The sequence below is a fragment of the Salmo salar genome, chromosome ssa13 (assembly GCF_905237065.1).
Source record: "Salmo salar chromosome ssa13, Ssal_v3.1, whole genome shotgun sequence".
In the NCBI taxonomy this organism is placed as follows: domain Eukaryota; kingdom Metazoa; phylum Chordata; class Actinopteri; order Salmoniformes; family Salmonidae; genus Salmo; species Salmo salar.
Genome location: NC_059454.1, coordinates 50,396,761 through 50,468,849, shown reverse-complemented (window position 1 = coordinate 50,468,849; position 72,089 = coordinate 50,396,761). Strand labels below are relative to the sequence as shown.

The window sequence follows — 72,089 nt, the reverse complement described above, 5'->3', positions numbered from 1 at the left end:
TACAAGGTCTTTAAAAAATGTTTTTGCCTCCTCTTATTTGTGGTAATCAGCATATTTTTTGGAAAGTATTAATAAACGGATTGCTAGGCAGCTGAACAGAGAGCAATAGTAATGTTGTCTTTTTTAGGCACTACCAGAGGCTCACTCCGTCATGGCATGTTGGCCCCAAAAAATGTTTTGTTGTTGGGTAAACACAGGCTTAGGAGATATTATACGTTTTGTTCTATGAGATAATCTTCATCAGCTAACATAATTTTTTGTGAACTTTTAAGCATTTATGTAATCAAAACAAGCTCATAAAGGCTTCATTAAAGTCATGTTAATTGACTGATACTGTATTATCTCATAGAACAAAATGTCTAAGCTATCTTAAGCCTGTATTAACCTCAGACCTTATTTTCGGCATATATCCCAAAACCCCTGTCTTTCCCCATGGATTTCCAACTAACTGGAGGTAGAAAATGAAAACTAATTTCAGTTTTTTAGGACTACAAGCTGGCGAGCTCTATATGTAAAAGCAAAGACTCGATCCAGCCTTCCCCTTTGTGTTGCTCAGAAAGTAGTCAGGTACAGTGGTAAGCAGGGTGAATGTGAGATTCGTGAGTCTGACAATGTGAGATTATATAAAGCATAACAGTTACTCAGCAAAGGACACTCAAACTGATACTCAAATGGATATTTGTCCATTGGAATAATGTGAATAAATTGAAGTACTACTTTCATATTTCCCTGCCAAGTAAGGTAGTTTAGTTTATCTGAATTCACATTATAAAACATTTTAAAAGTGAAATAAACTTCAGGCAACGTTAACAGCAGGCATGCCATTAGAACAATTTTCACAGAAATGCATTATATATTTTGAAAATACTACTCGCAGCGAGAGACGGTTAAAAACGTAAAAAAGCTATTAACAGTGTCAAACATCACTGCAATAATACATAAATTAATTCATAAATATACAAATGATATATTAATATCATATAAATTAACATTTTATACTTTTTAAATAAGGCATGTATATTTCTTTAAGTTATGCTCAATATATTTCATTGATCGCAATTAACGTAGAATGATGAGAAAACTTAATGGAACACAAACATATCTTATAAATGTGCAGAGGTACTTGATTTGGGTTTAGAACCTTGATCCCTCAGGCAGGAAAATAGTCTGTAGTCCTCTCTTCACACTCAGTATGTCCTGTCTTGTTAAAGGGAGAGACACAAAACACTGCGCTCAAATACACTCACAACACCTCAGGGGGTGCAGTCTCAGTCGGCGCTTGTAAAGTCAGCACTTTTGAGTATGGCCTACAAAAGAGGGACCTCTTTAATGCTGCGTGAGTGGAAGGGGAATTTACACTCACCATCTTCTTGAAGAGTCTGTCCTGAACTGACTTCATACCTTTCCTCATCAAGCACATCTGAAAACAGCAGGTGACTAAATGTTTTCTAAGGGTTTGAACTCTTCAGTGCCAGACAGAGTAGACAGAAGAGAAAATGGGGATAAGCACAATGCCATATAGATCTGTCATTCTCATTGAAAGCAAGCGGTAGAAGCGGTAGATCTGTTCTATGTGCGCTATGTCTATGCTTCCCAGTCTTAAGTTTTGTTTTTAAGTCTTACTTTCAGTTTGGTAAATCAGCTTGAAACAGCTGAAAATACAATATTTTTGGTTATGGGAAAGATATTTCACAGCGATTTAGATCGTACAATGATTCTCTACACTACACTTGCTTGTTTTGTCACATAAACTGAAATTAGGCAAACTATTAGAATTTTAGCAACCAGGAAATGGCGGAGGGATTTCTGCATAGTGCATTTTTAAATCAAATCAAACTGTATTTAAAGTGCATTTAAAGTTTGATTTGATTTAGTCCTATTCTTTAACTTAGATTGTTGGTTGAAATGTAGATGTGATTTAATTAAAGCCAGACTCAGTGGCACAGATAGAGCTGTCCAAGCAGAAGATGCATCTCTTTCAAAAGTAGATTTTTAGTTGCGTTGTCAACCAAACACAATTCAATATTACTTTTGTAAGACCAAGAATAGCCAAATGTTAAGGCAATCTTACAAACTACTAAACCTTAAAATGAGTAACATATGGCTACATTTTGAGGTTACTGTAACAAATGTCTTCTTATGTAATCATAGAAAGTGTGCATGAGGAGGGTCGTAGGTCTGTGGAAATCTTCACAATTGCTATAATAATCTGCACATGCATGTAGCCTACTTTAATGTAATCTCAATTAACTGCAATCCAGGTCATTTGCTTGTGCTATTAGATCAAGCAGAGTGATAACACATTAAGTTGTTGTATAAATAAACAAAATATCTGACATTGTTTTTCCATTTGAAGTTTAGTGTACTAAACCAAAAATCTGACATTGATTTTCCATTGGAATTTGGTTGAGCTTTTAGACGGTTAAATATAACACATTTGGAACTCAACAAATTCCTGGCTGTCTTTTTGAGTTAGTTAAAATAGGTTGGAATCTCATTGATCAGCGTATCTACCAAATATTACCCAATTCACAACGTTGAAATTATGCGGTGTGCCCAGTGGGTTGGCTGTTCCTGTTCCTCTGTACTTGTTCCAAATGGAATTGTTTGATTTATGACCAACATAAGAGGGCTAAAGTTCAGATGAAGTAAGGGGCTAAAGTTTGGATAAAATCCACACCTGAGAGGTGAAGATCCTCTCCTTGTACTCCAGGCTGTGACACACGTTGGTCTGGAAGTTGCTTGAGGCTCCGCAGTCTGATGAGGGCAAAGGAAGAGAAGAAAAGAAGAAGAGCCCAAGAGAGAGCAAGCGAGCCAAAGATCAATGTGTGTGAAAGAGAGAAACGAGAAAATGAAATATTCAAATACAAAACCAATACCACCATCACGTTTGCATCTTTTTGTGGTGTTGTGAATAAAAAAATAAAAAACACACATTTTGAATCAATAAAAAAAACTCTGGCAGTGACTTTCTTCTGCCTATTTTTTGTTGTTGTTGATATTTATTGAACTGTCCACAAAATAAACGTTTAGATGTAAGGGTCAAACGTGAGAGAGAAGGCCCTAATACGACAATGGGAAATGAGACCAAATGTTATTTCTCATCACAGGAGAGATCAGGTCTTTTTCTTATTCGTTATGTTTTAAATGGGGGCTAAACTCAGTTTTCCTCCCTATTAAGAAAAAAAGGGTGATTTACGTCTTGGGGGTGTGGTTTAACACATTTTGTTATGTTTGCTATATCCTACCCTGGCAGTTATTGTTGTTTGTTCCTCTTCACTCACTGTAGTTGAGTTACCCCAAACAGCCTGAGTCACTGTATTATCTATGACTTTGACTAAAGGAATGACACTTGTGTTTGTGATGCTAACGTTAGCTCACGAATGTGTGAATGTTTGAGTAGGAGAGAAATTTCAGCCACACCCGTTGCTGACAGGTGTATAGAATTGAGCACACAGCCACACAATCTCCATAGACAAACATTGGCAGTAAAATTGCCTTACTGAAGAGCTCAGTGACTTTCAACATGGCACCGTCATAGGATGCCACCTTTCCAACAAGTCAGTTCTTCACATTTCTGCCCTGCTAGAGCTGCCCCAGTCAACTGTAAGTGCTGTTATTATGAAGTGAAAACGTCTAGGTGCAACAATGACTCAGCCTCCGAAGTGGTAGGCCACACAAGCTCACAGAACGGGACCACGGAGTAGTGAAGTGCATAGTGTGTAAAAATTGTCTGTCCTCGGTTGCAACTACCGAGTTCCAAACTGTCTCTGGAAACAACATCAGCACAAGAACTGTTCGTCGGGAGCTTCATGAAATGGGTTTCCATGGCCGAGCAGACGCACACAAGCCTAAGATCACCATGCGCAATGCCAAGCGTGGAGCAGTGGAAAACGCATTCTCTGGAGTGATGAATCATGCTTCACCATCTGGCAGTCCAACAAACAAATCTGGGTTTGGCAGATACCAGGAGAACACTACCTAACCCAATGCATAGTGCCAACTGTAAAGTTTGGTAGAGGAGGAATAACGGTCTGGGGCTGTTTTTCATGGTTCAAGCTAGGACCCTTAGTTCCAGTGAAGGGAAATCTTAATGCTACTGCATACAATTACATTCTAGACGATTCTGCGCTTCCAACTTTGTGGCAACAGTTTGGGGAAGGGCCTTTCCTGTTTCAGCATGCAATGGCCCATGCACAAAGGGAGGTCCATACAGAAATGGTTTGTCGAGATTGGTGTGGAAGAACTTGACTGGCCTGCACAGAGCCCTGACCTCAACCCCATCAAACACATTTGGGCCTAATCGCCCAACATCAGTGCCCGACCTCACTAATGCTCTTGTGGCTGAATGGAAGCAAATCGCCTCAGCAATGTTCCAGAATCAAGTGGAAAGCCTTCCCAGAAGACTGGAGGCTGTTATAGCAGCAAAGGGGGTCCAACTCCATATTACTGCTCGTGATTTTGGAATGAGATGTTTGACGACCAGGTGTCCACATACACTACATGATCAAAAGTATGTTTCGTTCGTTGTTTCATGTCAATCAAACAAGTTCCGAGGGACTGTGTTATAATGACTCAATTGGGTAATTCTGCTGTCTGTAAAGAAATGGGCGGGCTGTAGGTTGATTCTGCAGCTACGATTGGAAAGCATGGGGCATGCTCCGATCATTTGGGTGCTGCCAGACAGCTGTTCCGTGTTATGATTGAAATCCAGACCCAACCCTGAAATATTCATTTCCTAAATCTATCAAATCTCTGTTTTGGAAAATATTGTCTTTAATGACCAAAGTTAGTCAATTTCAGGACTAGAATTTATGTTTATGACTACTAACAATGCCACATTTACCATTGTGCTATCGTGAGAATGATTGTTGAGAAATCTCCACTTAATAGATTCACTGTTGCTATCGAAATCATTCCAAAGGGTAGGTTCAACAGAGCAAATTAAATGTAACCATATCAATCATATATCATCAATTACACTATTTAGGCATAAAGCATTTGGGAAGTCATCAACAGCTATTGTTGAAAATCAGCCCAGGATTCATTTAAGCAATACTACATGAGAAGCCATGTGTTATGACATTTTTATCATGGCTGGTAGACCACCAAAGCCATGATAAAAATGTCATAACATTTTCAATTTTTTTATTTCACCTTTATTTAACCAGGTAGGCGAGTTGAGAACAAGTTCTCATTTACAACTGCGACCTGAAATATGAACTTGAGTGTATTATTATACAATGGGTTAACAGCATTAAAAAGCAAGATTATTTCCCAAACCATACATTTTTTTACAAAACGTGATGCTACATTCACAAACACCGGTTGTCAAGTGCAATTTTATGCGCTCACTGGTCGTTAGTTCTATTAGTGTTGACTGCCATGTAAAGCAAAACTACCTAATCGCTGATTGATAGTTCTAGAACTTTGCAGGTCGCTATGGCAAACAAGACTTCCCCCCTTGCTAGCTAGCCAACTAGACAGCTAACACAACCACTTCAGACTGAAGTTGGAAAGAGCAAACTAACTGTGTTTCGTTTTACCTGTTCTTCTATTGACATTTCTTTGTATATATACATACAAATTATGTTGATTCACGATTTCGACTGGGTGAGAAAAGCTGCTTGTCTGTCCTGTCCTGACTCCCAACACCTTCATAATTTCCGACACAGTGGAGATCGAATTTCAATATTGCAACAAGGTTGCAAATGTCAGAGATAATGTCCAAATGCTTTTTACAGTGGAGATCAAGTTTATAAATTGCATAGTTGGGCAGATGAGATAGTGGATCTGTAAAAGTAATAGTAGTAGTGCGTTGCTAGGTAATGATGTAAACAATGGCACTTTTTATGAATGTACTGGCCATGAGTATGTTGTCTACTATATCATGGGCAGGATAGACTAACAATGGGAATTCCAAACCACCCGTGATAATGCCCTCGAAGCCAGTGTTTGTTGGATATATTGGCAAGAGAAGAAGTCGAGGTCCAGTAAATCGTGCCAATATATCCTACAATCACCTGCTTCGAGGGCATTATCACTTTTATACAACGGGTTACCAACATATTCAAATAATGATCGACATATTTTAATTAAAAACGTTATTTTGATAAATATATTTGTACTATTTCATCCTTCCACAAGATATAGTCCCGACACAAATCTAGGGTTGCTAGAGACGCGACCCAGTCGTTGGTTCTTTTTGTTCTGTATCTATGGACGTGACCCAGTCGTTTGTTCTAAATGTTCCATTGCCATACTGACTGGTAACGTTCTTATCCCTTGCTTGCTAGCTAGCCAACTATGGCTAATTTACAGTCACGTCAAAAAGTACAGCCAGAATAACAGCAAAGTAGCTGCATTTGTTTAAGCTGTTTTCTAGTGACATTTTGGATACATCTATAACAATGAGCTAATGAGACACAATTTCCCCTGGCATAGAAAATGTGCTCTCTCGTTAGGACACTGTTGTTCTGAGGAGCTAGCAAACAACACAGCTAACACAATCACTTCAAAGTGAAGCTGGAAAGACTGCCAACTAGCTGCATTTCATTTGACCTGTTTTCTATTGACATTTCTTTGTATATGTCCATAAAAATGATGCCAGTTTACTCATGATTCCGACTGGCTGAGAAAAGCTGCCTGTCTGTCTTGTCCCAACACGTTCATTACTATGGGACAGTTGGAGATCAAATTTCAATATTGAAACAATGTTCCAAATTTCGGAGAGACAGACAGCAAGGTTTATACAATTCTCCGCTATTGAAAACCAAATGCTAGTCTAAAAGAAATGGGAGATAATGTCTAGATGCTTTTTATAGTGGAGATGAACTTCATAAATTGCCTGCTAGGCTGATGAGTGGGTGGATTGCACAGTGAGATGGAACAGAGTAAATAGGCATGTCAACGTCATAGCTTTCACCGGTGGTAACTTGTTTTAACCAATCAGCATCCAGGATTTGACCCACCCGTTGTATAACTGAAAACAGACAATACATATAGGCCTAGGGTTTCAACACTTGGTTGATTCGAAATATATCAATATAATAGCTTCACTTTTACAGTTGAATGAGAAGTCATTGAAAATGTGCTCTTTTTGGTGGATTACTCAATTCCAATTTGACTGACCTCAATTTGAATAGACCTCAACCCTGATAAATGTAATGAGCACACTTTCTAAGAACAATTTGAGATACTGTCGTTTTGTTCTGAACAGTCATGTGAATAGGCATGCTATGACCACATCCTGAAGAAACAAGTTATTATCAGTTCTTTGGAGACAGATCCAGCATCAATGACAACAGATATACTTGTATTTTGGTCACAGTTAATTTCCCCTAAGTTATAAATTGGGCAATGTGTTATATGGTCCTTTTGAAATGGAACAGGTGATGACTAGAGGCTAGCTTGCAATCTTTGCAGTATGACCTTTCGAGCAGGTGGAACAACATTTTCCCACTTTTCCCACACATTTCACACTCCCCGAATATGGCACACAAACACGCACGGGTACACATTCTCTCTCACCTTCTGGTCTCTTTCTCCTGGTATGAGCGGAAAACCACAGACTACTTACTCCAGTATGTCTAAGGAGAGGCGAATTGATAACAGTGATTAAATCAACATACAGTCAACTAAAGCCCAGGAGGACTTCCCATAAACAAACCAAAACTGAAAATGTTTTGTTATTTGGAATACTGCATTGTCAGGGATGTATCTTACTATTAAATAGAGTTTATGTTTGAGTTCAACTATGTTGAATCTGAAGGGCTAGGTTGGTATACCCTTTAAAAGTAATGCAGATACATATTATATGGGCCCTGTCATTGTTTACAGCACATACACGCGACCAGTTGAGAGCATCTGCTAATACAGGTGTTCTCAAAGTGGGTTCCACAGGGTCTGCAGAGGTACTGTAGTGGGTCCGCGGCCAGATCTCAATATATATGCAGTACAATACATGACCAAAAGTATGTAGGACACCTGATGGTTGAATATCTCATTCCAAAATCATGGGCATTAATATGGAGTTGGTCCCCTCTTTCCTGCTATAACAGCCTCCACCTTTCTGGGAAGGCTTTGCACTAGATGTTGGAACATTGCTGCGGGGACTTGAAACAGGAAAGGGCCTGAAACAGGAAAGGGCCTTCCCCAAACTGTTGCCACAAAGTTGGAAGCACAGAATAGTCTAGAATGTCATCGTATGCTGTAGCGTTAAGATTTCCCTTCTGGAACTAAGGTTCCCTTCTGGAACTAGCCCAATATCATTTGTGGAAAATTTGGTGGAATCGCCCTTTAATTCATGGCCACTTGCGCAACTGGGACAGAGAGCTTTAATTAGGTCAGCTGGAAAAGTCTGACAGCTCTCACTGCTTTCTCTCCCCCAACTACATCTAATGTGTGCTTTCGCGAATCAACGTAAGCACACAGAATCAGTTCTCTTTCTTCTGAACTATCTGATGTGCTCAGAAGAGTGGGCAATCAGTTATTGTTTAAAGTAAATACCACAGAGTGCGGCTTGGAGTGCACGCTTCAAACCTATTGTGTTATATCAATGGACAATGATCACGGCCCTACAGATCATCACCGGACAATTATTCCATTTAGATGTGGTTAAAATGAAGACAAACATGAAACTATGAAACGTAATTATTATTTGCTAAATTGATAATCCTGAAAAAAACAGATTGAGATTATAGATTGAATAATTGATAACTGATCGATGTATTTGCATTATCATAATTATGATAAACGGTTAGGATCCTAAACGACTCAATCATGTTTCATATTAAACAGAATTGTTGAATTACTTCATTATGCCTTCCCAGAAAGGTGGAGGCTGTCATAGCAGGAAAGAGGGGACCAAGTTCCCTGTGGCTCAGTTGGTAGAGCATGGTGTGTGCAACACCAGGGTTGTCGGTTCAATTCCCACGGGGGGCCAGTACAAAAAAAATGCATGAAATGAAATGTCTGAAATGTATGCATTCGCTACTGTAAGTCGCTCTGGATAAAAGCGTCTGCTAAATGACTAAAATGTTAATAATGAGAATGACTGTTGTTATGATTTTACTTTTGTGATTATGAATTTGATTTGATACATGTTATTCTTGTTTACGTGCTGTAGACTTGCTTACGTGCTGCTGTGCGGTTTGTTGCTAACCTTACTTTGTTACCTGCCAACTTTACAGTTTTTACTTTTCAATTAACGTTTATATTTTTTGTTTTTCCCTAACTCAACTTTTTTCATTAATCTTTTTCACCCTGATGCCTTCTAATTGCAGTCGCTGTACTCATAATATACAGGAGAACGATCGCCTTATGGCGAGGATAGCTGTGCTGCAAGGCCAGCTTCAGACGCAGTCGTTAGGCAAGGGTAATTTAAGTGTAGGAAAGGATGAAACAGCGTCTGTGCCACCAGTAAGTACAGATAGTAGTATAAATCCCCTCGCACAGTCCCTGCAGCCGGACAATTTTCTCATGGCTTCTGGAAGGAAATGCTGTCGGAATGCTTAACCAGTGTCGCTCATTCAGCTGACAGAAACTTTCAACCAGTTCTCCCCATTAAGCAATGGGTCGGAGTCAGAGGCCGAGCCTTCTCTGGTCTCTACTCCTCCAGTTACGGGATCTGAGATGCCGAAGCCTCCCACCATAAACTCTGACAAATTGAAAATCCTAGTCATTGGCGACTCCATTACCTGGAGTATTACACTTAAAACGAATCATCCAGCGATCATACACTGTTTACCAGGGGGCAGGGCTACTGACATTAAGGCTAATCTGAAGATGGTGCTGGCTAAAGCTAAAACTGGCAAGTGTAGAGAGTATAGGAATATTGTTATCCACATCAGAGGTCACCAAGCGCAACATAGCTTCAGCGTGTAAATCAGCTAGAAAGTTGAGTCGGCATCGAGTAATTGTCTCTGGCCCCCTCCCAGTTAGGGGGAGTGATGAGCTCTAGAGCAGAGTCTCAAATGCCAACCGCATTATCTACCAAGAGAATTCTCTTAGATCATAATCACAGTCGTGTATATCCCCCCAAGCAGACACATCGACGGCCCTGAAAGAACTTCATTGGACTCTATGTAAACTGGAAACCACATATCCTGAGGCTGCATTTATTGTCGCCGGGGATTTTAACAAGGCTAATCTGAAAAGAAGGCTCCCCAAATTCTATCAGCATATCGATTGTTCTACCAGGGCTGGCAAAACCCTAGACCACTGTTATTCTAACTTCCGCGACGCATATAAGGCCCGCCCCCGCCCTCCCTTCGGAAAAGCTGACCACGACTCCATTTTGTTGCTCCCAGCCTATAGACAGAAACTAAAACAGGCAGCTCCCGCCCTCAGGTCTGTTCAACGCTGGTCCGACCAATCGAATTCCACGCTTCAAGATTGCTTCGATCACGTGGACTGGGATATGTTCGCATTGCGGGCGAACAACAACATTGACGAATACGCTGATTCGGTGAGCGAGTTTATTAACAAGTGCATCGGCGATGTTGTACCCACAGCGTCTATTAAAACATTCCCAAACCAGAAACCGTGGATTGATGGCAGCATTCGTGCAAAACTGAACGCGCGAACCACTGCTTTTAATCAGGGCAAGGTGACCGGAAACATGACCAAATACAAACAGTGTAACTATTCCCTCCGCAAGGCAATCAAACAAGCTAACCGTCAGTACAGAGACAAAGTGGAGTCACAATTCAACGGCTGAGACATGAGAGGTATGTGGCAGGGTCTACAGTCAATCACTGACCACAAAAGGAAAACCAGCCCTGTCGCGGATCACGATGCCTTGCTCCCAGACAGACTAAACAACTTTTTTGCTCGCTTTGAGGACAATACAGTGCCACTGACACGTCCCGCTACCAAAACCTGTGGGCTCTCCTTCACTGTAGCCAACGTGAGTAAAACATTTAAACGTGTTACCTCTCGCAAGGCTGCAAGCCCAGACGGCATTCCCGGCCGCATCCTCAGAGCATGCGCAGACCAGCTGGCTGGTGTGTTTACTGACATATTCAATCAATCCTTATCCCAGTCTGCTGTCCCCACATGCTTCAAGAGGGCCACCATTGTTCCTGTTCCCAAGAAAGCTAAGGTAACTAAGCTAAATGACTACCGCCCTGTAGCACTCACTTCCGTCATCATGAAGTGCTTTGAGAGACTAGTCAAGGACCATATCACCTCCACCGTACCTGACACCCTAGACCCACTCCAATTTGCTTACCGACCCAATAGGTCCACAGACGACGTAATAGTCATCACAGTGCACACTGCCCTAACCCATCTGGACAAGAGGAATACCTATGTAAGAATGCTGTTCATCGATTACAGCTCAGCATTTAACACCATAGTACCCTCCAAACTCGTCATTAAGCTCGAGACCCTGGATCTCGACCCCGCCCTGTGCAACTGGGTCCTGGACTTCCTGACGGGCCGCCCCAGGTGGTGAGGGTAGGTAACAACATCTCCACCCCGCTGATCCTCAACACTGGGTCCCCACAAGGGTGCGTTCTCAGCCCTCTCCTGTACTCCCTGTTCACATACGACTGCGTGGCCATGCACGCCTCCAACTCAATCATCAAGTTTGCAGATGACACTACAGTGGTAGGCTTGATTACCAACAACGACGAGACGGCCTACAGGGAGGAGGTGAGGTCCCTTGGAGTGTGGTGTCAGGAAAATAACCTCACACTCAATGTCTACAAAACAAAGGAGATGATCGTGGACAGGTAACAAAGTAAGGTTGGAATAAATATTGTGGATCTTAATGTTTTTCCTCATAATCCTGGACTATCAGACCACCCTTTTATTACGTTTGCAATCGCAACAAATTATCTGCTCAGACCCCAACCAAGGATCATCAAAAGCCGTGCTATAAATTCTCGGACAACTCAACGATTCCTAGATGCCCTTCCAGACTCCCTCCACCTACCCAAGAATGTCAGAGTACAAAAATAAGTTGGAAAGTGTCTGTCGGAAAGCTAACTAAAAAGCAGCATTCCCCAAGAGAGGATGGCTTTCACTTCAGCAGTGATAAATTCATGAACTTCTTTGAGGAAAAGATCATGAACATTAGAATGCAAATTACGGACTCCTCTTTAAATCTGCGTATTCCTCCAAAGCTCAGTTGTCCTGAGTCTGCACAACTCTGGCAGAACCTTGGATCAAGGGAGACACTCGAGTTGTTTAATACTATATCCCTTGACACATTGATGAAAATAATCATGGCCTCTAAACCTTCAAGCTGCATACTGGACCCTATTTCAACTAAACTACTGAAAGAGCTGCTTCCTGTGCTTGGCCCTCCTATGTTGAACATAATAAACGGCTCTCTATCCACCAGATGTGTACCAAACTCACTAAAAGTGGCAGTAATAAAGCCTCTTGAAAAAGCCAAACCTTGACCCAGAAAATATAAAAAACTATCGGCCTATATCGAATCTCCCATTCTTCTCAAATAAAAATGTAAAAGCTGTTGCGCAGCAACTCACCGCCTTCTTGAAGACAAACAATGTATACAAAATGCTTCAGTCTGGTTTTAGACCCCCCATCATAGCACTGAGACTGCACTTGTTAAGGTGGTAGCAATAAAAAAAGGTGGTAATAGCGTCAGACCGAGGCTCTGCATCTGTCCTCGTGCTCCTAGACCTTAGTGCTGCTTTTGATACCACCTTTTAATAGCGTCAGACCGAGGCTCTGCATCTGTCCTCGTGCTCCTAGACCTTAGTGCTGCTTTTGATACCATCGATCACCACATTCTTTTGGAGAGAATGGAAACCCAAATTGGTCTACACGGACAAGTTCTGGCCTGGTTTAGATCTTATCTGTCGGAAGGATAGCAGTTTGTCTCTGTGGATGGTTTGTCCTCTGACAAATCAACTGTAAATGTAGGTGTTCCTCAGGCTCTGTTTTAGGACCACTATTGTTTTCACTATATATTTTACCTCTTGGTGATGTCATTCGGAAACATAATGTTAACTTTCACTGCTATGCGGACAACACACAGCTGTACATTTCGATGAAACATGGTGAAGCCCATAAATTGCCCTCCCTGGAAGCCTGTGTTTCAGACATAAGGAAGTGGATGGTGGCAAATGTTCAACTTTTAAACTCGGACAAAACAGAGATGCTTGTTCTAGGTCCCAAGAAACAAAGGCATCTTCTGTTGAATCTGACAATTAATCTTGATGGTTGTACAGTCGTCTCAAATAAAACTGTGAAGGACATCGGCGTTACTCTGGACCCTGATCTCTCTTTTGAAGAACATATCAAGACTGTTTCAAGGGCAGCTTTTTTCCATCTACGTAACATTGCAAATATCAGAAACTTTCTGTCCAAAAATGATGCAGAAAAATGAATCCATGCATTTGTCACTTCTAGGTTAGACTACTGCAATGCTCTACTTTCCGGCTACTCGGATAAAACACTAAATAAACTTCAGTTAGTGTTAAACACGGCTGCTAGAATCTTGACTAGAACCAAAACATTTGATCATATTACTCCAGTGCTAGCCTCGCTACACTAGCTTCCTGTTAAGGCAAGGGCTGATTTCAAGGTTTTACTTCTAACCTACAAAGCATTACATGGGCTTGCTCCTAACTATCTTTCCGATTTGTTCCTGCCGTACATACCTACACGTACACTACGGTCACAAGACGCAGGCCTCCTAATTGTCCCTAGAATGTCTAAGCAAACAGCTGGAGGCAGGGCTTTCTCCTATAGAGCTCCATTTTTATGGAATGGTCTGCCTATCCATGTGAGAGACGCAGACTCGGTCTCAACCATTAAGTTTTTATTGAAGACTCTTCTCTTCAGTAGGTCCTATGATTGAGTGTTGTCTGGCCCAGGAGTGTGAAAGTGAACGGAAAGGCACTGGAGAATCGAACCGCCCTTGCTGTCCACTGGGATTCTCTGCCTCAAACCCTATTACAGGGGATAGGTCACTGGCATCCTGGTACTCTTCCATGCCATCCCTAGGAGGGGTGCATCACTTGAGTGGGTTGAGTATTTCTCCTGTCTATCCGGTGTCCTGTGTGAATTTAAGTATGCTCTCTCTAATTCTCTCTCTTTCTTTCTCTCTTTCTGTCTTTCTTTCTTTCTCTCGGAGGACCTGAGCCCTAGGACCATGCCTCAGGACTACCTGGCCTGATGACTCCTTGCTGTCCCCAGTCCACCTGGTCGTGCTGATGCTCCAGTTTCAACTGTTCTGCCTGCGGCTATGGAATGCTGACCTGTTCACTGGACACGCTACCTGTTCTAGACCTGCTGTTTTCAACTCTCTAGAGACAGCGGGAGTGGTAGAGATACTCTGAATGATCGGCTATGAAAAGACAACTGACACTCCTGAGGTGCTGACCTGTTGCACCCTCGACATCCACTGTGATTATTATTATTTGACCCTGCTGGTCATCTATGAACATTTGAACATCTTGGCCATGTTCTGTTATAATCTCCACCCGGCACAGCCAGAAGAGGACTGGCCACCCCTCATAGCCTGGTTCCTCTCTAGGTTTCTTCCTAGGCTCTGGCCTTCCTAGGGAGTTTTTCCTAGCCACCGGGCTTCTACACCTGCTTTGCTTGCTGTTTGGGGTTTTAGGCTGGGTTTCTGTACAGCACTTTGTGACATCAGGTGATGTAAGAAGGGCTTTATAAATACATTTGATTGATTGATTGATTCTGTTTCCTTTGTTATGCAGCACACAAAAAAACTATCCAGTAAATATACCACTTTGTGGTTAAAGGAATTTCAGTCTCAGTCTCCTCCATTCCTCTCAGTCACCGGAGCCGTGACCATCTGTTCGCCTTCACTATTGTCAGTCATCCTACCTGTCCGGCTACACACACTGATTACAATAAGCTTTCACCATTATTCCTCCTCCACCAAACTTTACATTTCTGACTATGCATTGGGGCAGGTAGCGTTCTCCTGGCATCCGCCAATCCCAGATTTTTCCTTCGGACAGCCAGATGGTGAAGCATCACTGCTCCAGAGTCCAATGGCGGCGAGCTTTACAACACTCAATGCTTGGCATTGCGCTTCGTGATCTTAGGCTTGTATTCGGCTGCTTGGCCATGGAAATCCATTCATAAAGATCCCGACGAACAGTTATTGTGCTGAAATTGCTTCCAGTGGCAGTTTGGAACTTGGTAGTGAGTGTTGCAACCGAGAACAGATGATTTTTACGCGCTACAGCACTCGGCAGTCCTGTTCTGTGAGCATCGCGGCTGAGCCATTGTTGCTCCTAGACGTTTTCACTTCGCAATAACAGCACTTACAGTTGAACAGGGCAGCTCTAGCAGGGCAGAAATTTGACGAACTGACTTGTTGGAAAGGTGACATCCTATGACGATGCCACATTGAATGTCACTGAGCTCTTCAGTAAGGCCATTTTACTGCCAATGTTTGTCTATAGAGATTGCATGGCCGTTTCCTTGATTTTATACACCTGTCAGTAACGGGTGTGGCTGAAATAGCCGAATCTACTCATTTGAAGGGGTGTCCACCACAGGAGGTTGATGGCACCTTAATTGGGGAGAATGGGCTTGTGGTAATGACTGGAGCGGCATTAGTGGAATGGTATCAAATACATCAAACACAGATTGCCAGGTGTTTGATACCATTCCATTTGCTCCGTTCCAGACATTATGAGCCATTCAGCAGCCGCCTGTGGTGTCCACATACATACATACATACATACATACATACATACATACATACATACATACATACATACATACATACATACATACATACATACATACATACATACATACATACAGTAGCAGTCAAAAGTTTGGACACCTACCCATTCAAGGGTTCTTCTTTATTTATTTTTTTACAAATTTCTACATTGTAGAATAATAGTGAAGACATCAAAACTATGAAATAGCACATATGGAATCATGTAGTAACCAAAAAAAGTGTTATATTTTATATTTAAGATTCTTCAAAGTAGCCACGCATTGCCTTGACAGCTTTGCACACTCTTGGCATTCTCTCAACCAGCTTCATGAGGTAGTCACCTGGAATGCATTTCAATTAACAGGTGTGCCTTGTTAAAAGTTAATTGGAGCAGGGGCTCTGCTCTGCGACTGACCATGTGTTGCTCCCAGCCTGTTGTGTGTGTGTGTGTGTGTGTGTGTGTGTGTGTGTGTGTGTGTGTGTGGTGGGGCCTTGCTGCTCAAGGACATATGGGCAGTCGGTGGCACCTTTGATATTGATGTCAGTAACCTTGCAGTTGCCAGCTCGCTAAGTAGTTTATATTTGTGTACTACTAATTGACCTGTTGTTGTGAACTTGCACATTGACAGAGGAGACGTACTGCTGGACAGTCTTCAGGGACTGCTTGGAGTGCAGCTCCATCTGCCTGGATCAATTCTGAAAAAGTACCCCATTGTCATACTCAAGTAAAAGTGAAAGTCACCCAGTAAAATACCAGAGTAAAAGTCAAAGTATTTGGTTTTAAATATACTTAAGTAAATATAATTGCTAGAATGTACTTTATCAAAAGTTTAAAACATTTCAATTTTTTTTATATTAAACAAACCAGATGGCACAATTTTCTTTATTGACGGATAGCCAGGGGCACATAATTTACTGTTGTGTTCAGTAATATAGTATCGTAGCTCATTTCAGTATTGAATACTGTTGCTTTAAGAATGTATCAGGCATGTTGTGCGTGAACGGAGGTGTGAGGATTGGATGAGTGCATTTTGTACGAGTTGTTAACACGTTGATCTGAAGTAAAAACATTTAGTTTAATTGCACAAGTAAAGTAAGGTACAGATATCCCCCAAAAATATTTTTACTTAACTACTTTATGCCACTGCACTTAAGGTTTCTCAAAGAAACCAAAATCCTCATCACAAAGGCATAATGATTAAAGGGGAAGTTCAGGATTTTACAACTTGTTCGTTTATGGCCGAGGTAAAACTGCAATCCATGGTTTGGTTTTCAACCATCTTAAGCTACCATTAGCTAACAATCAACGAAAGTGAATGGGACATGTGTGCATGTTTAATTTAAATGGCCAAATCATTGTAAAGTAACATCAAACCAAATATGAAGTTGATGTGGCATGCCAGCTTTACTGTACGAGTCAATAAAACAGTGGGTAATTTGTTTTTGAAGGATTTGGCGGGTAAAAGCGTCTCTTGGGTCCAACCATAGAAATACAATTCCTAGAACAGTATTCCCCATTCAAGTCCTCAATGGGTCTGTGTGAAAAGTAGACTGGCAGCTACATTGAGTGTACTCATAGGAGTAATGGAGGAAATAAAAGCAACATTCTATTTTCTATGGGTCCAACCTGGAATTTCCTCTGGAGCTCAGAGCTGAACTGGCGACACATGGGGCGCATGTTGTGAGGGAGGCGAGGCAGCTCCCCCTCGGCCTCCACGTCCATACTGGCCTCCCAGCTGGACGATGTCACCATGTGGGACGACACCACCCCGCTAAGGTCCCCCTCTGGAGACACGTCCATGACTAGGGATAACACAAATGCAGACACATAGTCATGAACACCCACACAGGAGCATACAGTCATGAACGCACACAGTCACAAGGACATACATGGGCAGCAACATCATGGCTTAAACCGTCTTAAGACAGAGAGCTCTTCATCGACTAAAGTGTTTAAAGCACTCCATCTCCCACATGTACTGGATGTGCAAGTGCATCCTTCAAGCTTCAACCTGCTCAATGAATTAAGATAAATATGGCAGTTGGTTTGACTAAATCATAACTATTATTACTGGTTCTAAAGAACCATGGGGGTGAGTGAATCTCTGTCGTAAAGGTTTTGTGGATTGCTGTACCCATAAAGATGCATGACATTTAAGTGTTCTATTCAATTCCATAGCTGTACCTGTGTCATGAGCGTTCTTGCTGCTTTGGATGTGGCGATATGTTTTCGTGGTCGCCCGGTAGGGCCCGTCCTTTGTTCCTCATCCCTTCTTCCCTTCGTCAGAGCTACTCTGTTCCTCCCATGCCTGGGTCTGAGTGTGGAGGTTAGGCTTGACCACTGAGATGGAGGAAAAAAATTGAACTTTTTATTAAATAGGTATTTTATGAAGTGGGAGCTGGTTTGCCAATTATGTGAACACATGCAAAAGTGTACGGATGTGTATCGAATATTGTTGAAAATAAATAAAAACGTTGAAATGCCATTCTTACTGGGTTTAAACAGTTTCCTGGGCATCATCTTGACCGCCTGGCCCCCTCTCCGTGTTCCTCGCTCTCCCTCCCCCTCCACGTTAGTGGGTGAGGGGTGGCAGTTGTGGCACTTGAGCCCAGTGCAGGGAACCAGACCAGATGATGCTCGATTAAAGATCAGCTGAAATAACTTATCCCCATTGCCAATCTTTCTTTGTGGACACAGGTGTTAATAACAGCATTTTCTTTCAGGGGGTTACAGCTGTGGTCTTTTGCCTGACGGGTGAAAGCTACATTGGTCCAGCTTGTGCCCTCACTCAGAGGATGGGGTTTTCTAGGGGGTAACAGTCATTTGTTAACCCAGAAGTTTGCGGTCGAAATATTGCGTTAGTCCTTTTGAGCAGAGCCCAATGGTCATAAATAGTGCACTAAATAGGGAAAAGGGTGCCATTCCAGATGCAGCCCTATAGTTATTTCGTGGTTATGAAGGGCTCGGCAGACACTAAATTGGTGCCTACTACCCTTAAGCCCGGAAACGCTATTGAAATAACTTTTCAGTCTCAGTCTCTGTGCCCAAGAAAACTGGCCCTTAGTATTGCGGTGGTCAGGGCTGCTGGGTTGACCACCTCCACTCGGGTTGATGACGTCACTGACCCAGATGAGGACTGGCTCAGCGTCACCCCGGAAGACCAGCGACTCCTTGTCGAAGGAGGCGGGCAGGCCCGGGAGCCAAAATGAAAGGTAATTGTTCTGTCTCCTGTAGAAGACTGCGACTGGAAGAAAGGGCGGCGCCGACTTCTGCAAGGCCGTGGAGGTCAGGAGGGGCGAGGAGGCGTGACTGGGAAAGAATGGGCTGGATAGGGTTCAGCTGGGGCTGCAGAGGGAGGGGGAGATGGAGGGGCAAGAGAGAGAGCAAGAGTGAATATGGGAGGCCATTGAGGATATCTGGGCCGGTATGAATCAAATGTTGGATAAAAACGTTTAAAAAGATATACAGTCGCTAAAAGCTGCCAACAAAAGTTAGTTATCAAGATGCTCACTAGCAGTAGTTAACATTAACATCAACATGAAATGTAACAATGTTGCATACGCTGAAGTTAACATAGCTTAGTCAAATACATCTTTGTCAGCAACAGATAATCACTGCAGTAGCCACTCTACAGTTCTCAAAACATTTCAATACTATTGTGCAACATGTAGGTGTAGGCTACATTCTACTAGTACCAATACTAGCTGCACACACAACAGGATGAGGGGAATCTCATGCAAGAGCTTGCGCTATGGTCACACTACCTCAATTCAACTACTAAGGAGTTAAACATACACCTAGAAATTCAATCTCAAAATTGTCAGAAGAGATTTGGCGCAGCATTAGTCCGGTATCTTACCTCTAAGGCACTGGGTCTCTGGGCGCAGAGGCTAAGAGTCTTGCCAGTGGGAGTGAGGAAGGGGAGAGAGGGAGCCTTAGCATTGCTGTCACTCCTCCTCCCAGGGGCTCTGTAGAAGGAAGAGGGCTGGAAGCGGGTTTGGGGTGCAGCTCCAAGGCAAAGGAGGCGGACAGGGAGCCCAGCGTGGTGAGGGGCGACCGGGGTAAGAACACCAGCGACCTCTCGGATGCGGTTATGTGTGGGTTAAAATACAACTCCGACAGCTGGCCAAGGTCATCGAGGTCAATAGTACAGAGATACTTTTCCTAATATTCACTTACAGTAAAGAGGTTTTATATCTACTTGAGCCCTCAAAATCACATCTGGACCTCGAAGCTTCTTTTGTATTATTATTATTTATAATTCTCAGGATGGTTAAAGGTTTTTAGTGTGAACTTAAATAACTAAAACCAGATATAAAGTATGTAGAAAAGGTAGACCTATATGTCTTTTATAAGAGAACTAACAATCACCAAAATGACAGTCAGGGAGAACCTAAAATTCCCAAAATGATGCATTCAGGAGTATCTGTCATGGCATGAGGCCCCCATTGATTTTGTTATAATGTTTGAGTCACTCAGATAGCATAAGTCATGGCCATGGTTTTCCTGAGGCTGATGCCGTGCAGGTGTTTGTACTGTTAGGGTTCGTTCCTTTCGTCCTTGTCAATCATTGGTGAAATTAGCATTATGACAATATATTTAATTAAATCATTCAAAAACCTTTATTAATGCAATTGCAGACAGAAGTTGACAATCAGGAACATAGAACGCATGTTTCCGAGTAAGTTCTGCATCAAACATAAAGTCTCAAGTTGTTTTGTTACACCCTCAGTCTAGCCTGATGATGTCACTACCTACGTCATTACCTTTTTACTCCTGAGACCAAAACCCTGCCTACCAAGCTATATAAACAATGGCTTTTAGTGTTATCTAAAACTTAGCAGTAAACGTCCACCCCCAAAGTTGATTTATTGTGGAATGTTTGACTAGTCTTATCTCCTACACTCCCCTGCAGAGCTCCTTCTTCACAGTCACACATTACTCAGAGGGGCCTCTTTTTAATGAGGCAGAGAGAGAGAATTAGAAAACAACTGTGGAACAATATTAAAACCTCATAATGTATTGTTAATATGTAGTCTAGGACCCTATTAATGTAAGGCGGGAGTGGTCTTATAACCCCTCCCCTTCTATGAATACAACATAAGAATAATCAATTATTCTAATACATCAAACATTTTGGTACAACCCTTTTCATGACCCCTACGTGAACCCGACAGTACACATGCATATACACACACTCTCATTCAAATACACACATACAAGGACACACACACACATGTAAATAGTGCCAGACATGGCCTTGCTGTTATGATTGTAGTTGTCCTTGATGTCCTTTGTTTTTTTTTGCATTGTTGTTTTCTGTTTTCTTTTGTCTTTTTTGTCTCTTTAGTTAATTTTCTTGGTTGTTGGTGCATTGGGGAGGTTCTTGGGAGTGGGGAATGGAATTAATACATTTTTTAAATTTAAATTAAACATTTTCTTGGGGGGGACTGTGGGAGGGGTCTCGGATGGTGAGGGGCAGCTATTGGGGATCTGTCGGGGGATCTTGGAGGGTTCGGGTCCCTGTTTTTGGCCTTGTGGGAGATCTGTCGACATGCCCTTGAGCAGGGCATTGACCCTGGATACTTCTGTGTGTTGCTCTGAATGGGAGTCTGTTAGATGACTGGTGTGGTGTAGTTGTGGAGCGGCTTTCTCTGCAAGTATATTGTATGTTTTGGATTCAATAAAAATCTAAAATTAAATACAAATAAAAATAATAATTTACATTTCAATCACGCTACAGCACTGATCTTCAGTGCTATGGATTGAATCAAGCACTTAGGTTTCTAAGGGGCAGATCCTAAGTAAGTTACATTTTCACTTACATTGATGTCAATGGGAGACTAAGTGAACATTCTACTTGAAAGAGGATTAGTCCTTAAAGCTACATTAGCATAATGCCAAAAAAACAAACATGATTATTTTTTCAAAGATTGTAGAAAGAACCATAGAATAAGAATAATTATATGAATAGAATACACAGGTGAAAACCAGGGTCAACTGGTGATTGGTTGGTGTGGGTGTACTGGGTTTGCCCTACCTCTCATCCTCTCGATGGCAGGAGGGGAAGGATTAAAAGAGGCCAGCCCAAGAAGACTCCTTCGGTACATTTGTGTGTTCCTTGGCCGGGATGGTCGTCTTTCTTCTTCACCTCCGCAGCCTCGAGACAAACTTTCTCGCTCTTTTCAGCTGGTCCGATGGAGCTGTTGGGAGATTATAATCCCATAACATACATCAATTACAGTTGTTACTTTTATTCCAAGTTGCTCTGGTAAAAAAAGTGGTTAAAAAAACATGAAACTACAGATGTAGGGTCATAATTTGATCACAGCAGGAAATGCAAACTTGTAGTGTATTCCACTTTAAGATTTCAGACTTGATTTGCCCTAACTAAAAATGTATCAACCCCTACTACCAACCAAAAGAGAATTACATTGACATTTTAGTCATTTAGTATCCACTCTTATCCAGAGCGTATATACATTCATACATGGCTAGGAGAAACATAAAGATAACTCTTAGAGGCCATAGAGATACTTTGCCTATATTATTTAATTGTTCTATTGATTCTGTTATGAGCCTAATCATGAGGAAACGTCAGATGTGTGAGGGAGGGAGGCAGGACATTGAGAGCAGACAGCTCTTCTTTCTCTGATTGGCTAGCACTGTCAGGCTCCCTGTAGCTCTTGGCAGTGGTGGCGGCGGCTCTCTGGGGCCTCCTGGCTGCTCGACTGGTCCCCGCTGCCACTGGTGCTGCTGTTGCCACTCCGCAGTTCTCTTTCTGCTCCACACTGCTCTCCTTCGCATTCTGTCTCTCCTGAAAGGCAACCATGACACACTATGGCCGACTGGGGCAATGCTGACTGATGCAACCATAGAAATAGAATTCCACCCATTGACTTAAATGGGGAAGCCCATTCTAGGAATCATATTTTTATGGTTACAAAATAATGGTAGTAAGGATAAAACGTTGATGAGCACACTTTGGATTCGAAGGGTTCATAAGACAAGGCTAGAGTGCCAGGGCTGCATTCCAATTCCCCCATTAGCCCTCAATGGTTTAAAAGCATTGGATTGTCAGTCTCACCTTTTTTGGTTTGGCTGTACATTGTCCATAAAATGCTTTTTTTGTTTTGTTTTTCATTTTTGGACATAGCCTATAATATATTTGTTTACAAAAAGACAGCAACAGGTGAATAAAGCTGTATTGAAAAGAATGTAGCTTAATAAAGCAGGGATATGAATAGGTTGTGAGTTGGCTAGAGTAAAATGTACATTGTCCATGATAATGCTTTTTTGGTTTTGGTTTTCATTTTTGGACATATATAATATTTTTGTTTACAAAAAGACACAGCAACAACCGAATAAAGCTGTATTGAATATAATTGGAGGCCTCTGTGTGGTGTTGACTTGAGTAGGCTTGTTCCCAGTAAAATGTTTTGTTCCTTACAATCAATGTACTCCTTAAAATTAAAGCTGTATATTTGTATTTTTAAGGAAAAGGACAACTAGCCTATTTGAAGAACAATGAATCACCTAACACATGTATATACAGATATATAACACATTAAAACAGGATTGTTGTAGAACTCAAAATGTTAACTGTACCGGTATTAGTCTATGCACATCAGATAATTAGTAACATTAACTGTAAAATAAGAGACCAAAGTATATCAGTATGCGATTCCTTAACTCTCATATTGACAGTTTTCATCTAGCCTATATACAACAACAGCATAATAGAATTCCTGAAATTCAGTTATGGCTTTTGGTTTTGGTGTGTTACCCCAAGATTTTCAGTGGCCTATCTGGCCACCCATATGAAACATTTCTGGGGGCGCCACTGCTTTGTGGGCCTTCACATGTTATAGGAATTACACCTCTCCGGTGTCAATGCCATCCTGAATCTCCCAGAACTGTCCTCAATAGGCCCACTCCACCATCAGTCCTCCCCATTGGCAGTTAGTACAGACAGAGACAACATGGAACTGGACTGCCACATGTCAGGCCATTCAACAGCCAAAATCTGGAAAGTGTTGGTGTGCATTGCCCTCATATGTACCTTTTTTGCTACCACTCATTGCTGACCAAGCCCATGTGACACCTGACTCACATGTGAAGAATGCCGGGGTGACTCATGCAGTGGTCTGCGAAACTGTTCCGTAATCTCAGAACAGATAATGGAGCTATATTTTTAATAAAAATCTTTGAGAACTAACACACCAAAATAAAACTACAGTCAGGGAGAATCTAACATTCCAAAAATGTCATTGGCATGGGGACCCCATGGATTTTGTTATGTTTGAGCCACTCAGATAGCATAAGAACACGGCATAAACCATGGCAAAATGTGTAGAATTGCAGGAAAATTGTATTTCTGCGGCTAATACGTCACGCCACTGCATAAAGGTGGAGATCTATCCCAGTAGGATAATAATCACCCTATATCTAAACTTTCTGTGCTTGCTAAAGTTTTGGAGAACCTGGTGAATTCCCAGCTGAAAGACAATCTATAATAATTATATTCTATCCTCATACCAATCCAGATTTAGAGTTAAACATATTACTATCTCAGCTGCAACCAAGGTGATCAGTGATCTTCAGGATGCACAGGACAAAAAACAGCAGTGTTTCACTCATTATTGTCACAACGTATGAAATCAACAATTGCTCTTTTGGAATGCAATTAATGAGAATTCAGTGTGGAAAATGAGACTTGTGCATTTCTCCTCTGTTAAACAGTATATCAGCTGATATATCGGTATTGGTATGTTTTGTACCACCAAAAATCGGAATCGGTATCGAACCCCAAATAATAATCATATCGGTTGGGCTCTACAAAATCACCTCTCTGACAGAACTCAGTGTGTGGCACAGGAGGGCATGAGATTAGAGTTCGTCCAGAATGACCAGTTAGTTGTGCAAGTTAGTTAGTCACCAGAACTACAACCAACCCTGGCTACTTTGTCTCCTCACCCTGTTAGGTCACACTCATGTCTTGATCACATCAAAGACTTTGAATTAACCTTGCAACACTTAGTTTCAGTGGGTGAAAGAGGGAGGGAGTTGGACATATACGCTAATAGACTTGCTGACTGTATTTTTGTGTTTCATGTCTGTACGCTACTCATGGTTCTTGGTTTTGTTCCGTTATTTATTAAATTCACTCCCTGTACACGTTACAGGGAGTGGTGTGGGGGCTGTGCTTTGGCAAAGTGGGTGGGGTTATATCCTGCCTGTTTGGCCCTGTCCGGGTGTATCGTCGGATGGGGCCACAGTGTCTCCCGACCACTCCTGTCTCAGCCTCCAGTATTTATGCGGCAGTAGTTTATGTGTCGGGGGGCTAGGGCCAGTCTGTTATATCTGGAGTATTTCTCCTGTCTTATCCGGTGTCCTGTGTGAATTTAAGTATTCTCTCTCTCTCTCTCCTCTCCTCTCTCTTCTCTCTCTCTCTGAGGACCTGAGCCCTAGGACCATGCCTCAAGACTATCTGGCCTGATGACTCCTTGCTGTCCCCAGTTCACCTGGCCGTGCTGCTGCTCCAGTTTCAACTGTTCTGCCTGCGGCTATGGAATCCTGACCTGTTCACCGGACGTGCTACCTGTCCCAGACCTGCTGTTTTCAACTCTCTAGAGACAGCAGGAGTGGTAGAGATACTCAATGATCGGCTATGAAAAGCCAACTGACATTTACTCCTGAGGTGCTGACCTGTTGCACCCTCAACATCCACTGTGATTATTATTATTTGACTCTGTTGGTCACTTATGAACATTTGAACATCTTGGCCATGTTCTGTTATCTCCACCCGGCACAGCCAGAAGAGGACTGACCACCCCTCATAGCCTGGTTCCTCTCTAGGTTTCTTCCTAGGTTCTGGCCTTTCTAGTGAGTTTAGCTACCGTGCTTCTACACCTGCATTGCTTGCTGTTTGGGGTTTTAGGCTGGGTTTCTGTACAGCACTTTGAGATATCAGCTGATGTAAGAAGGGCTTTATAAATACATTTGATTTGATTAAAACATGAACACACATTGAAAAGCTAGTTGGCTTCAGGGGCATAGCAGCGCCACTCAAGGTTCTATTTTTACCAAGAGCCGTATGAAACCCTTTTAAAGACAAAAACACAATACTAAATAAACAAGGGCAATGTACACAGTGTACAAAACATTAAGAACACCTTCCTAATATTGAGTTGCATCCCCCTTGCCCTCAGAATGGCTTCAATTCATTACCTTCCTAATATTGAGTTGCACCCCCCCTCCCCTCTCTCCCCTCAGAATGGCTTCAATTCATTGGGACATGGACTCTACAGGTTTTCCAAAGCATTCCACAGGGATGCTGGCCCATGTTGCTTCCAATACTTCCCACAATTGTGTTAAGTTGACTAGATGTCCTTTGGGTGGTGGGCCATTCTTGATACACACGGGAAACTGTTGAGCATGAAAAACCCAGCAGCGTTGCAGTTCTTGACACAAACAGGTGCAACTGGCACCTACTACCATACCCTGTTCAAAATGAGGCCTTGTCACTAACTTATTAGCTGAATTTGGTGAATGTGTCAAAGTGCCATTTCCAAAAGCTTGAAACTATACTGCTCAAAAAAATAAAGGGAACACTTAAACAACACAATGTAACTCCAAGTCAATCACACTTCTGTGAAATCAAACTGTCCACTTAGGAAGCAACACTGATTGACAATAAATTCCACATGCTGTTGTGCAAATGGAATAGACAACAGGTAGAAATTATAGGCAATTAGCAAGACACCCCCAATAAAGGAGTGGTTCTGCAGGTGGTAACCACAGACCACTTCTCAGTTCCTATGCTTCCTGGCTGATGTTTTGGTCACTTTTGAATGGTGGCGGTGCTTTCACTCTAGTGGTAGCATGAGACGGAGTCTACGACACACACAAGTGGCTCAGGTAGTGCAGCTCATCCAGGATGGCACATCAATGCGAGCTGTGGCAAGAAGGTTTGCTGTGTCTGTCAGCATAGTGTCCAGAGCATGGAGGCACTACCAGGAGACAGAATTCAAAAAGGCACTCGCACATCTGAGCAATCTTGTTGCAGGTGCATGGCAACAGTTGAAACAGGATGAAGGAAAAAAGGAGACAGGAGACAGGCCAGTACATCAGGAGACGTGGAGGAGACGGTGGAGGGCAACAACCCAGCAGCAGGACCGCTACCTCCGCCTTTGTGCAAGGAGGAGCAGGAGGAGCACTGCCAGAGCCCTGCAAAATGACCTCCAGCAGGCCACAAATGTGCATGTGTCTGCTCAAACGGTCAGAAACAGACTCCATGAGGGTGGTATGAGGGCCCAACGTCCACAGGTGGGGGTTGTGCTTACAGCCCAACACCGTGCAGGAAGTTTGGCATTTGCCAGAGAACACCAAGATTGGCAAATTCGCCACTGGCGCCCTGTGCTCTTCACAGATGAAAGCAGGTTCACACTGAGCACATGTGACAGACGTGACAGTCTGGAGACGCCGTGGAGAACGTTCTGCTGCCTGCAACATCCTCCAGCATGACCGGTTTGGCGGTGGGTCAGTCATGGTGTGGGGTGGCATTTCTTTGGGGGGCCACAGAGCCCTCCATGTGCTCGCCAGAGGTAGCCTGACTGCCATTAGGTACCGAGATGAGACCCTCAGACCCCTTGTGAGACCATATGCTGGTGTGGTTGGCCCTGGGTTCCTCCTAATGCAAGACAATGCTAGACCTCATGTGGCTGGAGTGTGTCAGCAGTTCCTGCAAGAGGAAGGCATTGATGCTATGGACTGGCCCGCCCGTTCCCCAGACCTGAATCCAATTGAGCACATCTGGGACATCATGTCTCGCTCCATCCACCAACGCTATGTTGCACCACAGACTGTCCAGGAGTTGGCGGATGCTTTAGTCCAGGTCTGGGAGGAGATCCCTCAGGAGACCATCCACCACCTCATCAGGAGCATGCCCAGGCGTTGTAGGGATGTCATACAGGCACGTGGAGGCCACACACACTACTGAGCCTCATTGACTTGTTTTAAGGACATTACATCAAAGTTGGATCAGCCTGTAGTGTGGTTTTCCACTTTAATTTTGAGTGTGACTCCAAATCCAGACCTCCATGGGTTGATAAATTGGATTTCCATTGATTATTCTTGTGTGATTTTGTTGTCAGCACATTCAACTATGTAAAGAAAAAAGTATTTAAGATTATTTCATTCATTCAGATCTAGGATGTGTTATTTTAGTGTTCCCTTTATTTTTTTGAGCAGTGTATTATGTGCAAGCCATTCCTTGAATGAATTTGAGAAGGGTTACAATTCCCCATTCATAAGATATTCCATTAGTAAGTAACAATTGCTACTGGGATGTATCGCTTGATATTTGAATACAATTTATCAATTTTCTTAGCATAATATGAAAACAAGTAACATTTTTCAAGAATCAAGGGCTGTATATAATTTATTTAAAAGTTAAAGTATGTGATTGGTACATACATGTTTTAAGGGCTTTCAGCATGTCGAAATCAGAATTCACCTTCTAAAGGGATAGTTTTTCAAAATTTCAATCAAAAGGTCAATAGTTGTTATGTAGCTGAAGAGACGTTATGACTTAGAAATTTCATACAAGCTCTATGGAAAGCCCTGTGAAGTAAACAATGCATGGAATAAGAGAGTATGAAACCTTTCCTAACAATGTCCTAAAATAGTTGCAATTAAATTTACATTGCGACAATAATCACTCAAAAAGTTCTGTATTTGACCTGGTTTAGTATTAAAAAAAAAAACACATGTTCCCCCAAAAATATTCTACGTCTTTGTACTCGTACTCCTTGTATTGTTTACCTCACATGGCTTTCCGTAGAGCTTACATAAACATTTTAAAATGGCCACCCAACTCTTCTTGAGCTGAGAAAATAAGTAAGATTGGATGGATAAAAAAAAATTCAACTATTGCATTGCAGAATTTCACTTGATCATTCAGAGCTAATACTTGTGATGTAAAATCTGGCAGACCGAGAAAGGGGCAGTCTAGTACTACAATAAATGGATATGATACATGCATTTAGGTAAAAAAAAAAAAATTTTTTTTTAAAAAGTCAACAGTACGCATAAATAATTGAAAGAAAATGTAATGACTGCATTCCCTACAATTGCCACTTGCAGTACATGAACCTTAAGTTACCTATAGGGATGGCCATTTAAATTAAGTAATTACTTCACATAATCGTTAGAATACTTATTCTGTGACACACGTGGCCATCACAGGTAAAGTTCATCTCACAGTATACAGCAGTCTTTTACAAAGTCTTTGAAAAGTACAAGAAATGCTCAACAAAACAGTAGAAAGCCTCCATACATTGCCCGATTGCATCTACCCACTGCTGCATTCTCCATCTCTTCTTGCTTTCATTTTTATTTCAGTTTTAGTGCAGACAGGGGCGAAAATCTGATATCAACTTTGGAGGGGACAATTACATGAAATTTTCTCAAGAGCAATTCCCGAGGGGGACACCAAAAGTAGTGCTGTAACACATAGCCTACATTGTAATATGGTAAATGTATATTGAGGAACCAAAGAAATAAGGTGTTTGCCGTACTCCTAACTACCGGTACCCAAAACTACACAACTAATCACAACAGCAATACCATTGCCTTTAACAAATCTTAGTTCAGTCACCAGTTTAAGTTGAGAGTGGGGGGTATCCATGGCATTTTCCAATTATGTTCCTATTTTACAAGTTAAAAAAAATGAGAACCTTTCATAACGTTGCCAAACAAAGACTCAACAAACTTACCTGAGACTCCCTGTCTCTGCCAGTCTGTCCCTGCATATCTGTCCCCAACTCTGTTGTCTGTGTGCCATCTGTTGCCTGCTCTGCCTAATGACATCATTGTGAAACATTTCCATTAGAATTTAATTTCTTTCTTATGAACATTTTATCAACTAGTCTTTGAGATATTAGGCTACTAGGGTTCTTACTTTGCGTTTTGGTGTACTGAAAAATACTTTGATATCCATCTTTTTTATTTTTCTGCCATTTTTCTACCTGGCTGGCTGGCTACAGTAGGAGATGGGCTTCTATCATCTTATCTTCTATCATTCTATTTGGGCTTCGATCTAAAAGGTAGCTAGCAAATGTGAAACGGATTGCAGTGACGAGTTGACAGCTGTATGAGTTCACCATTTACACAACATATGCTGCAACCTTTTGTAATTTTAATAGTTTGTTTCATATTGGCTGGCTTCCAACAATAGCTGAATTTGCAAAGCTAGCGAGCACCAATTCCGTTTCAGTGGTGTTTGCTATAATCTTTGCTACCCGGGTTAAATAAAGGTGAAATAAAATAAATAAATAAAAGTTCCCTTGCGACAATTTAGCTTTTGCAACGAGACCATTAAATATATTTAAGACCATGGTAGAAGAGAGTGTAGTTCTGTTCAGTTTGGACTTCAGTTTATCGCTAACCTTATCACAGGGACTTTGAAGCACTAACTTACATCATCTGCATGCTGATCTTGGAATAAATTGACGATAGCAAAGATTCCATCTTTGACGACACCACATAAATGGAATAGGTACTAGCTAGCTTAATAGTTAATATTTGCGCTTATTCAGCTAGTGTGTGTATGAACCCTGCCAACATAAAACAAAACATTGCATTGGCGCGATTGACTGGATGAACCTCACCTCAGTTACGTGCATCCTTTCAGACAGTAGACACGACCACTCTGTTACCTTGCCAACTATGGAACTGGCAGTGGATCAAACCATTGTGAGGCAAAGGGTGGGGGGGGGGGGGTCGCAATCTTTTGAAACTTAAAAACGCGCTATTAAGCGTCTATAATCAGCACAATTGCTTTCATTGCGTATTATTAATATTATTTAAATTACATAGTTATGTTTACAGTGATATATTGGGGGGGACAAATCATATTTTTCCCAGGATGGGGGGGGTCGTGTCCCCCCCGTCCCCCCTGGGATTTCCGCCCCCGAGTGCAGAGCAGGTTCCATTAAGCCTCCACAAATGTATCATGATCCTCAACTTTCCACTGTATGAAACAGTCCATTGCATGAGTCTCAAACTGAAGGATCCTGAGAATATAAACATGTCATTTGAGAAAAGGTGCAACTGTAATTAAGTCCCCCTTAATTACAGGTATGCAATTGTTCAATCCCCCTCATGCATTCAAAAGCATTGGATTGTTGCAAGCATGGCAGGAGGGATTCTCCACCATAATAACACCAGTCCATTCCTTTTAAATCCTTGAGGGGGAATGTACAAACTGCACACTTCGGGAGAAGGGTAGAGAACTGTAAGGTCATGCATAGATTACCTGCAGCTCCCTTAGTGGCTCCGGACTGGTCATCTGTTATTCCTTTGCCGAAGCTGTGATGACATTCTGCTGCAGATTGCAGATCCCGGTCCACTCACCCTTTCTTGACACTGATTGAAAGGGTGCTCATCCTCCTTATTCTCTGGTTTCTGTTGGTGGGATTTCACCATTATAATTTTAAAAGGGATTTCTTTGACACCCTTCTGCCTTGATGTTGTGGGGAGTTCAAAGGGTGAAGAGACAGTGCAGTCAGCATCTTGCTGTGGTTGGGCACCTGCCTTTGCTGTACTAGGACTATAGGCTCTGCTTTTCTGTTTACGGTCAGATCCTTGCAGTATCTCATCCAAATGAAGAACTCCACTGCAAAGGTGCCCGTTATTTTCCTTGGTGTAAGAGATACCGCCATTTTTTCTTTTCTTGGCCTCTTTGGAAGCGGGTTTCCTGGGGCAGAAGGCCATGTGCTTGGTTCGGCTGAGGTGGTATGTGAATTCTCTACTGCAATGTGGACAGACAGATTTCCTGCTCCTCATCCACTACATAAGACTTTCTTTGTCAAAAAGGAAGACGTACTCCTCTGTGAAATGGCCCTCGGTACCAGCAGTTTTTTTCCCTTTCATTAAGCGTCAACTTGGCAGGTGGCTCCTGATTGAGTTTCGGCTGATTTGTTTGACTCACCGTGACGAGAGTATTTTGTCCATTCGTGGAATAAGTAGAGGACAGTACTCCATTTTGGACTTCTGCAAAGTGACGAAGAGGGATAGGGTTCTTCTTGGGCGTGTAGCGTATTTTGTCGCTGGCATTTGCACAAGCAAGAATGTGTGTGCAGCTCTGGCATGTTATCGAAGCTTTTGACACATTTAGTACATCGTATAGCTGTGCAGAAGTTGTGGGATGTTATGGGTGGTGAAGTTGGTAGCTGATGCAACAGAGCCAGCAGGTGTCGAGTTATGATAGGGAATCAGAGGCGGCTTAAAACTGGGATAGTGTTGGTTGATGCCACGGCGAACATCCAGGTCTTTGTGCTTGCCTCCATCGGAAGCCATTATCTTTATTGTGGTAATAAGGTTTTCTGTAGCATCATCTAATTCTCCCTCATCTTTTATGGCAGCTTTATCAGACTCCTTCAGGGCATAGGAGGACAAAGCCTCTGTGCCAAATTTCGTTTTATTGTTGTCGTTCTGGGGTCGTAGCTTGCCCTTTTCCTCCTCTGTGTATAAGCACTCCTGGCCAGAGTCGAACTCCTCCTGATGATGTTTCAGGTTGCGAAGATAAGCAAATTCATTTATCAATGTAGATCTTGCTGACGCTATGGAGGGTTGACCTGTGCTCAAGAAATGCTGTGGGCTTCCCAAAGAGCAGCACACAGAACTCACATTGGTATGGCCATTCAGTAGAATGCTCACGTACATGATGACCCATTTCCTTCATTGAATGAAAAAGCTTATCACATACATTGCACATGAAGTCCTTAGTGAAAGTTTTGTTGCTTGGACAGTGTCTCACTTAAGGATTCTTCCACTTGACTTGTGCCCTCAGAGGTAGGGGCAGTTTCAGATGGGCAGATTGGAAAGTATTCAGACCCCTTGACTTTTCCCACATTTTGTTACGTTACAGCCTTATTTTAAAGTGGATTAAATACATTTTCCTCAATCTACACAAAATACCCCATAATGAAAGTGAAAACAGGTTTTTAGAAATGTAAAAAAAAACATTATGTATTCAGACCCTTTGCTATGAGACTTGAAATTGAGCATCTTGTTTCCATTGATCATCCTTGAGATGTTTCTACAACTTGATTAGAGTCCACCTGTGGTAAATTACATTGATTGGACATGATTTGGAAAGGCACATCTGTATATTTTATTTAACCAGGTAGGCCAGGTGAGAACAAGTTCTCATTTACAACTGTGACCTGGCCAAGATAAAGCAAAGCAGTGCAACACAAACAACAGAGTTACACATGGAATAAACAAACATACAGTCAATAATACAGTAGAACAAGTCTATATACAGTGTGTGCAAATGAGGTAAGATAACGGAGGTAAGGCAATAAATAGGCCATAGTGGCAAAATAATGACAATATAGCAATTAATCACTGGAGTGATAGATGTGCAGAAGATGAGTGTACAAGTAGAGATACTGGGGTGCAAAGGAGCAAAAATAAATAAAATAGATAACAGTATGGGGATGAGGTAGTTGGATGGGCTATTTACAGATAGGCTATGTACAGGTGCAGTGATCTGTGAGCTGCTCTGACAGCTGGTGCTTAAAGCTAGTGAGGGAGATATGAGTCTCCAGCTTCAGTGATTTTTGCTGTTCGTTCCAGTCATTAGCAGTAGAGAACTGGAAGGAAAGGCGGCCGAAGGAGGAATTGGCTTTGGGGGTGACCAGTGCAATATACCTGCTGGAGCGCGTGCTACGGGTGGGTGCTGCTATGGTGACCAGTGAGCTGAGATAAGGCAGGGCTTAACCTCATCTCAGCACACTGCTGAGTAGAGTGTTGGAGGCTATTTTGTAAATGACGTTGCCGAAGTCAAGGATCGGTAGGATAGTGAGTTTTAAGAGGGGATGTTTGGCAGCATGAATGAAGGATGCTTTGTTGCGAAATAGGAAGCTAATTCTAGATTTAATTTTGGATTGAGATGCTTAATGTGAGTCTGGAAGGAGTGTTTACAGTCTAACCAGACATCTAGGTATTTGTAGTTGTCCACATATTCTAAGTCAGAACCGTCCAGAGTAGTGATGCTGGGCGGGCGGCAGGTGTGGGCAACGATCAGTTGAAGAGCAAGCATTTAGTTTTACTTGCATTTAAGAGCAGTTGGAGGCCACGGAAGGAGAGTTGTATGGCATTGAAGCTCGTCTGGAGGTTAGGTAACACAGTGTCCAAAGAAGGGCCAAAAGTATACAGAATGGTGTTGTCTGCGTAGAGGTGGATCAGAGACTCACCAGCAGCAAGAGCGACATCATTAATGTATAGAGAGAAAAGAGTCGGTCCGAGGATTGAACCCTGTGGCACCCCCATAGAGACTGCCAGAGGTCTGGACAACAGGCCCTCCGATTTGACACACTGAACTCTGTCTGAGAAGTAGTTGGTGAACCAGGCGAGGCAGTCATTTGAGAAACCAAGGCTGTTGAGTCTGCCGATAAGAATGTGGTGATTGACAGAGTTGAAAGCCTTGGCCAGGTCGAAGAATATGGCTGCACAGTATTGCCTCTTATCGATGGCGGTTATGATATTGTTTAGGACCTTGAGCGTGGCTGAGGTGCACCCATGACCAGCTCAGAAACCAGATTGCAAAGCGGAGAAGGTACGGTGGGATTTGAAATGGTCGGTGATCTGTTTGTTAACTTGGCTTTCGAAGACCTTAGAAAGGCAGGGTAGGATAGATATAGGTCTGTAGCAGTTCGGGTCTAGAGTGTCTCCCCCTTTGAAGAGGGGGATGACCGCGGCAGCATTCCAATCTTTTGGGGATCTCAGACGATACAATTTTGGCGGATCATTTTAGAAAGAGAGGGTCTAGAACGGCTGATTTGTAGGGGTCCAGATTTTGCAGCCCTTTCAGAACATCAGATATCTGGATTTGGGTGAAGGAGAAATGGGGGAGGCTTGGGCAAGTTGCTGTGGGGGGGTACAGAGCTGTTGACCGGGGTTGGGGTATCCAGGTGGAAAGCATGGCCAGCCGTAGAAAAATGCTTATTGAAATTCTCAATTATTGCAGATTTATCGGTGGTGACAGTGTTTCCTAGCCTCAGTGCAGTGGGCAGCTGGGAGGAGGTGCTCTTATTCTCCATGGACTTTACAGTGTCCCAGAACTTTTTGGAGTTTGGGCTACAGGATGCAAATTTCTGTTTGAAAAAAGGTAGCCTTTGCTTTCCTAACTGCCTGTGTATATTGGTTCCTAACTTCCCTGAAAAGTTGCATATCGCAGGGGCTATTTGAAGCTAATGCAGTACGCCACAGGATGTTTTTGTGCTGGTCAAGGGCAGTCAGGTCTGGAGTGACCCAGGGGCTATATCTGTTCCTGGTTCTATTTTTTTTTGAATGGGGCATGCTTATTTAAGATGGTGAGGAAAGCACTTTTAAAGAATAACCAGGCATCCTCTAATGACGGAATGAGGTCAATGTCCTTCCAGGATACCCGGGCCAGGTCGATTAGAAAGGCCTGCTCGCTGAAGTGTTTTAGGGAGCGTTTGAGAGTGATGAGCGGTGGTCATTTGACCACAAACCCATTACGGACGCAGGCAATGAGGCAGTGATCACTGAGATCCTGGTTGAAGACAGCAGAGTTGTATTTGGAGGGGAGGTTGGTTAGGATGATATCTATGAGGGTGCCCGTGTTTACAGATTTGGGGTTGTACCTGGTAGGTTCATTGATAATTTGAGTGAGATTGAGGGCATCAAGCTTAGATTGTAGGACGGCCTGGGTGTTAAGCATGTCCCAGTTTAAGTCACCTAACAGCACGAGCTCTGAAGAAAGATGGGGGGCAATCAATTCATATATGGTGTCCAGGGCACAGCTGGGGGCAGAAGGTGGTCTATAGCAAGTGGCAACGGTGAGAGACTTGTTTCTGGAAAGTTTGACTTTTAAAAGTAGGAGCTCAAATTGTTTGGGAACAGACCTGAACAGTAAGACAGCCTGCAGAGTTCTCTCTCTGCAGTAGATTGCAACTCCGCCCCCTTTGGCAGTTCTATCTTGTCGGAAAATGTTATAGTTAGGGATGTTAATTTCAGGGTTTTTGGTGGTCTTCCTAAGCCAGGCTTCAGACACAACTAGTACATGCGGGTTGGCAGAGTGTGCTAAGGCAGTGAATAAAACAAACTTAGGGAGCAGGCGATATAAGGTCCCACAGTTGACAGTGCATGTCAGAGGAAAAACCAAAGCATGACATCGAAGGAATTGTCCGTAGAGCTCCGAGACAGGATTGTGTCGAGGCACAGATCTGGAGAAGAGTACCAAAACATTTCTGCAGCATTGAAGGTCCGCAAGAACACAGTGGCCTCCATTATTCTTAAATAGAAGAACTTTGGAGCCACCAAGACTCTTCCTAGAGTTGAGCAAACTGAGCAATCAGGGGAGAAGGACATTGGTCAGGACCCTGATGGTCACTCTGACACCTGTACATAGCCAACCGTGAATCCCGGAGGTGGCAGCATCATGTTGTGGGGGTGCTTTGTAGCAGGAGGGACTGGTGTACTTTACAAAATAGATGGCATCATGAGGGTCAGGAAGAGACAGTCAGGAAGTTAAAGCTTAGTCGCAAATGGGTCTTCCAAATGGACAATGATCCCAAGCATACTTCCAAAGTTGTGGCAAAATGGCTTAAGGACAACAAAGTCAAGGTATTGGAGTGGCCATCACAAAGCCCTGACCTCAATCCTATAGAAAATTTGTGGGCAGAACTGAAAAAGCGTGTGCGATCAAGGAGGCCTACAAACCTGACTCAGTTACACCAGCTCTGTCAGGCGGAACGGGCCAAAATTCACCCAACTTATTGTGGGAAGCTATCCGAAACGTTTGACCTAAGTTAAACAATTTAAAGGAAATGCTACCAAATACTAATTGAGTGTATGTAAACTTCTGACCCACTGGGAATGTGATGAAAGAAATAAAAGCTGAAATAAATCATTCTCTCTACTATTATTCTGACATTTCACATTCTTAAAATAAAGTGGTGATCCTAACTGACCTAAGATAGGGAATTTTTACTAGGATTAAATGTCAGGAATTGTGAAAAACTGAGTTTAAATGTACTTGGCTAAGGTTTATGTAAACTTCTGGCTACAACTCTAGATCCTTTAAACACCCCCAAACAGGGAAACGGATCCCAATCAAAGGCATTATCACGTGCTCCACTAGGGCAGTTATTTATAACTTGTCCTTGTGGTAAAAAATTATGTGGGTAAAACGAAGCGCGAATTAAAAGTATGTATGAGCATCAGAAGGTGCAAAAACTCGACATACCCAGTTGCGGCCCATTTTTTGGAAGCGAACCACTCGATTTCGTCCCTACGTTATATCGGCATTGAACATGTCACCCTCCCTAGGAGAGGGGGTGACCTCGACAATATATTGTTAAAACGAGCGGGATCTTTAATTTAAAGACCATTGCTCCCCTCGGTCTCAACGTAGACTTTGATCTGAAGCCATTCTTGTGATTGTGCTATTAATTGTAAATGTTTGTAGGCCTATGTCGCCAAATTGTATCTATGATCGCATGCTATCCATTCATGTTTTTTTTTGTATGTTCTATTTATATCTGAAAATTAACCAATGATATCAAGCCACACCCAGCCATGATTACAGACACCTGTGTGTGTCATTTGACACTATACAAACTAGTGTGTGACATTATCAGGACAGTTTGCAGACAGTTTGAATCACAGATGTTTACTTACAAAATAGGGGGCAGGCAAATGACAGGTCAAGGGCAGGCATAGGTCAGTAATCTAGGGAAGTATCAGTAAGGTACAGAACGGCAGGTAGGCAGAGGTCCGTAATCCAGGGCAGTGTCAGGAAGGTACAGAACGGCAGGCAGGCTCAGGGCAGGCAGAATGGTCAAAACCAGGAGGACTAGAAAACAGCAATTATAGACACTCAAACACAGGACAACATAATGGTAGGATTTGACAAGACAAACTAGCATTAGACCAACAGAAAATGCAGGGAGACACCAGGTGGGGGAGGAGACAAGCACAAGACAGGTGAAACAGATCGGGGTGTGACAATTATACCCTAATGAAGACACCTTGTCTGTCGAAACATTGGTTATTATTGCATCTGAGCTCCTAGAGTGTGCGGTTCTCCTTTTCAAGCAATCTGGGAATGGTACTGTACATATATTTTGGGACTTTAAATTATATAGCCATTGATTCTTGAAATATATAACTTATAAATGCATAATTAGCTTAGTACAACTATAGCGTCAAAACATGGTTAACTACAATTTGTATGTTATGGATGGTGTGTCCTTGCATCTATAGCTCAGCCTATGCATTTAAGTGGTTGCATTTCTCCAGCCCCATCCCTCAGCTGTAAACTGCTTATATATATTTTTTTTTCAAAATCTTCCTGAAACAAATGAGGATCTGTTGCCTAATGTTACTTGTACTAAACATGAATCTCTCGTGGATAGAATCTGTTGGGACTGAATGGGATGTGTGAGATAATGATCAGCAGTAGTTTAGGTCTTTGGGTTTTAGTCACTGGTTATTTGGATGCATCAGGATTGGCTGAAGAATGTTGCTTAAACTGCTTCACTTCGAGTTCTTTGTGCATGTGCCCACACAGATCGGAAGGGGGGGGGGGGGGTCCTTTGGCTGAGAGTTTCCTTTTGTGATGATGGAAACTTCAAACTGCCTGAACTCTTAATTTCTAAGTATAGACCCAGAAGTTAATCATGCAGTTAACCAAATTACGCAAGATTATCCTTCCGGGTTAACCAAGAACGAGATGAATCAAACATGAATGGCTGCAAGTCTGACGCATCATACTTGGTTGTTATGCATCAGCGAGTCCTGGGCAATTCCACGGTAACAGAATGACGCTGAAACTCAGATTTTCACTTTAAAAGTATGCCAAACAAAATCCATTGATTCAAAGTTAAACAAACCATACAACTCTATGCTCAAGGACTACTTTAACAATTTCTATTGAATTTTACAAACACACATTTACTTGAACAGTGCATACAGTATGTAAAGTTTAACAAATGTTTAAAATTCTGAAATAACATTCAAAGATGTCTAGAAAGAATGGGGTGTCAGCATACAATTCTGTTGTCAGTTATATGAAATAATAATTATTTTACAGTTATAAGAAAGGTGTGATTTATCTTTCTGGCAGTATAAGCATTAATAGGTATCACAGGAGGTTGGTGGCACCTTAATTGGGGAGGATGGGCTTGTGGTAATGGCTAGAGTGGAATGGTATCAAATACATCAAACGATCTCATGATAAATAATTTCTTGGGTATGTCTATTTAGGTGAAAATCGACATTTTGACATTACATTTAACAGGGTCTCCTTAACTGTAATTGTATACTTTCCACAAGGAAGACTGATGTAGACACACCTGTTTTAATTAGCAGGTGATTGAGCCTATACATTATTTGCAGTTACACCTCGTGGATGTGGACTGAAATACAGGTTAAATGCTTGGTATGTGAAAAACACCTACTCTAATAAATGTGTATTTTCTGATAAGGGAGTGGCCTAAAGTACATGTTTTGTTTTACCCACTTGAAGATGGATATAATGAAACCATACCCTTAGGCTGATGTAGTCCACTGCTTGCTTACCATCTTCACTGAATCGTTTTTGACCTTGCTTGTTTTCTCTGATGGGGGAAGGCTGCTGGCGGTAAGAAGATCAAATCATCAAATCAAATTTATTTTTATATAGCCCTTCGTACATCAGCTGATATTCTCAAAGTGCTGTACAGAAACCCAGCCTAAAACCCCAAACAGCAAGCAAAGCATGTGAAAGAAGCACGGTGGCTAGGAAAAACTCCCTAGGAAAAACTCCCTAGAAAGGCCAAAAACCTAGGAAGAAACCTAGAGAGGAACCAGGCTATGAGGGGTGGCCAGTCCTCTTCTGGCTGTGCAGGGTGGATATTATAACAGAACATGGTCAAGATGTTAAAATGTTCATAAATGACCAGCATGGTCAAATAATAATAATCATAGTAGTTGTCGAGGGTGCAACAAGCACGTCCGGTGAACAGGTCAGGGTTCCATAGCCGCAGGCAGAACAGTTGAAACTGGAGCAGCAGCACGGCCAGGTGGACTGGGGACAGCAAGGAGTCATCATACCAGGTAGTCCTGAGGCATGGTCCTAGGGCTCAGGTCCTCAGAGAGAAAGACAGAAAGAGAGAAAGAGAGAATTAGAGAGAGCATATTTAAATACACACAGGACACCGGATAAGACAAGAGAAATACTCCAGATGTAACAGACTGACCCTAGCCCCCCGACACATAAACTACTGCAGCATAAATACTGGAGGCTGAGACAGGAGGGATCAGAAGACACTGTGGCACCATCCGATGATACCCCCGGACAGGGCCAAACAGGCAGGATATAACCCCACCCACTTTGCCGAAGCACAGCCCCCACACCACTAGAGGGATGTCTCCAACCACCAACTTACCGTCCTAAGACAAGGCCGAGTATAGCCCACAACGATCTCCGCCATGGCACAACCCAAGGGGGGGCGCCAACCCAGACAGGAAGACCACGTCAGTGACTCAACCCACTCAAGTGACGCACCCCTCCCATGGACGGCATGGAAGAACACCAGTAGGCCAGTGACTCAGCCCCTGTAAAAGGGTTAGAGGCAGAGAATCCCAGTGGAAAGAGGGGAACCGGCAAGGCAGAGACAGCAAGGGCGGTTCGTTGCTCCAGCCTTTCCGTTCACCTTCACACTCCTGGGCCAGACTATACTTAATCATAGGACCTACTGAAGAGGTAAGTCTTCAGTAAAGACTTAAAGGTTGAGACTGAGTCTGCGTCTCTCACATTGGTAGGCAGACCATTCCATAAAAATGGAGCTCTATAGGAGAAAGCCCTACCTCCAGCCGTTTGCTTAGAAATTCTAGGGACAATTAGGAGGCCTGCGTCTTGTGACCGTAGCGTACGTGTAGGTATGTACGGCAGGACCAAATCGGAAAGATAGGTAGGAGCAAGCCCATGTAATGCTTTGTAGGTTAGCAGTAAAACCTTGAAATCAGCCCTTGCCTTAACAGGAAGCCAGTTTAGGGAGGCTAGCACTGGAGTAATATGATCAAATTTTTTGGTTCTAGTCAGGGTTCTAGCAGCTGTATTTAGCACTAACTGAAGTTTATTTATTGCTTTATCCGGGTAGCCGGAAAGTAGAGCATTGCAGTAGTCCAGCCTAGAAGTAACAAAAGCATGGATTAATTTTTCTGCGTCATTTTTGGACAGAAAATTTCTGATTTTTGCAATGTTACGTAGATGGAAAAAAGCTGTCCTTGAAACAGTCTTGATATGTTCTTCAAAAGAGAGATCAGGGTCCAGAGTAACGCCGAGGTCCTTCACAGTTTTATTTGAGACGACTGTACAACCATCCAGATTAATTGTCAGATTCAACAGAAGATCTCTTTGTTTCTTGGGACCTAGAACAAGCATCTCTGTTTTGTCCGAGTTTAAAAGTAGAAAGTTTGCAGCCATCCACTTCTTTATGTCTGAAACACAGGCTTCTAGCGAGGGCAATTTTGGGGCTTCACCATGTTTCATTGAAATGTACAGCTGTGTGTCGTCCGCATAGCAGTGAAATTTAACATTATGTTTTCGAATGACATCCCCAAGAGGTAAAATATATAGTGAAAACAATAGTGGTCCTAAAACGGAACCTTGAGGAACACCGAAATTTACAGAGGCAAACTGATATCTTTCCGACAGATAAGATCTAAACCAGACACCCAAATATATATATATTTTTTTAACCTCTATGGGCTAGGTGGGACGCTTTACTTCAATTTCTCAAACATATGACTATTTTACAGCTATTTAAAGACAAGACTCTCGTTAATCTAACCACACTGTCTGATTTCAAAAAGGCTTTACAACGAAAGCAAAACATTAGATTATGTCAGCAGAGTACCAAGCCATAAATAATCAGACACCCATTTTTCAAGCCAGCATATAATGTCACCAAAACCCAGAAGACAGCTAAATGCAGCACTCACCTTTGATGATCTTCATCAGATGACAACCCTAGGACATTATGTTATACAATACATGCATGTTTTGTTCAATCAAGTTCATATTTATATCAAAAACCAGCTTTTTACATTAGCATGTGACGTTCAGAACTAGCATACCCCCCGCAAACTTCCGGGGAATTCGCTAACATTTTACTAAAATACTCACGATAAACGTTCACAAAAAGCATAACAATTATTTTAAGAATTATAGATACAGACCTCCTCTATGCACTCGATGTGTCCGATTTTAAAATAGCTTTTTGGTGAAAGCACATTTTGCAATATTCTAAGTACATAGCCCAGGCATCACGGGCTCGCTATTTAGACACCCGGCAAGTTTAGCACTCACCATAATCATATTTACTATTATAAAAGTTTGATTACCTTTTGTTGTCTTCGTCAGAATGCACACCCAGGACTGCTACTTCAATAACAAATGTTGGTTTGGTCCAAAATAATCCATCGTTATATCCGAATAGCGGCGTTTTGTTCGTGCGTTCCAGAGACTATCCGAAATGGTAAAGAACTGTCGCGCGCATGGCGCAATTCGTGACAATAAAATTCTAAATATTCCATTACCGTACTTCGAAGCATGTCAACCGCTGTTTAAAATCAATTTTTACGCCATTTTTCTCGTAGAAAAGCGATAATATTCCGACAGGGAATCTCCTTTTCGGCAAACAGAGGAAAAAAATCACAAAGGCGGGGGCGGTCGGGTCACGCGCATAAGCCCAGAGTCCCTTGATCGGCCACTTGAGAAAGGCGATAATGTGTTTCAGCCTGGGGCTGGAATGACGACATTCTGTTTTTTCCCGGGCTCTGAGCGCCTATGGACGACGTGGGAAGTGTCACGTTAGAGCAGAGATCCTTAGTAAAAGATAGAGATGGAAAAGAAGTTCAAGAAATGGTCAGACAGGCCACTTCCTGTAAAGGAATCTCTCAGGTTTTGACCTGCCATTTGAGTTCTGTTATACTCACAGACACCATTCAAACAGTTTTAGAAACTTTAGGGTGTTTTCTATCCATATGTAATAAGTATATGCATATTCTAGTTACTGGGTAGGAGTGGTAACCAGATTAAATCAGGTATGTTTTTTATCCAGCCGTGTCAATACTGCCCCCTAGCCCTAACAGGTTTTAACAAACAGAAAAGCATCATTCAAAAGACCTGATCATCTTACTGTAGTAAAAACAGATTCGGACATGTTTCATTGCAAGCTAGTCTATGACAATGCAATGCCGAGTAAAACCACTAGAGCTACAGTAGGAAACAGTCAGTCAGTGTCTAGGATTGTTACTTCCACCTGCTCCATCATATAACATTAAGGCCAGCAACACATGCAAAGCAGGACCAGTGGAGAAGCTTTTGTCAAGGTAATTTTGGCTGATTAGTATAACCTTTCTCAATCAATGAGAGAAGACTTGAAATAGACAAGATGGCGGTATACACATTACTTGATGGAGCAAAACAATTATTTTAATAACAGAGCATTTTCTCAATTGAAACACACCACCTGCAACTGGACATGTTAGAAGATACATGTTTGGCCGAATCAAGACCGAAGATAGTATCCCCAATACCAGGTTAGTTAAAATCTATGGTGACGTTTTATATAGGAAAACCTGTAACACCCAGTAATTGATACCAAAAAACGTTGATTTAACCATTCAATTAAAATCTAGCTAATGCACTGACTACACCAGCTATTCCCTAACTCGGTCCTAGAGTTCCCAAGTGATGCAAGTTTTGTTTTTTGCACTTGCACTACACAGCTGATTCAAATAATCAATGTTTGATGCTGAGATCATTGTTTGAGTCAGCTGTGTAGTGCTAGGGCAAAGACCAAAACGTGCACCTCTTGGGGTCCTAAGGACAGAGTTTGGGAAACGCTGGACTAGAGAGTCAGACAAAAAGTGCTAACTAGCCATTATTGTAAACAATGGGAGTCATACGTCAATCAGACCTTACAACATGTTATCTGAATATTAATTTAGTTTTAAGAGATCCATAAATCACTAGAGTTAAGATTGAGCCCCGGTCGACACATACCGTGTCATATAGTGTAACCTGTGCTGTACCTCATCCGAACACCACATCAGTCCTTATTGGTATGGATATACTGTATATAGCAAGCTAGCTATCAAATCCCGTTTCATTTCGCTAACGTTATTCTATCCGCATGTTCTTGTTGGCTCGCACGCTGCATCACTTCAACGTTCTTACTTCAACACAAACTAGGTTTCCGATGTTGAGAAGCTAGCTACGTGCATTTCAACCAATTATTTATTTCAAATATGTTCTATTATATTGACAAGATAGTCGATTGGCTGTTCTAACAATGGAAATACATGTCCTCGAAGATGGAAGGCAGGCGAGATCAGGTGGGACCATTCTAGCCAATGAGGGCAGATGCACCTGGGAACAGGCAGGCCATAGAGATAGAAAGATGAGTCTTCTACCCATCTGTGCCATCATAAAACGGGTTGTTTGGATCCTGGATGCTGATTGGTTGATATGCGGGAGTTGTCCGACAACAACTCTTGCAAAACCCTATTGACGTGTTGTCATAATTCCACTATATGCATCCCGGTCAGGAAATGCATCAATGTCATCTTCCTCAGGGGAAAAAAAGCGTCTACAGAAAGAAATTAAATAATTCAGAATGGCCAACTGACATCATGAAAAAAAAATTTGCGCAAAATAGTATGCGGCATCATCTGGATATGTATGCAAAAAAGTTCAACATTCACCCTCTGCCACTTTCTGTCTAGCAGTATGCACCACAACTGCCTCTGCAACGCAATGCTGCAAGGCAAACGCAGCGTTTCATTGGAAATGAATGTAATTCTGTTGTACCAAAATCCCCTGACACTGTCGGTGTGTTCAAAGCGTCAGTGAACAGCATGCAGACAAAACAGGCCTTTCGCAATATTTCAAATACACTCGCGGAAATACTGTTTGGATTCTAGGATTCTGTAGGTTAACAAAATATTTGATCAAGTTCCAAACCGAGATATACGGTTTAAGAGGTTAAGCACGAACGCATCATTGGGTGAGTCAGTGAAACTAAAAAGCACGTTAAGGATTATAATTTCCTCGTCATACTACTGTTAATGTTGCGACAGTTCGTTTCTGGTAACAGAACAAAATAGTCAGCACATAGTAACTTCTGATTTAGCTGTACTTTAATTAATGCAAACACGTGCGTGGTATATGTGTGGTTCGTATATATACGGTCTCGCTGTTTTACCTCGCAGGGCAAAACAGAGAAGAGAACGACACATCCTATTGTTCTCTCTTTTATACTCTAACAGAGATAGTTCCTGCTCAATGCTGGCCTGTCCGAGGGAGGAGGAGCGTGGTTCAAACTTGCTCCTCCTGTCGTCGGCGTGTAGGCTGATCCCAGCGTCGTGACGCACTTCCTGCTGCCGGTTGTAGTTCCTCCCGTCCTCAGTTGATTTACTCGTAGTTCATATACTTAACATTGTAGCATAGCTTCCCCAGTACATTACAAAGGTTATGCATACAAATAGTCAGTTCAACCCTAACACTACACATAGGCCTATACTATTGATGGATTCAAGGTCGTTTTTATTGTTCTCAGATTGTCAATTTGTCAGTGTCAAAGTAGCTTGTCATTTCGATCATTTGTGCGGTTTAAAAACAAGATTCTGCCAAAGTGTCCAGTCATCTAAAATTATGTAGAATTGCATGAAATGGGTTTATAAAACGGCACAAATTTCGGAGACTAGGCTACTAAAATGTTCCCGATGTGTAAATGCCTCTACTTTAGTGCTCTATGGCACAACGCAAATGTCATGATATGCATGTAATGCTTTATTATAATGGAGATTTTTTTTTCTCATGCTTTCCCTTACCTTTTAGAGCTCCCCAGGTCACCCCCTCTCGCGCTCACTTTTTGTACTGGCACGTCTCGATTTACAAATTAAGCACTGAAGTCCTCATCAGCGCATCGACAACACAGTAAAACCGACTTTTCAAATATACCTTAGATGGGGTAAAATGATGCATCTGCTTCGTCACCTGTAAACAAACATTCCAACAGAGTTTACTTGCGGGACTTGTATTTTTTAAGACTCAACTCAAAGTCTCTTCTATTTCAGAAGCATTCATATCCGGGCCTTGAAGTCTGCAGTGCTGCAGGTTTTCTTTCTTATGTCCTTTGACTAATCAAAGCCCACACACCTGGTGTCCCTGGTCCAGATCTAGGATTAGAGGGGAAAGATGAAAACCAGCAGTTCTGCAGACACTGATTATACACGCATTAGCTTTATTCGCCACTAGAGTGCACTATGTCCCAATGTATAGAAAAAGATAGACCACTTTCTCCAGTCAGCCTCTGATGCTGCAGGCTACATATAGCGAAGAATACCTTGCTTTGTTTATGTAGCTCATTATACCATAAACAGGTTGTAGAAAATAGTAGTAAATGTTGTCAAAGTGGTGTATTTTCGAAGGCATATACTATTGAATCTGTTGTATCCTAGCGATTATGTAGACCTACACTTATACTGAACAAAAATATAAACACAATATGTAAAGTGTTGGTCCCATGTTTCATGAGCTTTGCCAAGATAATCCATCCACCTGACATGTGTAGCATATCAAGGAGCTGATTAAACACCATGATCATTACACAGGTGCGCCTTGTGCTGGGGACAAGAAAAGGCTACTCTAAAATGTGCAGTTTTGTCACAATGCAATGCCACAGATGTCTCAAGTTTTGAGGGATGCAATGTCTCAAGTTTTGAGGGATGCAAGTCAGCATGTAATTGGCATGCTGACTGCGGCAATGTCCACCAGAGCTGTTGCCAGATAAATGACTGTTCATTTTTTCTACCATAAGCCGCCTCTCCTACATAGTTTTAACTAGAGAATTTGACGGACCCTCCACCTCCAAATCGATCCTGCTCCAGAGTACAGGCCTCGGTGTAACGCTCATTCCTTTGACGATGAAACGCGAATCCGACCATCACCCCTGGTGAGACAAAACCACGACTCGTCAGTGAAGAGCACTTTTTGCCAGTCCTGTCTGGTCCAGCGACGGTGTGTTTGTGCTCATAGGTGACATTGTTGCCGGTGATGTCCGGTGAGGACCTGCCTTACAACAGGCCTACAAGCCCTCAGTCCAGCCTCTCTCAGCCTATTGCGGACAGTCTGAGCACTGATGGAGAGATTGTGCGTTCCTGGTGTAACTCGGGCAGTTGTTGTTTCTATCCTGTACCTGTCCCGCAGGTGTGATGTTCGGATGTACCGATCCTGTGCAGGTGTTGTTACACGTGGTCTGCCACTGCGAGGACGATCAGCTGTCCGTCCTGTCTCCCTGTAGCGCTGTCTTAGGCGTTTCACAGTACAGACATTGCAATTTATTGCCCTGGCCACATCTGCAGTCCTCATGCCTCCTTGCAGCATGCCTAAGGCACGTTCACGCAGATGAGCAGGGACCCTGGGTATCTTTCTTATGGTGTTTTTCAGAGTCAGTAGAAAGGCCTCTAGTGTCCTAAGTTTTCATAACTGTGACCTTAATTGCCTATCGTCTATAAGCTGTTAGTGTCTTAACGACCGTTCCAGAGCTTCATGTTCATTAATTGCTTATGGTTCATTGAACATGCATGGGAAACAGTGTTTAAACCCTTTACAATGAAGATCTGGGAAGTTATTTGGATTTTTACGAGTTATCTTTGAAAGACAGGGTCCTGAAAAAGGGACGTTTCTTTTTTTGCTGAGTTTACACATAACCACCTCCACCCTTATTGTAACTTCAGAAAGCATTAAAATAATACATAATCATTCGTCAAAAAATCTACATCTTTCATGTGAAAATCTCACACAATGCAATGGCTCTCAACCTCCCCTGACTTGTTGAGTTTATGTTCAGTGATCATATGTGTCAAACGTTTCCACCACATGAATGAATGAAGAGAAAACAATGCATTGAAAAATCCATGAATCTATAATTATTGTGCAATTCATATCAATAGGTTACATTCAGGTTTTTCTTTCATTATTTTGATCTGGCATTAGTGCATAAGCTTAAACTTTAGGGCCAAACTACGCATGCCAAATACAAGCCAATTGGCAGAGTTGGGGAGTAAAGATTACATGTAATCCGTTACATGTAAGGGATTACAAAAAAGGTAACTGTAATCCGTTACGTTACCAGCAAAAATATCATAATCAGATTACAAATACTTTTGAAAAACTAGATGATTACTTTGAGGATTACTTTTAAATTCAGAAAGGATGTTTGCGAAAACAAATCTTTGACACTTCTCTGTTTTCTCAATGACATTCAAATCAGCATTGAAAAAAAGTTTGTTCCACTTGAGCGAGTCTGACCATAAGTCAGAGACCACTATGATGACACACCAAATGGGTTTGATGGATCGTAGGAAAGGAGCAGGAATAGGGCTTTTGTAGCCTACAGTCCAAGGTGTCTTCCAATGGTGCGACTTCTGTCGGCATTCAAAGATTATCCAACTTCAATAAACGCTTGGCGGTAAGGATGACAGCAGTGTGATACGGATATCACTTATTTATCTACATAGCGCATTGATGTGAATCACACTTCTGCGCTCTCATTTAGCTATTTGCGCTTTTACGGAATATGGTTGTTGTGGATGGCTGTTCACAAATCTAATTGCCTATTTGTACCCAATAATGGTCGAATTCAAAAAGTTTAAGCTGCCTATCAATCATTGTTTTTGAAACCAGTGGACAGCCAGTGAAAAATGTACTCTTGCAACAGCTGCATAGTGCAGATCCCAGCCTATGGAATAAAAGTGGGGCTTTTATAGCTCAATCTAATTCATGCTGATAAAAAAAAATCCATAGGCATAATGGACACATGCTCAAACTCGTACACTTTTGATAGACTTAATAGGGGCAATCTGCAGTTGCTACATCCATTTTTGGACTTAGGTTGGAGTCAATAAAACTTGTTTTTCAACCACGCCAAAACTATAGTTTGTTAACAAGAAATTTGTGGAAAGTTGGTTAGGACATCTACTTTGTGCATGACACAAGTAATTTTTCCAACAAGTGTTTACAGACAGATTATTTCACTTATAATTCAATGTATCACAATTCCAGTGAGTCAGAAGTTTACATACACTAAGTTGACTGTGCCTTTAAACAGCTTGGAAAATTCCAGAAAATGATGTCATGGCTTTAGAAGCTTCTGATAGGCTAATTGACATAATTTGAGTCAATTGGAGGTGTACCTGTGGATGTATTTCAAGGCCTACCTTCAAACTCAGTGCCTCTTTGCTTGACATCATGGGAAAATCAAAAGACATCAGCCAAGACCTCAGAAGAAAAATTGTAGACCTCCACAAGTCTGGTTCATCCTTGGGAGCAATTTCGAAATGCCTGAAGGTACCACGTTCATCTGTACAAACAATAATACGCAAGTATAAACACCATGAGACCACGCAGCCGTCATACAGCTCAGGAAGGAGAAGCGTTCTGTCTCCTAGAGAGGAACGTACTTTAATGCGACAAGTGCAAATCAATCCCAGAACAACAGCAAAGGACCTTGTGAAGATGCTGGAGGAAACAGGTTCAAAAGTATTTATATCCACAGTAAAACGAGTCCTATATCGACATAACCTGAAAGGCCGCTCAGCAAGGAAGAAGCCACTCAAAACCGCCATAAAAAAGCCACACTACGGTTTGCAACTGCACATGGGGACAAAGATCATACTTTTTGGAGAAATGTCTGATGAAACCAAAAAAGAGCTGTTCGGCCATAATGACCATTGTTATGTTTGGAGGAAAAAGGGGGACGCTTGAAAGCCAAAGAACACCATCCCCCAACCGTGAAGCATCTGGGTGGCAGCATCATGTTGTGTGGGGTGCTTTGCTGCAGGAGGGACCGCTGCACTTCACAAAATAGATGGCATCATGAGGGAGGAAAATTGTGGATATATTGAAGCAACATCTCAAGACATCAGTCAGGAAGTTAAAGCTTGGTCACAAATGGGTCTTCCAAATGGACAATGATCCCAAGCATACTTCCAAAGTTGTGGCAAAATGGCTTAAGGACAACAAAGTCAAGGTATTGGAGTGGCCATCAAAAAATCCCTAACCTCAATCCTATAGAAAATTTGTGGGCAGAACTGAAAAAGGTGTGTGCGAGCAAGGAGGCCTACAACCTGACTCAGTTTCACCAGCTCTGTCAGGCGGAATGGGCCAAAATTCACCCAAATTATTGTGGGAAGCTTGTGGAAGGCTACCTGAAATGTTTGACCCAAGTTAAAGAATTTTAAGGCAATGCTACCAAATACTAATTGAGTGTATGTAAACTTCTGACCCACTGGGAATGTGATGAAAGAAATTTAAGCTGAAATAAATCATTATCTCTACTATTATTCTGACATTTCACATTCTTAAAATAAAGTGGTGATCCTAACTGACCTAAGATAGAGAATTTTTACACGGATTAAATGTCAGGAATTGTGAAAAACTGAGTTTAAATGTATTTGGCTAAGGTGTATGTAAACTTCTGACTTCAACTGTGTGTGTGTGTGTGTGTTATTTATTTATATATATATATACACACACACACGGTACCAGTCAAAAGTTTGGACAAACCTACTCATTCAAGGGTTTTTCTTTATTTTTTCTATTTTCTATACTGTAGAATAATAGTGAAGACATATTGAACCATGTAGTAACCAAAATGTTTTGTATTTTATTTTCTTCAAAGTAGCCACCTTTTGCCTTGACAGCTTTGCACACGCTTGGCATTCTTTCAACCAGCTTCATGAGGTAGTCACCTGAAATGCATTTCAATTAACAGGTGTGCTTTGTTAAAAGTTAATTTGTGGGATTTATTTCCTTCTTAATGCAGTTGAGCCAATCACTTGTGTTGTGACAAGGTAGGGGTGGTATAAAGAAGATTGCCCTATTTGGTGAAAGACCAAGTCCATTTTATGGCAAGAACAGCTCGAATAAGCAAAGAGAAACGACAGTACATCATTACTTTAAGACATGAAGGTCAGTCAATACGGAACATTTCAAGAACTTTGAAAGTTTCTTCAAGTGTAGCCGCAAAAAGCATCAAGTGCTAAGGTGAAACTGGCTCTCATGAGGACCGCCACAGGAAAGGAAGACCCAGAGTTAAGTCCATTTGAGTTAAGTCCAAATAAATGCCTCACAGAGTTCAAGTAACAGACACATCTCAACATCAGCTGTTCAGAGGAGATTGCGTGAATCAGGCCTTCATGGTCGAATTGCTGCAAAGAAACCTCTACTAAAGGACACCAATAAGAAGAAGAGACTTGCTTTAACATCCATATATGGCCAGCTATGTAAACTTTAACATTGATTTATCCTGCAATAGATGTCGTTCAATTGGTAACATACATTTTTGGCTTCTTCTAATGCTTCTTAACAGGAATGTAATCAGATTACTTTACTGAGTTTGGGTAATCCAAAAGTTACTTTACTGATTATAATTTTGAACAGGTAACTAGTAATTGTAATGGATTACATTTATAAAGTAACCTACCCAATCCTGCCAATTGGTAAATACTTTTGGGAACTTGGGCAGAAAGTTAACGTTGATCCACTGAGGCAAACACTGAGTTTAGTTCAATAAGAGAAAAGCTGCAAAATGGAGAGTTGAAAATATAGAGGAAGGCCAGAACAGTTGCCTTATGTTTGAGAAATATTTTTGTGTAATTATTGTGAGGTGCCATAGAAATTTGACAGTCACAAGACAGGGACTTCATATATGGCACATCAAGGGAACTGTAGTCCAACTGTTCAGATGGTTTAAATGAAATAGTAAATGAAATCTGGACACTAACTATTATATAGCCTAATATAATAATATATCCCATAGCCTAATATAATCCTGCAGAATTAAGCAGTTCTTACAGTAAAATGTCCACAGGAGTGGAGAAATAGGATTTATTTCATTCAGCATCTTGAGAGAATGAATGCGCAGTTAGGGAATATCTCTGCTGGAGAAAAGCAGAGATGAAAGATGTCAACTAGATTGAAGCCTTCATTAAATCGATGTATGACATCTTTCCTGGTGAGCAAAGATTTATTTAGTCTTCTAGGGCAACAAGTAATGATTGAAGAGAAGCTGCATTTATGTTATTATAGACAAGTTGACTAGCAAATAGCCTACTAAAATGGCGGAAATTATAATCAGAAACATAGGCCTGACTGTACAGCGCATTTTCTATATTTGCGGGTTAGGATTGGGTGCAGGCGTCAGGGTGCAAGCCATGCATTCATGCCAAATCCCTGTGGAAGATATGGGCATACTAGCTACATGTATGGAAAAATGCACACATTCATGACATGGGCGACCTGCTTACAACTGTAATGTACATTGGTCCAAATGATGGTTGGGATATATTCCGTTGTATTATGTTGTTATACAGAATAGATAGTATTGTCTGAGATTTAATGTGAAATGATCTTTTATGAGGAATATAACTTATGATATGCTAATTGTGTAATTGTTATTTTGCCAGCTATGTGAACATCAATTCATTTCTGTATATTTGAAATACAAAGTTACAATGACATACACAAGTAGACTGGAATAAAAGGACTTTATCCGTTTCCCTCGAACCCATTTTACCCCAAATCAACTAACCTCTGTTGTCATGCAGATTGTGTTGTCTGCTGAGATTTAACTTCCAATATGTTCATTTTGTTAACTACCTCAGTGAACAACAAGTAGTACTGTTAAAAAATGGCTTTATTACATTTTTTTGTGCTCAACATGTGTATTCATTTTTAACAATATACAACACACATACCAGAGGATCACATCACAGATATCAGAAATCATGACCATACACATAAAACAAAATGTACTTTTATAGGAACAATATAACTATTTACATAGGTGTCAAGGGTTTAGATCATAACACAGAGTGCATATATACTGCTCAAAAAAATTAAGGGAACACTAAAATAACACATCCTAGATCTGAATGTATGAAATACTCTTATTAAATACTTTTTTCTTTACATAGTTGAATGTGCTGACAACAAAATCACACAAAAATAATCAATGGAAATCCAATTTATCAACCCATGGAGGTCTGGATTTGGAGTCACACTCAAAATTAAAGTGGAAAACCACACTACAGGCAGATCCAACTTTGATGTAATGTCCTTAAAACAAGTCAAAATGAGGCTCAGTAGTGTGTGTGGCCTCCATGTGCCTGTATGACCTCCCTACAACGCCTGGGCATGCTCCTGATGAGGTGGCGGATGGTCTCCTGAGGGATCTCCTCCCAGACCTGGACTAAAGCATCCGCCAACTCCTGGACTGTCTGTGGTGCAACGTGGCGTTGGTGGATGGAGCGAGACATGATGTCCCAGATGTGCTCAATTGGATTCAGGTCTGGGGAATGGGCGGGCCAGTCCATAGCATCAATGCCATCCTCTTGCAGGAACTGCTGACACACTCCAGCCACATGAGGTCTAGCATTGTCTTGCATTAGGAGGAACCCAGGGCCAACCGCACCAGCATATGGTCTCACAAGGGGTCTGAGGATCTCATCTCGGTACCTAATGGCAGTCAGGCTACCTCTGGCGAGCACATGGAGGGCTGTGCGGCCCCCCAAAGAAATGCCACCCCACACCATGACTGACCCACCGCCAAACCGGTCATGCTGGAGGATGTTGCAGGCAGCAGAACGTTCTCCACGGCGTCTCCAGACTCTGACACGTCTGTCACGTGCTCAGTGTGAACCTGCTTTCATCTGTGAAGAGCACAGGGCGCCAGTGGCGAATTTGCCAATCTTGGTGTTCTCTGGCAAATGCCAAACGTCCTGCACGGTGTTGGGCTGTAAGCACAACCCCCACCTGTGGACGTTGTGCCCTCATACCACCCTCATGGAGTCTGTTTCTGACCGTTTGAGCAGACACATGCACATTTGTGGCCTGCTGGAGGTCATTTTGCAGGGCTCTGGCAGTGCTCCTCCTGCTCCTCCTTGCACAAAGGCGGAGGTAGCGGTCCTGTTGCTGGGTTGTTGCCCTCCTACGGCCTCCTCCACGTCTCCTGGTGTACTGGCCTGTCTCCTGGTAGCGCCTCCATGCTCTGGACATTACGCTGACAGACATAGCAAACCTTCTTGCCACAGCTCGCATTGATGTGCCATCCTGGATGAGCTGCACTACCTGAGCCACTTGTGTGAGTTGTAGACTCCGTCTCATGCTACCACTAGAGTGAAAGCACCGCCAGCATTCAAAAGTGACCAAAACATCAGCCAGGAAGCATAGGAACTGAGAAGTGGTCTGTGGTCCCCACCTGCAGAACCACTCCTTTATTGGGGGTATCTTGCTAATTGCCTATAATTTCCACCTGTTTTCTATTCCATTTGCACAACAGCATGTGAAATTTATTGTCAATCAGTGTTGCTTCCTAAGTGGATAGTTTGATTTCACAGAAGTGTGATTGACTTGGAGTTACATTGTGTTGTTTAAGTGTTCCCTTTATTTTTTTGAGCAGTGTATTTGATAATCATACAAGAAGAAGGTTATAATGGTATAAGTCATAAAAAATATGTTCTCCTCTCTTCCTTAACCAGTAGGTAAATTGTTTAGAATCAAGAATTGTTTAGATATGTTAGTTTGTCATAGTCCAGTGGTTCCCAAACTTTTTATAGTCCTGTACCCCTTCAAACATTCAACCTCCAGCTGTGTACCCCCTCTAGCACCAGGGTCAGCTCACTCTCAAATGTTGTTTTTTGCCATCATTGTAAGCCTGCCACACACACTATACAATACATTTATTAAACATAAGAATGAGTGTGAGTTTTTGTCACAACCCGGCTTGTGGAAAGTAACAAAGAGCTCTTATAGGACCAGGGCACAAATAATAATAATCAATAATTTTGCTCTTTATTTAGCCATCTTACATATAAAACGTTATTTGTTCTTCAAAATTGTGAATAACTCACCACAGGTTAATGAGAAGATTGTGCTTGAAAGGATGCACATAACTCTGCAATGTTGGGTTGTATTGGAGAGTCTGTCTTAAATCATTTTCCACACACAGTCTGTGCCTGTATTTCATTTTCTTGCTAGTGAGGGCCGAGAATCCACTCTCACATAGGTTATGTGGTTGCAAAGGGCATCAGTGTCTTAAGTGTGATTTGCCAAAGCAGGATACTCTGAGCGCAGCCCAATACAGAAATCGCTTCTGATTTAAATAAAATTTTCACTGAACCGCTTGTTGCAATTTCGATGAGGCTCTCTTATTCAGATATCGATAAGTGGTCAGTGGCAGGGTGGGAAAGGGATAATGAATCCAGTTGTTTGTGTCATCTGTTTCAGGAAAGTACCTGCGTAATTGCGCACCCAACTCACTCGGGTGCTTTGCTATATCACATTTGACATTGTCCGTAAAGTTGAGTTCATTTGCACACAAAAAATCATACAATGATGAAAAGACCTGTGTGTTTTCCTTGTTAATGCAGACAGAGAAAAGCTCCAACTTCTTAATAATAGCCTCAATTTTGTCCTGCACATTGAATCTAGTTGCGGAGAGTTCCTGTAATCCTAGATTCAGATCATTCAGGTGAAAAAAAACATCACCCAGATAGGCCAGTCGTGTGAGAAACTCGTCATCATGCAAGCGGTCAGACAAGTGAAAATGATGGTCAGTAAAGAAAACTTTAAGCTCGTCTCCCAATTAAAAAAAACGTGTCAATACTTTGCCCCTTGATAACCAGCGCACTTCTGTATGTTGTAAAAGCGTTACATGGTTGCTGCCCATATTGCATAGTGCAGAAATACACAAAGTTCAGGGGCCTTGCTTTAACAAAGTTAACCATTTTCACTGTAGTGTCCAAAATGTCTTACAAGCTGTCAGGCATTGCTTTGGCAGCAAGAGCCTCTCGGTTGATGCTGCAGTGTGCCCAAGTGGCGTCGGTAGCAACTGTTTGCACGTGCACACGCTCGTTATCACTCCACTATGTCTCCTTGTCATGGCTTTTGTGCCATCCGTACAGATGCCAACACATCTTGACCACCAAAGTCCATTTGATGTCACCAAGCTGTCCAGTACTTTAAAAATATCCTCTCCTGTTGTCCTGGTTTCCAGTGATTTGCAGAAGAGGATGTCTTCCTTTATTGACCCCCTATAAACGTAACGGTCATATACCAGGAACTGTGCCAGGCCCGCCACGTCTGTTGACTGATACAGCTGTAACACATAGAATTCACTGGCTTGTATGCGAAGCAGTAAGTGTTTCAAAACATCTCCTGCCATGTCACTGATGCGTCGTGAAACAGTGTTGTTTGATGAAGTCATTGTCTGTATAGTTTTTTGGGCCTTTTCCCCCAGCATTGTCCCAGCCATATCCGCGGCAGCAGGAAGAATTAAGTCCTCCACAATAGTATGGGGCTTGCCTGTCCTAGCCACTCGGTAGCTCACCATATAAGACGCTTCTAGTCCCTTCTTATTAATGTTGTCTGTTGCTTTTATACATGTCTTACTACTCGAAAGTCATCTTAATTCTCGCTCAAAAAACTCCTGTGGCTTATTTTTCAAATTGCAATGTTTTGTTTCTAAATGTCTGCGCAAGAGTGAAGGTTTCATTGAGTTGTGAGATAGTACTTTTGCACATATAACACACTGGGGCTGAGGAAAGGCACTACTTCCAATATAAGTGAACCCCAAATCAATGAGATTCTCATCATATTTGCGCCTCTTCGATGATCCAACGTCCCTGTCTGTTGTTCGGTGCTTTCCCAGGTAAGGGGGCAGTTGCTCTTCTGCTGCATCAGATTCACAACTGTCAGTGTCCATGCTAGTTGGGCTAACAACAAATATAGAATTACTGATGCAAGCATTGGATGTGCTCGTGGATCAGACCAACTTGTGTCGGCGACAGGTGCAGTACTGCTGGTAGTAGCAGTACTACCAGTAGAGCTGGTATGTGTCTCTATGGACGCAGGCATTACTTTTTTTAACCATTTATCCATTTTCGAGCAAACGGAATGAGCAGCAGCTACTTTTGGCTACGTATGGACCGTTAGTCGAATTCCCGCAAGAGAGTAACGGTTAATGTGATTGGATGTTAATTATTTGACTAGGCTACCTGTATTTGATATTGTTGTTATTTCGGTGAACACTAGATGGCTTAATTCTATTTTTGGAAGTGAAACGAGGCTACTCAGCAGAGGGGAAAAAAAGCTCATCCAAATGTTATAGCCCTGTTGGAAAATATAAATGGACTGTTTGAAAATGTGAGGATTATAATAATAAATAAAAAAAGTGATTCACATTTTTATTTGGCGTACCCCCGACGGCATTGCACGTACCCCAGTTTGGGAATACCTGGCATAGTCCATCCAACATTTCAACTGTGGAGGCACAACCCACTGGGAACACACTGGTTGAATCAACGCTGTTTCCACGTAATTTCAATGTGGAATAGACTTTGACGCCTGTGCCCAGTGGGAAGCTTTGTATATGACAGTGACTGACTACTCTAGACTAGCAATATCTTGAAAATATGATAACCAAGCTTGTGGTGAGAGGATTGTAATATAAATTACTTTATTCATGTACAGTGCATTCTGAAAGTATTCAGACCCCTTGACATTTTCCACATTTTGCAACCTTATTCTAAAATGGAGCGTTGCTGCACAGCTATTTTCAGGTCTCTCCAGAGATGTTCGATCGGGTTCAAGTCCGGGCTCTGATGGGCCACTCAAGGACATTCAGAGACTTGCCCCAAAGCCACTCCCATGTTGTCTTGGCTGTGTGCTTAGGGTCATTGTCCTGTTGGAAGGTGAACCTTTGCCCCTGTCTGAGGTCCTGAGCGCTCTGGAGCAGGTTTTCATCAAGGATCACTCTGTACTCAGTTCATCTTTCTCTCGATCCTGACTAGTCTCTCAGTCCCTGCCGCTGAAAAACATCCCCACAGCATGATGCTGCCACCACCATGCTTCACCGTAGGGATGGTTCCAGCTTTCCTCAAGACGTGACTCTTGGCATTCAGGCCAAAGAGTTCAATCTTGATCAGACCAGATCATCTTTTTTCTCATGGTCTGAGAGTCCTTTAGGTGCATTTTGGCAAGCTCCAAGCGGGCTGTCATGTGCCTTTTACAGAGGAGTGGCTTTCGTCTGGCCACTCTACCGTAAAGGCCTGATTGGTGGAGTGCCGCAGAGATGGTTGTCCTTCTGGAAGGTTCTCCCATCTCCACAGAGGAACTCTGGAGCTCTGTAAGAGTGACCATCAGGTTTTTGGTCACCTCCCTGACCAAGGCCCTTCTCCCCCGGTTGCTCAGTTTGGTCAGGCGGCCAGCTCTAGGAAGAGTCTTGGTGTTTCCAAACTTCTTCCATTTAAGAATGATGGAGGCCACTGTGTTCTTCGGGACCTTCAATGCTGGATAAATGTTTTGATACTCCGCCCCAGATCTGTGCCTCGACACAATCCTGTCTCGGGGCTCTACAGGCAATTCCTTCGAACTCATGGCTTGGTTTTTGCTCTGACATGCACTGTCAACTGTGGAACCTTTATATAGACCGGTGTGTGCTTTCCAAATCATGTCCAATCAATTGACTTTTACCACAGGTGGAATCCAGTCAAGTTGTAGAAACATCTCAAGGATGATCAATGGAAACAGCATGTACCTGAGCTCAGTTTCAAGTCTCATAGCAAAGGGTCTGAATATTTGTGTAAATAATGTATCTATTCTTTATTCATAATACATTTGCAAAAATTTCAAAAAAAACTTTTGCTTTGTCATTATGGGGTATTGTCTGCAGATGAGGATTTTTTTTACTTAAATACTGTCCGAATGCACTGTCTGTGGCCTGTTTTTCTTCACAGTTTACCTCAAATTCATCTGACTTGTGTAGTTGATGCTGGACTAGCTAAATTGCAAACATTCATGTACGCATGTTCTAGCATTATTGACAGAATTGGAATTCAGTCCGAAGCGTAGAACACTTGACATTTAAATCATTTCTGATTGAGCTGACTTATGCAAAGTTCACCGTGAATATGGTCTCTGCGATCACAGGAACATTGTCTTTAAAAGGTGCGTTGTTGATAACGCCCAATCGGATTGAATCCCGTCATATAATAATATCACATTTCCAGTCACAAATTAACTCACGTCTGTGTAGTGGGTTCTGGATAAGCTAGGTTACAATTATTGTTTTGCTACAGGGCATTTTCACGTTAATGGAGTGGCTCTTTTCACTTAAAATGTATGCCAAACAAAAACCGTTAATTTCGAAGTTTAACAAACCATACAATTTTATGCACAAGGACTACTTTTTACAATTTAACAAAAGCACATTTACTGGAAGAACTGTGCAGATGCAAAGTTTGGTAACAGAAATTAGGTAAAATCTCCCAAATTGTTTGGTGTCCACAATTGCCAAATATTTGCTGAATTGAGATTCAACGATGTGTGCAGAAAGAATGCGGTGCCAGCGATAACATGACACGTGACACGTTGAATCTACTCAGTAATGGAATTGCAGTAACGGAATTTCATCATGGGTTGCTGATCTGTACTACACAGAAATGCATAATTATGGATGTGAATGTCATTCTCTTCATGGTGATGTATCCTAAATAGCTACACAGAGGTAAAAATATGCAATACCATCCTTTGGATTTTGTGGTATTATTCTACACACTGGCTGTTATTTTAATGAGCTCTGCACCCAAAACAAGATCAAATCGGAATCAATCATAGACGTCTATGTTTCACAAGTTTGGACATCAAAGTACAGCCCAGTAGAGTATAGTACAGTAAATTAGTGTACTCAACTCGTGTACTGTACTGAACTATCCTGTGCTGTCCAAACTTGTGAACCCAACTTTGTGACTACTATGATTTACCATTGTAGCCAATTCAATTGCAGAAATTCTGTTAGATTTTATTTTCAATCACTTAACAAAATTGATATCAGTAAAAACACTAATTGATTGGTCTATCTTTACTTGTTACTTCTGTGAACTTTTATTATCCTCCCCACTCATGAGGGAGAGAAATTAGAAAATGTTAAGAATGTGGGTTTTTGGTAACGGAATTCCAAGGCACAAGGCAATGTTTCTTTAACTTACAGAAGGCAGAACATTTTCTCAAACTAAATAGAAGTATTGATGTCAGTTGGAAGGGGTCTTTACTTGACCATTATTGTGATTTGATGTACTTTTTAAGAGTTTTTCTGGTTGATGTTGTGTAAGACCCCTTTTCCATCTGTTTGACCAGAATTCAAAGCCTTTGCTTATTCCAATTTCTTGGGGGTGGAAAATGGAGATATGCCTTCATTTTGAAAAAACCTAGACTCTTAGCTTTCATTTGACATGCTCCTATGAACTTCACATGTTGGCACTCATTGGTCCTTTTACATGGACATGATCTCTTAGGACTTTCTATTTGGAATTTGTCTGCTTGCCTGAGTTACTGTAGTGCTGCGCGTTTTCCCTCTGCTCGGCCTTCCTGAGTTGACAGGCCTATGAAACAGCCCGTCACCTCTTGAGCAGGACAGGGGTGTGCGCACGCAGGGAGGCTGGGGGAAGCAGCCATAAAAACCCGGGCAGGAGGACACCGGCACAAGGATTTATTTCACACACACCAAGCTCATGTTTACGCCTGCACACTGCACAAGTGGGCGCTTATGAGGGAGGTATTGTACACGTGAGGCAGGGAGTTGTGTGGGTGGGTGGGTAGCTGCAGTCTGTGAATGTGTGTGCAGACAGACATGACTGAAGCCGTGTTGACACAGGCAGCCCAATTCATTTTTTCTTCACACTAATAGTTTTTTTAACCAATCACATCAGATCTTTTTCAGAGCTGATTGGTCAAAACACCAATTTGTGAGAGTTGGGCAGTCTGTCTTAACGCAGCCTGAGTTTGGCTGTGTGCCTATCCGGGCTTCTGCATCAGTGTGAAGGTGCTTGTAGTCTTCCGTGTGTGTGTGCGTGCACTGCATGCTTGCGTTCATGTTTACACTATAATGTATATAGTTGTGTTGTGTACATCTGCATGTGAGTGAGTGAGTGGAGGAAGCGACTCCACCCTGGAGCAATGTACAGAATTTGCCCTAGCACCTCCTGTGGGGTGGGTGGGGAGTCCATGCAGGCTGTGTAATGACAGGAGAGCAGAGCTGGGTGAGCGTCACAACGGCCCATAGCATCTCCATCTTCTCCCTTTCAAAAGACTCCATTGTTCCCTGTGTGGAGGGAGAGAGCAGAGCTAAAGGGGGATGAGGCTGGCAGACTGGAGGCGGCTGGTGCAGTGGCTTTTGAGACGCTGCCTAAAACCACATGGAGGAGAGAGCAAGACACAGGCCAGCTCTGTGTGCCTCACAGCTCACTGTTGGAGAGCTGCCCCAGGTTAACAGTGCCGTACGAAAAACGCCACAACATAAAAAAAACACACGTAACTGTCAGAGAAACACCCCAGCCGGAGAGAGTTAACGGACTCAGCAGTCTCAGGCAGTCCATACAGGACCGCATTTGGCCGTAGTTTGTCTTGATTCAGTGGAGGGGTGTTGAAATTTTGTGCATTACCTGACTGGAGCAATCAGCTTTCGCCACTGACTTCTACCCCAGTGCATGCTGGGTAGTGGTGTGTGCTAATTTTACACTAAAGATTGTGGGGAAACAGTTCGGTGTAAAAAGCAGTCATGAGCTAATTAATTACTTCCTGTGTCAGCACCTCTTGTTTGGCTTGTCAAGATTTTGGGGGAAATTACTTGAATCTGACTTTAGACAGTGTCATGGAAACTTGATTTGATAAGCAACAGCTAAAAAACAATGGAGCAACAAAGACAATACAATGTCTGAATTCTACCAACACACATAAATAAAAACATGTCTCAAGCCAGTGTATATTTGGAGTGTTTTCACTTGTTTATTGAAACAGTATGAACAAAAACACTGCAATTAAATAAAAGGACAAAAAAAAAATCTGACAAGTAAAATGAAAGACCTAGATTTGATAATATGGAGCAAAAGCAGAAACAAACATCGTTGCAAACGATTGCAGTGTCTAAAGCGCATCCATTAAACAATTGTCATCACTCATTCAGTGCACTTATTAACGGAGTTCTTAAAGCAAGCGGAGCTAAGCTGAGACTGAATAATGTTTACACCCATTATCCACTAACGATTATGAAGAAAATGTGCCTAAAACTGGGTGCAATCATGGAAGTCAAAACATCCTTTGTATGCATTCAGGGGGGAACCTGTATTTAAAGATTGTGTGTGTTTGCTTGGTATACTCCATCCAAACTAAAGTAAGCAGAAGTACAGTGAATACATTGTAAAGGACAATGCTAGCAGAATGGGGGCTGATGACTTCTACCTGTATATGTAACACATGATTTTGTGAAAACCTGAAGTCGTCAAAGCTGTCCTATTGGAATGGGTGACAGTTAAAGTACTTAATTCACATTAATGCACTTCAAAAGTAAAATCTCCAAACTATCCAGGGAATACCAGAGACAGTGGCACAAACCCTTCTGCAAAATTTCACAGATCTGTATTAGGTTTTTATATGTCAGTGTTAAAGCTGGCGAATGTCACGTTACACTTGCAAATGAGGCGTCTTTTCATTAGCCCCTCGCTAACCCTCAGAACATGAGCACAATGTCGAAACAACTTCTGCATACAGTGCTTCATATAGTTGTTGAACATTTTGGTAGGTAGGGACTCATTGGCTAGGTGTTAAGGTGAGAAAATACTATGTGGATGTTTTTGGCTGCTTTGCAATGTTCCATTAACTGAATGCTATAGTGAGCAACTGCAACATATAATCAAGTAATAACTGTAGTCCCTTTGCATGGTATATACACCCTATTAAATTCACCACATTTTCTTCCGCCTTTTTTCCCCTTCTGTATTCAACTTTTTATTTTTATATTTATTTTCTGTTTCTTTTGTGTCGTGTTTTTAGGTCGTCTTCAACTCAAATGCAAATTGGAATTAATGTACACACCACTGCATAAGAGAGCGTTTTCTACCACAAGTTAAATAATCCCTTACTTCCTTTCTTTTTACAAACACATGAAAAATCCTGAAATTTACTGACATCCTGTGGGTCACTGTGGATGTCAGTGAGGGGTCACCCCCCCCGTTTGGTTATCGGTGTGGAGGGTTGTTGTGTGGTTGGGCAGGACCATTGATATCAATGGCTCTGTCTGGGGGTTGGGAGAGAAACATTCTTCTCCCCCCACACCTCCCCCTCCTTTTGGCAACAGTACAAGATCTTGGTTAGGTTAGTGCTGGTAGCATGCTTGTTTAATGACAGGAAATTACGTAGTTCAGCAGTTCAGAATTGCCAGAACATTTTGGGGACTTCCTGTCTGGCAGCCTTTCTCCTCAGGGGCTGAGGGATGAAGAGAGAAGGAGAAAGAGTAAAACACACAGGCCAACACTCAAACAAAATCTGCTCACACATTTCAGATGATTGAAAAAATGGTTTGGATAAATTATATCTAAAAAGTTGCTTGGTTTATGATTTTAATGATACCACAGCACATAGAGAAATTATGTTCTTAGTACATTTTTCATGAAACGTCATAATTCGTAGGGGGAGTCACCAGTGACCCGAAAATGAGGAAATAAAAACATGGGTGATTGTAACTGAATTAATTCAAAAGTCACTCATATACTGCATGTTATCTTAGTTATGGGCACTACAACCATTCGGCTTGTATAAGGATATAGTTAGTTTTGAATGGTTTAAAGGAGAAACATACTTAAAATGGTATTTATTTAATACATTTTACTCAGTTTAGGTGAAGTTGGTACAATAAAAAACAAAAGTGTTTCAAAACGGACCAACAACAAATCTCTTTGAATTAGTTATCAGGATAACACATTCAAGATGACAGCCTTGAGTTGCTACTCTGCTTCAAACCATTATGCCATTGAGACAGCCAGCATAATCAATTAGAACTGATGTAAAGCCAAACAGCTGGGAAACCATTTGTCAATGGACCCACTAAGTCCATACATGAGCCTTTTGACTGAAATTGAAGTGCAAATAAAGCCACTTGTTTCACTGAATGAACAATGCCTGATGGCTCATTGGCCCATGAGTGGATGTCTCAGAGAGCAGTAGCAACCAACAGCCTGTCGATCGGCGACGGACAGACACAAAGGGTGCATCCTAAATAGCACCTATTCCCCTTAATGGAGCACTACTTTTGACTAGGGCCCTATAAAATGAATAGGGTTCAATATGAGACGCATCATTTGTTTTGTGTCTGTGACTTTGGACCACAGAGAGTCATGGGGTTAAGATGATTAACTGGGAAAACAATCAGAGAAAATTACAGAAACCAAGATGCTCTCTTTTGTGGCAGCCTTTTTCTTAGCAGCAGCAGCAGCCCTATGGCATAAAAAAATGTTCCCTGTTAGCAGGCAAGCACATCCCCAAATATAACAATATTTTCAGAGGAAAAGGTGTGTGGTAAGGAGTACAGCAGCTGTCGTGTCCTCTATTGGAAGACACTTCTTGTTCCCATTTAAAACGTCTATAAATAAATTAAAAAAATTACCGGCCGGCTGCGACAGCCTGGACTCGGAACTCAGAATCTCTAGTGGCACAGCTAGTACTGCGATGCAGTGCCTTAGACCACAGCGCCACTCGGGAGGCCAAAACTTATTTTTTAAAGGAATACAGACACTTCTATTTGAATCTATGATTCAAATGTGTTATGGTTGAAAGGTGATGCAGGTTGTTTTATCTATTAAACCATGTGCTTCGTAATACCCATTGCACCCACTTCACCATAGTATTTTGGCAATGAAGCCCTTTATCTACTTCCCCAGAGTCAGATGAACTCGTGGATAGCAAACAGTGGAGGCTGCTGAGGGCAGGACGGCTAATAATAATGGCTGGAATGGCATCAAACACATGAAAGCCATGTATTTGACGTATTTGATACCATTCCACTCCAGCCATTACCACGAGCCCATCCTCCCCAATTAAGGTGCCACCAACCTGTGATGGCAAATGTTATGTCTCTGCGTCCAGTATGACGGATGCTAACTGATCCCGAAGACTTTCAGTGTTTGCGCTAAGCTAGTTAGCATTGGCTTGCTAAACTACCTCTAACTTCTCTCATACTGGATGCAGAGATAAAAAAACTTACGAGTACTTACGAGTATTTGCCCATTCTCCTCACCAAGGCGATCACCACGGCGATGACAATGATCACTGCCACCAATGCGCCAATCACAATACCCACCACTTGTCCAGAGCCAGTGCCCTCTGTGGAAGGAACACAAAGACTGAGTTACCCCATCAGACTGACCTCGATAGGGAATCAACAACACGTTTGGTGAAACAGGAAGGAAACCGAGAGAAGGGGAAAAAAATTATGGAAATAGGGAGAGTGAGACAATCGACTAAAAGGCAAGGATAGAAATTTAGAGACCAGGGGGCAGAGCAATTTCATCGTGTCTTGAGTTCTACACATATCCTTGCCCTCTTTGATTCCCGCCTATGGGAGCACCTACAGACTGTAGCATTGACAGGGTTTCTCAGCTTCATGATCTCTATATCTGTAGATGACATCTCCTATCCTTACCCTCCTCCACCACCAACTCCTCCTCAGCCTCTGCAGCTGCCGTGGCTTTGGGATATGCCGGGGCCGTGGTGGCGACAGCAGGGGCCTCCGTTGTAGCCGCCTCCTGCTCGGCAGCCTCAGTGGCCTCGGTCTCCGTGGAAGCGGCCTCTGTCACCTTCGGGGCAGCCTCATCGGCCTGAGTAGTGACGGGTTTATCGGTGGCAGGGGCTTTCGTTACGACCTCATCGGCCGCAGTCTTGGGGGCATCGGTGGCGCCTTCTTCGAGGGTATCGGTGGCAGCAGGGGTATCTGACACCCTGTCTAATGGTGTCACCAGTGTGCCTGAGGGGCAGCAAAGAAAAGTCAGAGACTGCTAGAGGCAAATTAACAATATTCACACACGCTGAAGAGAAGGGCTACCACTTGTGATTGGATACATGACAACTGAGGTTAATTACTTTTTGAGTATGACCATAAAACTTCACTCTTGTCATTTCACAATCGTTTTGAAATGTATTCGCTGGAAAGCGGGAACAACAGTTGGAAATTCCCTCATTGCAAGGGCATTGTGGGAAAAATATTAGCTCTTCCTTGACATTTTTTTATTTCTCTCCCAGCCCATAGCTTGACACATCAGTAGCAGTAAGAACATGGCTGCCACACCCCATGACTGAACAAATGTTGGTCCTCCCTCCTCCCCAGTCCCATCCATCTTGCCCCTCTCCATCCTGTCTTGGGCCGTGTTTGCGCACTCGCATGCCTCATCCGCTGCCTCATTTCCTGTTCATGGAGTCTCCGCCATAACAGCCCCTGGATGGGGATGGCAGGAAGTCAGCATATGAGGCCATACCATTAAAACATAGTCACTAAGAGGGGAAAGAGGGGGAGGCAACAATGGACAATTCAGGGTAAAACAACACAACTGGGTGTTTAACAGAGATAACGGGATCCAAATTACTTGGATGTGTTGGAATTTGTTGTTTGTGATATTACGAGAGACCAAAGACCTACATGGATCTCAACCTCAAAACATCCTCATCAGGCCATTTTTGGATGGCAATAAGAGTTGTAAAGGAAGCTCTGAGTTCAGTGGACTGTTTAAAAAATACCCTTATTTTACCAGTTAAGTTGACTGAGAACACATTCTCATTTACAGTAATGACCTGGGGAATAGTTCCAGGGGAGAGGGGATAAATGAGCCAATTGGAAGCTGGGGATGATTAGGTGACCATGATGGTATGAGGGCCAGATTGGGAATTTAGCCAGGACACCAGGGTGAACACCCCTACTCTTACAATAAGTGCCAAGGGATCTTTAGTAACCACAGAGAGTCAGGACACCCTTTTAATGTCACATCCGAAAGACAGCACCCTACACAGGGCAATGTCCCCAATCACTTCCCTAGGGCATTAGGATATTTTTTTAGACCAGAGGAAAGAGTGCAACCGACTGGCCTCCAACACCACTTCCAGCAGCATCTGGTGTCCCATCCAGGGACCAACCAAAACCAACCCTGCTTAGCTTCAGAGGCAAGCCAGCAGTGGGATGCAGGGTGGTATGCTGTTGTCAATGCTTGAAGTGAAATCTACCATCATCTATCCTATAATTGAATGAAACCCTCTTGTAATAAGAATAGCCTCTTTGATCAAAGGGTTGGACCGCAAAGTACAAGCTGAGTGAGACCTTACTGTTGTGCTCGTCAACCCGTCCTATCTGTGCCTGTTGGAAATATTCCCCTCCACACCACAACTGAAAGCTTTGCTTGGACAGCACAGCCTCGAAATTAAGAAGCAGAAGTCAATTTCAGTGAAGGACTGAAATTATGGTTAACTTGCAAACTGGCAACATGTCCTTTTGCAATCCCTCCTTTTTCCTGAAAGTACTCTTTGCCCATTTGAAATGTGCAGTTCAAAACTTCTCCCAACTCCAGAAATAAGAAGCTGAGCGATCGGTCTAAACTTAGAACCTGACATCATTTCTTCGTCCTTTTCCCTGATTGTTCAAGACCGTTCGTAATAGAGAATGCTCTATGAGTTAAATCTCTCTCGCTCTCTCTGTTCCCCATTTGCTCTAACGTTCATTAGAAACAAGCAGGTTCAAATATAACAAAAGTTGTTCTCCCACTGCGGATCGTGAAGCACTTGAAACTGCAACGTTTATGTTTGTTTGGAATGTCTGATGATAAAGTGCCCATGCTTGAGTGAGAATAGCATTACGCTATATGTATTCATGTTCCCCCCACTCCGCTAACAATTGCTTCGTTATGTCTGCTGCACTCACAATTAGCTCTAAGTACTATTTCCTTTCCACTGTGTTGGCTAATACAGATGCGCTAGTGAGTAAGAGAACACGACATCTCTCTCCCACCATACTTCTCTCCCCCTATCTTCTCTCTGCCCCACCTCATCCCGTGGATTAAGTTGTCCTGATAAAGGTTTTGGGAATGCTGTAGCTCTGCAAAAGGAGAGGGGTGTAAAAAGGGTGGAGGGAAGCCCAAAGGGAACGGTATGTTTTTTACTTAGAGGGGAGAGCTCAGCGGCAGCTCATTCCATTTATTCGCTCTCTCTAGCGCTATTTCGTGAACAGATCCTAGTCCCACAGTCTGTCTCTGATTTAATGTCCCATGATAGCCTGACCTCAGAGCAGATGTGTGAGTGTGTGCATGCGTGCATGCTTGAGTTTGAGTGCGTGTGTCATCAGCTCCCTTAACCACCGCTGGGCATTAAAAGTCTCAATCGCCCTGCATTAACATTTCTCTCAAACAAGCTCTTTGGAGAGAAGGGGGGCATAAAAGGCAGGCAGGCAAAGGGGCGAGAGTGAAAGAATACAGCAAAGGGCCAGGAGAAGCGGTGGGGCCCGTATGGGGTGGCGATCCTGCCTGTCGGACAGTAATGACATCGTGAGAGAGAAGAGGGGAAGAGAGAGAGGGGGAGAGAGAAAGATAGTGAGAGCAAAGGAGGGAGCAGGACACATCCATCACCATCACAATCAGCTGCCACTGAGGCTCCCCTGTGTGTGCATATGAGTGAGTGTGTGAGTCTGTGCTAAGCTGTCTGTAGACAGGAAGGGCCCATCTCCAGACTTGTGAGGGAGTGTGTGTGTGTCTGCTGTGGCCCCGGAGCCCAAGAATGTTGTTCCTAAGCTGGGGAGGGAGGTATCTGCCCATCTCATCACAGTATGGCACCTCGCAGCACAGCTAGCCTCCCACGCTAGCTGTAGGAGTCACGCATAAACATATAGCGCCACACCTCTCTGCCTGGCACTTTGAGTTGAGTGGGAGAGGTCCGATAGAATATTCCACTCTGGCTAACTGGCTCTTATCTTAGACACAATAGTATCCACATATAGGCCGCGTTTATTTTCCCATGATTGGAGATACAGGACATTAAACATGTATCTTCTGGACAACATCACTGAGGCCACCAATGGCACAATACTTCTATGAAGCCATGGGCCTATATCAAATGTACTTGAACAATATAAATCGGGCAAACAAGAAATATCAAGTCATTACAGAAATACTCCAGTTAGGCCAATTTATTAGGTACACCACCCCATTCACAAAAATGTTCGCTCCTACAGACACAGTGAGTCATGTGGCCGTGGCTTATAAAGGAGGCAGACAGGCATTCAGTTACAGTTTGATTGAACGTTACAATGGGCAAAACAAGTGACCTAAGCGACTTTGAGCATGGTATGATCAACGGTGCACTGGACAATTGAGTTGTGGAAAAACATTGCATGGTCCGACAAATCCTGGTTCCTGTTGCATCATGCTGATGGCAGGATTTGGCGTAAGCAGCATGAGTCCATGGCCCCATCCTGCTTGGTGTCAGCGGTACAGGTTGGTGGGAGTGATGTAATGGTTTGGGGAATGTTTTCCTGACACACGTTAGGTCTCTTGAGCAACATTTGAATGCCACACCTTGTAGAACCCATGCCACTAAGAACTCAGGCTGTTCTGGAGGCAGAGTGGGGTCCGACCCCGGTACTAAATGAGTGAACCTTAAAATTGGCCACTGAGTGTATAGCGATAAATATATGCTGTGAAACTCAATCTATTATTCATTACATTAAGTACAGCAAAAATGAATTGAGATGACCTAAAAAGGGAGCCACAATAAATATCAGGGAACGTTAGTAATATATCAAATGAAAGTCCAGAAAAACATAATTTTCTCAGTTCACTGGTGTATACATTTCTATGCAGCCCTGTGGGTTACTTCTTCTTTGCTCCGTGTCTGGCACTGTGGCGTAGGTGCTAGAGACATGAGATGTTCATGCTGACAGTGAAGACACACAAACCCTTGGTTCGGCCATGTTGTGGGAGTGCCCCCTTGGTCTAATGGCAGGGCTGAATTACCTTCTCTGTCAGTGCCTGCCACACCAACCCTACAACTACGTCTGGGGCTACCTCGTTCGTGACCTAAAATGGCCTCCGCCTGGGCCGACTCAAATAGATATTTGTTTTTTCACCGCACAGATTTTCCTTTAGAGGTAGGCTTACAACTGTCAACTCTACATTTTGGATGGCAAAAAAAATAATATATTGATGTAAGCAATGCTTTTCCTGAGTGGATTTTATATCGTACGCCTCATATTTGGCGAATGAGCACACACTTGAGTCACTTTACAAGCCGGCACGGACAGAGAGCATTGACCCGTGTCTGCAGCCAGATGTGCTGGATGGAGTCTTTTAAAAGGCGAGTGGCTCAGACAAAGCTCATTATGAGTTGGGAGGGGCGTCGGCGAGGAATGTAGGGGAGTCAAGAATCAACAGGCTCTGTTCGGAGCGTGTGCCGGTTATTATATTTGTTTATATTATTTTTGTCAGGGTATGGAGCAGAGAGGAAATGCTTGAGGAGTTAACACTCTTACAAACAGGCCTTCGTTGGAAAGAGGCACGTCTGGTCGGTAAAGGTTGCTGTTTAAAAATAAATCCCACCAACTTCCCCCGCCCCTAGACTCATCAACCGGGAGTAGGGGGAATAGTATCAGGGGGCGGCCGGAATGAGGGGTGAAGGGGGCCTGTAAAGCTTGATACCCTGCCAAAGATGGGTAAATGTGGAGGGGGTGGTGGGTCCTGGCAGTCTAACAACATGTGGTAGGGGTGGGGCAGCAGCCCTCACTGTTAAGCCCTCACGTAGCCGGTTATTCGCTCTCCCGGTCCCATCCATATGACAGTCTTAAAATATAGAGCTACCCTCTATTAATACCCACACGCAAACCAGCCCTGCCCTGCAGCACTCAGTCTCTGCCCCTTCCTCTCTTTCCCTCCCACCCCATGGGGAAAGACTTTGGAACCCAGGATTGGCGAGGGAGAGTGGTAAGCTTTCCGATAAACGTGTACAGTGTGTATATTTGGCGAGTCAGACCCGAGCACTATTTGGGAGCCTTCCAAAGGATATTCCTTTTACTCCCTGCCGGCAGACAAGAACTCATGTGCACGAGGCACAAGACCTAGCACCATTACATCACATTCCCGTCTCCAAATCAAACTTTTCTTCCTCCCTGAGGCGTGGGGTGGGGGGTAGAATTGACACAGACTATCCACCCAGTCAGCCCTGTGTATTACATTAACACCCTCAGCCAAGGCTTGTCTTTTTCCATCCAGGATGAGCCAAAGAAATTCACTGCTAAATGAACTTATACCTAGAGGAGAATACAAGAGTCCTATACCATAGCTGAGCAAATGTTAAATGACAAAGACTACTGTGAAGAATAAAATAAAACCTACATCAAACAAACCAAAGAGAACGTGTATGCTCTTCCTTGAGTGGAACTTTTGAACTAAGGACAAAGAGTGGCCCCGAGATTCAAATTCAGGACGCTCCCGGATACAAGCCAAACAGACAAAGGGTGTGTGAGTATGAGAAGAGAGGTGTGGTGTGTGTGAGTAAGTGTGAGAGCCGAGCAGAGTGACCGGACACGGTGTGCTAGGAGGGCTCGAGCCCTGGATGTTGACTTACTTGCGCGTGCGACGGCACAGAAGGGGCCGACCAGGCCCAGCAAGAGCAGCAGCTGAACTTTGATCATGGTGACAAGTAGTCTTCTCCTCTGGTCAACAGCGTACAGAGACCCCGAAGGCGAAGAGCAACACTAGACCCTATCACACAGCACAACCCGCACTGGCGTCTCAAGGGAGGTAGCAAAAAGAAAAAAAAGGTATTGAGGAAAGAGTTTCTGAAAAAGTCCCAGGGAACTTGTTGCAGTTGTAGATAGACTTGGACCGTCAGCGGAGGCGAGGGCAGACGAGCACGGCTGAGGAGGCTGAGGGAGAAAGGCGTGGAACACTCGAGGGATGTCGACAGGGCAGAAGAGAGGTCTGGCTGGCTGCTTGGTAGAATGGAGAGAGACAGGCACAGGGCAAGGGAGAGTGTGAGTGTGTCGGGAGTGGAGGAGGGGTGCTGGTGGGGGGTATGATGGTTAGGGTGGGTGGGGGGGGCTGAGCAGTGTAAGGTGGTCTCAGTCCCGGTCCTGCCTCCCTACTTGAACAGGCCAGTCCTGAGTGAGCCCCACTCTTCATGTAGTCCACCCCTCTCCAGTCCACTGTGAGGCTGCTGACTGCCTTGCAATACCAGCAGCACACACAGAAATACTGTAGATAAATAAATACACACAAGGTAGACACCACAAAAACATAAGCAATTCATTACATACAAATATACCCTGAAAACAAACACCTTCTATCCACACAAAACCTTTAGTGAGTGGAGAAAAACATTCTAAACAATGTTTTTTTGTTGTTCGAATTCTCCATTTAATGATATGCAAGCAATCCAATTGGATCAAC

The 72,089-nt window shown here is 42.7% G+C and overlaps 2 protein-coding genes across 3 annotated transcripts in view; one reads left to right on the top strand and one right to left on the bottom strand.

The window, feature by feature from the left end:
• The window catches only part of LOC106567379 (phosphatase and actin regulator 3), a 57,233-nt gene extending 57,213 nt beyond the window's left edge, over nt 1–20 (top strand). For both annotated transcript variants that reach the window (XM_014136551.2, XM_014136550.2), the window contains exon 12: nt 1–20. This exon is cut by the window's left edge and continues 615 nt beyond it. The gene's annotated coding sequence lies outside the window, so the exon portion shown is untranslated.
• A 61,585-nt stretch (nt 21–61,605) lies between these two features.
• LOC106567378 (cytochrome c1) lies at nt 61,606–71,696 on the bottom strand. Its single transcript, XM_014136549.2, has 4 exons — nt 71,266–71,696; nt 65,318–65,638; nt 64,890–64,998; nt 61,606–63,105 (listed from the first exon to the last, which is right to left on the bottom strand). The coding sequence occupies exons 1-4, from the start codon at nt 71,330–71,332 to the stop codon at nt 63,099–63,101; spliced, it is 504 nt and encodes a 167-aa protein (XP_013992024.1). The 5' UTR covers nt 71,333–71,696; the 3' UTR covers nt 61,606–63,098.
• Between the last annotated feature and the right edge of the window lie 393 nt (nt 71,697–72,089).

Excerpts from the sequence above, each read along its gene's own strand:
- LOC106567378 (XM_014136549.2), bottom strand. The coding sequence starts at position 71,332 with ATGATCAAAGTTCAGCTGCTGCTCTTGCTGGGCCTGGTCGGCCCCTTC. Across the intron at positions 65,639-71,265 it reads CTGTGCCGTCGCACGCGCAA|GCACACTGGTGACACCATTA; the intron begins GTAAGTCAACAT and ends GCTGCCCCTCAG. Across the intron at positions 64,999-65,317 it reads GGAGTTGGTGGTGGAGGAGG|AGGGCACTGGCTCTGGACAA; the intron begins GTAAGGATAGGA and ends TTCCTTCCACAG.